Source organism: Nicotiana tabacum, chromosome 14, assembly GCF_000715075.1.
Source record: "Nicotiana tabacum cultivar K326 chromosome 14, ASM71507v2, whole genome shotgun sequence".
NCBI lineage: Eukaryota > Viridiplantae > Streptophyta > Magnoliopsida > Solanales > Solanaceae > Nicotiana > Nicotiana tabacum.
In genome coordinates this window covers 23,616,376-23,678,569 of record NC_134093.1, presented here as the reverse complement: position 1 = coordinate 23,678,569, position 62,194 = coordinate 23,616,376, and the positions used below count along the sequence as shown (strand labels likewise).

At 36.1% G+C, this 62,194-nt stretch overlaps 3 protein-coding genes across 4 annotated transcripts; 1 reads left to right on the top strand and 2 right to left on the bottom strand.

Annotated features, from left to right (window-relative positions):
* Positions 1-16,628: 16,628 nt before the first annotated feature.
* LOC107769451 (uncharacterized) lies at positions 16,629-18,406 on the top strand. Its single transcript, XM_016588666.2, has 2 exons — positions 16,629-16,854; positions 17,419-18,406. Exon 2 carries the CDS (start codon positions 17,456-17,458, stop codon positions 18,077-18,079), a length of 624 nt encoding a protein of 207 aa, XP_016444152.1. The 5' UTR covers positions 16,629-16,854; positions 17,419-17,455; the 3' UTR covers positions 18,080-18,406.
* Positions 18,407-18,828: 422 nt separating this feature from the next.
* LOC107769452 (uncharacterized) lies at positions 18,829-24,034 on the bottom strand. Its single transcript, XM_016588668.2, has 3 exons — positions 23,497-24,034; positions 20,221-23,187; positions 18,829-19,353 (listed from the first exon to the last, which is right to left on the bottom strand). The coding sequence occupies exons 2-3, from the start codon at positions 23,147-23,149 to the stop codon at positions 18,974-18,976; spliced, it is 3,309 nt and encodes a 1,102-aa protein (XP_016444154.2). The 5' UTR covers positions 23,150-23,187; positions 23,497-24,034; the 3' UTR covers positions 18,829-18,973.
* A 34,546-nt stretch (positions 24,035-58,580) lies between these two features.
* LOC107769453 (GATA transcription factor 1-like) lies at positions 58,581-61,072 on the bottom strand. 2 transcript variants are annotated; one of them, XM_016588669.2, is made up of 2 exons: positions 60,710-61,072; positions 58,581-59,455 (listed from the first exon to the last, which is right to left on the bottom strand). In XM_016588669.2, exons 1-2 carry the CDS (start codon positions 60,926-60,928, stop codon positions 58,808-58,810), a joined length of 867 nt encoding a protein of 288 aa, XP_016444155.1. In that variant the 5' UTR covers positions 60,929-61,072; the 3' UTR covers positions 58,581-58,807. The 2 variants fall into 2 exon arrangements, with proteins under 2 accessions (XP_016444155.1, XP_016444156.1); XM_016588670.2 differs by having other exon boundaries at positions 60,471-60,947.
* Between the last annotated feature and the right edge of the window lie 1,122 nt (positions 61,073-62,194).

Genomic DNA, 62,194 nt, shown 5'->3' with positions numbered 1-62,194 from the left:
TCAAAAGTCGGGTTCTAACCACCGAACCCATCACGTTGTTTGAAGTATGAGTTCATAACCCATCATGTTGTTTGAAGTATGAGTTCATATATAATTCAATATTTTCATCTATTATAGTTGATTCTACATAAATAAATTCAAGCTAAACGTTATGGGTTTAAATGAACCTGTATCTTTATTACTAGATTCGCGCCTCGCTACCATGTAAATAATTTTTAAAGCGTAAGACTTGAAAACTATGCACGAATGATGAGACGTGAATCAATCAATTACAGCTCAAACTCAAACTACTTTATTGGAATTAGTAATAATTTTATGCTAACTTGTGTTTTCCTTGTGCGGTTGTGTTTATCACTACTCTACCCAAATTTAGAGATTTTCTTTTTTGCTTATCATGCTACATAATTTGTTGAAATTATTAGAGAAATATAGTTGTCCCTTATCGGTTATTTAACGAGTTTATAAATGTCTTGGACCACTCCACTCATTGCCTTAAATTTTGGATTGAATACTCAAATTCTTTCACATATAAGGGGAAAAGTTTTAAATTAAAATATCCTTCTTAGTCATAATTTGATGAAAAATCACAAAAGAAAAGTAAAAAAAAAACACAGGCTTAGCATACAACTAAGAACGATGCATGCCTACACACGTGAACACCTAATTTCGAAGCAATATTGTTTATCCGAAAAACGGATAGAGTTGAATTTATACGTAGTTATAAGGGTACGTAGTATAACTTGACACATATCAGAAAAGTTAGTAGAAATATATTGAATATTGACTATAAAGAATGAAATACGAACCAATATTGAATAGAAAACAATTTTATGAACAAGCAAGATGAATCAATGTATAAAGCTCACAAGAGGATAATCTCTAATGTATTTCTCTGTGAATGGTAATATCTGAATATGAGAGTTTATGTATGCCTTAATATTGGATGCCCTTACAGAAATAATAGCCATCCCTCTTATAGTGGAGGGATCCTACTTTGGATATAATTAAAAATACATAGCGGGGAACCTATGATAGATTAACTTTTCCCTAATTCCCGACGAGATTCTCTCCCTTAGTGCGGCTGTAATGGCTTTTGTCCCTTAGCTCGATCTTTATCGGACTTGGTTTTCGTTGCTTTCCAGATTTAGAGCCCGATATTGACTCGAACTCGATATTGACTCGGGGACCGATATTGACTTGGGCTCGGTATTGGTCGGTCTCCGGCTCTCAAGCTCGATAACGCCGCTTCGCATCATAGTTCGATTTGGATTCGATCTCGGTAATGACTTCGACTTCGGTATTTGATCAGTCCTAGAAATTTGAGCCCAGTAACCTGGCTTCAGATCTCATACTCGATATATGAAAATGACCTTCGGTCTATTATGATCTAATCTTGACTAATCATACGAAGGTCAAAATCGATTTTGACCATATACAGATAGTCCCCTCGTTTCTTAGAAAGAATGTGGCGAGAAACGACATGATTTTCCAATGGTATGACTCGATACAAACTGACGTTTGCATCGAGCCCGACCATGACGTACGTGATAGATGTCCCGTCGATTCAGTTTACCAAGGCATTAAATGCGTGTCAGACGATAGTCGGCCATTGTTGACATTGAACTGTCAATGCTAACCCTATAAATAGCCCCTCTTTTTACAACTTTTTACTTTTACATCTCCAAATCTGCTAAGTTCCCTTTCGCATCTTCTGAGTTCTTCATCTGTAAATTTGTGATTTTTACTGCAAAATCCCTCTTTTAGAACACCAAATCTTGTCATCTTCCTCTATCTTCAATCTCAAATCCTAATGGCAAAAACGTCAAAAACCGTTCCTCAAAAAGAAAAAACTTCTTCTTCGCGGCCCGCCGGCAACAAAATACCGATAGAGCCACGACCTGAGGAGTGTGTTCCCGGGGGGTGTGTTCTTACCTCCGATTTTAAGATCGACAAAGCTTTGCTGGTCCCCGGTCGATGCGAGCCAGTATCGAGGTATATGTGCTCGATAACCGAGGGCCATCTTAAACAGTTAAGGAAATACTGCAACTAGGAGGACAAAAAAGTGATAATCCCTGCTCCCGAAGAAGATATTACCACTCATATAAAAGGGTTTTTAAGTGTTTATACTTACCCTTTCACGTTGGGCCCGCTCGACCCAGTGGTCATCAATTTTTGCCGCCAATACCAAATAACCCTCTCCAAATCCATCCTTCTTTTTGGCGAATCGTTATTCTAATCCTCTTCTTTGTGAACAAAGTCGAGGGGATGCCTTTCACCCTCGACCACCTCATTAGATTGTACAGCCCCCGCCTCTATCGAGGTGGGTTAGTAAAACTCCAACGCCGGGCTACCAAAGTGTTGTTCTCGAGCATAGACGAGTACAAAGATCGAGGCTGGATGGGCAGGTTCGTTCGAGTGAATACTTCTGACTTAATCCCGGCCGAGAAGATGTCATTTTTCGAGGAATGGAACATGAAGTGTAAGTATAAATTCTACTGTTAGCTCCTATTATTTTGCTCCTTTTTCACCGATATCCTTTTTCGTGATGTAGCGATTGCTTGGATGCCCGGTGCTATTGCTAACCTTAATAGTTGGATACAAGACCTGGCTTTGACCTCCACATATGCCGAGCGCTCGTGGAGCGACTTACAAAAGGGCCAATGGGAGGCTAAAAATCATGATAAGCCTCTATCCCATGTATTTGATGATTCGAACAATATGATTTTCCTATACTTAATTAATTGTCTTGTGTGTAGGCCTGGGCAAAAATGCAGTCATGAGTCCCCCGTATGGCGAGGAAGAGACTTCGGCCCCGGTTCTGAAACCGGCGAAGGACAATAAGAGAAAAAGGGCCTCTACTTTTGAGGATCCAGAACTTAAGACAAGGACAACTCGTAAGCCGAGAAAGAATACCATCCCTCTGACCGAAGAATCAGTTCGACACCTAAGGGATGTAGACGAAGAAGAAGAAGATGATGATGACTCTGGGCTGGTGTCCCGAGTGAAAATAAGCGGCGAGGCTCCAAAGTCTATTAAGTCGATGAAGGCTGCAAATATTCAATCTTGTAATAAGGGAGACTCGGGAAGAGAATTGGTTGAAGTCCCCGAGTCATCGAGGATCGAGACTACCTCCTACCATAATGAGGCAATAGTGGGTACAACTACGGGGGCTGGTCTCGAGGCCCCTCGAGATGGAGAGAACGCCCCAAATGATTCGAGAGGCTCGGGCCTTGAAGACCCTTTCTGTCGAAGGAGGCCACGGAAGGGAAGATCCCTTTCATGACTATTTTACTAGGGTCGAAGATGTTACCAGCCTGAGCGATTTGGACGTCTCGACGAAGGACTTGGGTGAGGCATCAGGACTTTTTAACGAAGTGCAGCGAGCTCTGAATAGGGTAATCCTTAACTCTTTTGGTTGGTATTATCTCTGTGTTTGTTTTCCTCTTCTAACTTCTTTTATTTATGCGTAGGCCTCAGCGCTTCATCGGGAAGCATGTTCTCGGTCCTGAGCTGAGCTAATTCGGTATGAGGCCGACCTCCGAAGGCTCACGGAGGAGAGAAATGCCCTCAGACTTTTTTGTGAGTAAAGAGAAGAGGAGACCGAGGACCTCCGAACCGAGTTGACCAAGGCTCACCAAGATCAGAACGATCTGACCAAGCAGGTAATGAAAATCTTAAAAACTCATGGGCTCGATTCGGGATCGGAAGCTAATATTTCGATCTCACAGCTGCAGCAGAAGCTCGAGATGATCGGGCAGCTTCGTGAGGAGGTCGATATAATAAAGGCGGAGACCTTGGGGTGTAAAGAAGGTATGGACCGCCTTGCTACAGAGAAAGAAGCTGCTCGAGCCCAATTATCATCGGCCAAAAGTCAACTTCAAGGCATGAAGGAGATGAGCTCGGTTCAAGCAAGAAAAATATAGGAGCTCGAGGCTCCGTTGGCTTCCGAACTTGCCAAGGCCAAATCTGAAGCTGAAAAAGCAAAGGCCTAGGCGGATGTATTTGTGGTCGTCTATCGGGCCGATGCTGAAGACTCTTAAGTAAAAGCGAGAGAGGCAGCCGATACCGCTCAAACTCGAGCATTTTGGGTTGCTGAACTCGCCAAATGCCAATCTCGGAGGGAAATCCTTGAGGAAATCCATGCTCGAGGTTTCGATCTTACTGAAGAGATAAAAAAGGCTAAAGAGCATGAAGCCGATGTTGGAGCCTTATCTTTCGATGATGATGATGATGATATGAGATCAAGAGCGGGGAGGAGCTCGATGGAGAAGAGACTGCTCCCGGAGATAATCAGGAACCTTAGGGTTTTTTATTTTAGATCTTTTTGTGTAGGGTCCTGATCGGACCTTGTAAATACTCATATATATGAAGATCTTTTCCTTTCCCGACTTGTCTTTGTTTCATTTTCTGCCTTGTGAAAATTTTGTTTTATTCATGCCTTATGAAAGTTTTCATAAGTTCGAGGCTTTAGGCAATTTTATCGAAGTCGGACCTTGTAGTCTTTATAACCGAGTGAGCGTTTGCTCGAACTTGAATTAAATATATCCCATAGGCTTAATAGTCGAGTGTGTTTGCTCGAACTCGAATTAATGTAGCCCGTAGGCTTTATAAGGTAGCCCTTAAGCTTTAAGGTCGAGTGAGTGTTTGCTCGAACTCGAAGTAGTGTAGCCCATAGGCTTTAATAGTCGGGTGAGTGGTTTCTCGAACTCGAAGTAAGAGTAGCCTTTAGGCTTTATGGTCGAATGAGTGATTGCTCGAATTCGAAATAAAATTAGCCCTTAGGCTTAGTAGTCGAGTGAGTGCTTGCTCGAACTCGAAGTAATGTAGCCCGTAGGATTTATAAGGTAGCCATTAGGCTTCACAGTCGAGTGAGTGTCTGCTCGAACTCGAAGTAAGAGTAGCCTTTAGGCTTTATGGTCGAGTGAGTGATTGCTCGAATTCGAAATAAGATTAGCCCTTAGGCTTAGTAGTCGAGTGAGTGTTTGCTCGAACTCAAAGTAATATAGCCCGTAAGCTTTATAAGGTATCCCTTAGGCTTTAAGGTTGAGTGAGTGTTTGCTCGATCTCGAAGTAGTGTAGCCCGTAGGCTTTAATAGTCGAGTGAGTATTTGCTCGAACTCGAAATAAGAGCAGCCTTTAGGCTTTATGGTCGAATGAGTGATTGCTCGAACTCGAAATAAGATTAGCCCTTAGGCTTAGTAGTCAAGTGAGTGCTTGCTCGAACTCGAAGTAATGTAGCCCGTAGGCTTTATAAGGTATCCCTTAGGCTTTAAGGTCGAGTGGGTGTTTGCTTGAACTCGAAGTAAGAGTAGCCTTTAGGCTTTATGGTCGAGTGAGTGATTGCTCGAACTCGAAATAAGATTAGCCCTTAGGCTTAGTAGTCGAGCGAGTGCTTGCTCAAACTCGAAGTAATGTAGCCCGTAGGCTTTATAAGGTAGCCCTTAAGCTTTAAGGTCGAGTGAGTGTTTTCTCGAACTCGAAGTAGTGTAGCCCGTAGGCTTTAATAGTCGAATGAGTGTTTGCTCGAACTCGAAGTAAGAGTAGCCTTTAGGATTTATGGTCGAATGAGTGATTGTTCGAACTCGAAATAAGATTAGCCCTTAGGCTTAGTAGTGGAGTGAGTGCTTGCTCGAACTCGAAGTAATGTAGCCCGTAGGCTTTATAAGGTAGCCCTTAGTCTTTAAGGTCGAGTGAGTGTTTGCTTGAACTCGAAGTAAGAGAAGCCTTTAGGCTTTATGGTCGAGTGAGTGATTGCTCGAACTCGAAATAAGATTAGCCCTTAGTCTTAGTAGTCGAGCGAGTGCTTGCTCAAACTCGAAGTAATGTAGCCCGTAGGCTTTATAAGGTAGCCCTTAGGATTTAAGGTCAAGTGAGTGTTTGCTCAAACTCAAAGTAGTGTATCCCGTAGGCTTTAATAGTCGAGTGAGTGTTTGCTCGAACTCAAAGTAAGAGTAGCCTTTAGGCTTTATGGTCGAATGAGTAATTGCTCGAACTCGAAATAATATTAGCCCTTAAGCTTAGTAGTCGAGTGGGTGCTTGCTCGAACTCGAAGTAATGTAGCTCGTAGGCTTTATAAGGTATCCCTTAGGCTTTAAGGTCGAGTGAGTGTTTGCTCGAACTCCAAGTAAGAGTAGCCTTTAGGATTTATGGTCGTGTGAGTGATTGCTCGAACTCGAAATAAAATTAGCCCTTAGGCTTAGTAGTCGAGCGAGTGCTTGCTCGAACTCGAAGTAATGTAGCCCGTAGGCTTTATAAGGTAGCCCTTAGGCTTATGTGGGGCTTGATTTTGTTGGTTTTTTGGTTAGCAGTCCCCGATTTATGGGGTAATGGTCGGCCCTTAAGCCTGTTTGCATAATAGATCACAAAATAGAGGATGGATTATGAGATATGAGATATGAGATATCGGTAAAGGAGAATTTTCTCTTTATGTCATTATACATGTGTTCGTGTTTTGTACCAGGGATCGAGCAAACTACATGAGCATGGTTCGTTTTGACCATTTGGATCTTACAATATTTCCTATCGAAACCCTGTTGTCATGAAGTAACATCCTTGCTTCGAACTTGATGATTGAACTTAATTTATTCGACGGTAATGCCCCCCAGCATTCGAGGTTGATTGTAAAGAGGCTTTGGATACAATTGAATTGTTCTAGTTTAGCACAATTAATGGTTGCCTCATTAAAAACCTTGCCGAAAAACCCATTTGGGATAAAACCCGTGTAAGGGAAAAAGAGTGCAACGCGTGCTTTCAGGCCTAAAGGCTTCGGGTTGAATAATCCATCCATGTTCCTGGTCGAACTCCTGCAAGGGTTAGTTTCGAAATATAAATTAACATAGGAGGATCGTACCTTAGCAGTAGTATCGTTTTAGGTGCGACACATTCCAATTGCTTGGAAGTTGTTTGCCGTTTATCACACCGAGATTATAGGATCCTTTACTGACGATTTCGAGAAACAGATATGGTCTTTCCCAGTTAAGACCCAGTTTTCCTTCATTTGTATTTCGGGTGTTGAGGGTGACTTTCCTTAGCACTAAATCCCCGATTTTAAAATGGCGAAGATTGGTTCTTTAATTATAGTATCTTTTGATCCGCTGTTTTTGGGCGGCCAATCAGACGCGAGCTGTTTCTCATTTTTCGTCCAATAATTCAAGGCTCGTGTTCATTGTTTCATTATTCGACTCATTTGTCGCATACAAAAATCTAACGCTTGGTTCTCCGACCTCAACCGGGATAAGGGCTTCGACGCCATAAACCAACGAGAATGGTGTTGCTCCGATACTGGATTTCGATGTTGTTCGGTATGCCCATAGGACCTCGGGTAGTATTTCTCTCCATTTTCCTTTAGCGTCGGTTAATATTTTCTTAAGATTTTGGATGATGGTTTTGTTTGTCGATTCAGCCTGTCCGTTCCCGCTGGGATGATAAGGTGTTGATAGGATCCTTTTGATTTTGTGGTCCTCGAGAAATTTAGTTACCTTGCTGCCGATAAATTGCTTTCCATTATCACATACAATCTCGGATGGCATCCCGAACAGACATATGATGTGGTCCCAAATGAAGTCTATTACTTCATTTTCTCTGACTTTCTCAAAAACCTGTGCTTCAACCCATTTAGAGAAATAATCAGTCATAAACAAAATAAACGGAGCCTTACCTGGGGCCGATGGGAGGGGGCCGATGATGTCCATCCCCCATTTAATGAAAGTCCATGGAGATAGAACCGAGTGGAGAAGTTCCCCGGGTTGATGAATCATGGGTGCATACCTTTGGCATTTGTCGCATTTTTGAACGAACTCCTTTGCATCCTTGTTCATATCAGTCCAATAATACCCTGCTCTGATTATTTTTTGGACCAACGAATCGGCACCAGAATGATTTCCACAAGTGCCTTCATAAATTTCACGTAAGATGTAATCGGTGTCTCCCGGTCCCAAACATATTGCCAGTGGACCATCGAACGTCCTCTTAAATAGCGTTTCGTCTTCGGACAAGGTGAACCGTGCTGCCTTTTTGCGCAGAGCCCTCGATTCTTTTGGATCTCACGGAAGCTTCCCGTTCTTGAAGTACTCTATGTATTTGTTTCTCCAATCCCAGATTAAACTCGTGTAGTTTATCTCGGCGTGCCCTTCTTCGATTACTGATTTCATGAGTTGTACAATAGTCCCCGAGTTGAGTTCTTCATCCTCGACCGACAAACCTAAGTTTGCAAGAGCATTGGCCTTGCTGTTCTGCTCTCGAAGTACATGTTACAAAGTCCATTCCTTAAATCGATGTAGGGTCACTTGTAATTTATCCATGTACCTTTGCATTCGATCTTCTCGGACCTCAAAAGTCCCGTTGACTTGATTTACCACGAGGATGGAATCAGATTTAGCCTCCACGATCTTGGCTCCCAAACTTCTAGCTATTTCGAGACCTGCAATCACGGCCTCATACTCGGCCTCATTATTAATCAATTTTGTAGTTTTAATAGACTATCTAACTACATTACCTGTGGGTGATTTTAGTATGATGACCAGTCCAAACCCCTTTGCGTTCGAGGCACCATCCGTAAAGAGGGTCCAGACTCCCGAAGAGGTACCCCATTTTATTAGTAATTCTTTTTCAATCTCGGGTACGAAGGCTGGCGTAAAGTCAGCCACGAAGTCTGCTAAGATTTGAGATTTAATAGCGGTTCAAGGTCGATACTCGATGTCGTACCCGCCGATCTCTATGTCCCATTTGGCCAATCGACCTGAAAGCTCAGGTTTGTGTAAAATATTTCGTAAAGGATAAGTCGTTACAACATGTATCGGATGGAACTGGAAATGTGGTTTTAGTTTCCTAGAGGTACTTATTAAAGCAAGCGTTAATTTTTCTAAGTGTGGATATCTAGTTTCGGCCTCACCTAAAGTTCGACTGACATAATAAATAGGGAATTGCGTACCTCTCTCTTCTATAATTAGGACTCCACTTACCGCTATCTCCGAGACAGCTAGATACAGATAAAGCTGTTCGTCTGCCTTCGGGGTATGAAGCAAGGGCTCGATAAATACCGTTTTAGATCTTCCAAAGCCTGCTGACATTCCTGAGTCCATGAAAATTCACTTTTCTTTTTAAGCAGGGAGAAAAATCGGTGGCTCCTATCTGAGGATCTCAAAATGAATCGTCCCAGGGCGGCTATCCGTCACGTTAGTCTTTATACGGCCTTTACATTATCTACCACTGTGATGTCCTCTATAGCTTTGATTTTATCGGGGTTAATCTCGATTCCTCGATTAGACACCATGAAATCGAGAAACTTACCCGAGCCAACTCTGAATGCACATTTTTCGGGATTGAGCTTCATATTGTATTCCTTTAGTATGTCGAAAGTTTTTTGCAAATGCTTTAAATGGACCTCTGGTCGCAGGGATTTAACTAATATGTCATCAATATAAACCTCCATTGATTTTCCTATTTGCTTTTCGAACATTTGGTTTACTAGGCGTTGATAAGTTGCACCAGCATTTTTTAGACCGAATGGCATTACATTATAACAATAAGTTTTGTACTTGGTGATAAACCAGGTCTTTTTCTGATCCTCCGGGTTCATCTATATTTGGTTGTACCCAGAATAGGCATCGAAAAAACTGAGAGTCTCATGGCCGGCCGTGGCATCGATTATACAATCGATATTAGGCAAAGGAAAAGAATCCTTAGGGTATGCTTTATTCAGGTCTTTATAATCTATACATATTCTAAGTTTGTTCCCCTTTTTAAGGACTACCACCACATTTTCTAGCCATTCAGGATATCTTACTTCCCGAATGGACCCTATTTTAAGAAGTTTGGTTACCTCGTCTTTGATGAAGGCATGTTTGACCTCAGACTGGGCCTTCTTTTTTGTTTTACCAGGTGGAACTTTAGGTCCAAGCTTAGCTTATGCGTGGTGACTCCCGGTGGGATCCCTGTCATGTCAAGATAGGACCAAGCGAAACAATCTATGTTAGCTATAAGAAATTGAATCAGCTTTCTCCTAAGCTCGGGATCTAACCATGTTCCCAGGTATACCTTTTTGTTCGGGTAGATATTCGATTAGTATGACTTGCTCCAGTTCTTCGACCGTTGATTGGGTAGTGTCGGAATCATCGGGAACTACGAAGGATCGAGGGACTCCATGTTCATCATCTTCATCAGTCTTTTGATTCTCTAATTGGGTCGAAGCTGATGTTTGTGATTGCTATTTGGTATTCTGTTCCTCCTTCGAATTCGATCATTTTGCTTATGATAATGATGATAGCAGAATCACTTCATCGATGACAAATATTTCTTTAGTGGCCGGTTACTCCATGTAAACCATTTTGCTTCCCTCCGATGTTGGGAACTTCAAAACTTGGTGGAGGGTGGAGGGTACAACCATCATATTGTGGATCCATGGTCTTCCGAATAGGGGGTTGTATCTCATATCGCCTTCGATCACGTGGAACTTCGTTTCTTGGATGGTCCCGGCCACGTTAACTGGTAGGATTATTTCGCCCTTAGTAGTTTCACATGCCATATTGAATCCGTTTAGTACCAAGGTTGTGGGCATGACTGGTCTTGTAGACCGAGTTTCTCTACGAACCTCGATCGAATGATATTGGCCGAACTACCAGGATTAATTAGCACACGTTTAACTTGAGTTTTATTCATAAGTACATATATTACCAGTGCATCGTTATGTGGTTGCGTGATTCCTTCCGCGTCTTCATTATTAAAGGACATGGTTCCTACGGGCGCGTAATCTTGAGCTCGAGATCGCTTCTCTCTTATAACCGATGTCTTAGTGCGTTTAAGAACCGGCCCCTGAAGGATATCGATCCCACCAATGATCATGTGGATGATGTTTTGTGGCTATTCCTATTCGTTTTGCCTATTGAAATCCCAGTTTTTGAAATGGTTTTTGGCCCTGTCACTTAAAAATTCTCGAAGGTGCCATTTATTGAATAACCGGCTACCTCTTCTCTCAGTTACCTGCAATCTTCCGTTCTGTGGCCATGAGTGCCATGATATTCACACATTTGATTGGGATTCCTCTGGGAAGGATCAGTCTGTAGAGGTCGAGGCCATTTAGTATCTTTGATGCTTCTGATAGCCGACACGATAGTGGATGCATCGATGCTGAAGTTATACTCTGATAACCGTGGTACTTCCTTAGGTCCGGTATGCCTGTCGAACCCATTTCTGTTCATCAGCCCCCGAGACCCTTGGCCTCACTCACTTCTTTTATTGCCTTGTACGGGGTTATGTCTTGGTTCGTTCCCCCTCTGGTCTCCACTATATGGTCGATATCGGTCCCTGATCGGCCTTGGTTCTCGATTGATGTCCCTTTTAACAATGGGCCCAGAACCCAACCGGTCGTCTTAGACTCTTATTTTGGATTGATACTGATTGTGCATATCAGCCCAAGTAATAGCTGGGTACTCGATCAGGTTATGCTTCAGTCGCCATAAATCCATCGAGCTTCATTCGTTTAGACCTTGAGTGAAAGCTTGAACAGCCCAATCGTCTGTGACTGGTGGTAGATCCATTCGTTCCATTTGGAAACGAGATACGAATTCTCTTAGCATCTCATTATCCTTTTGTCTTACCTTGAATAGGTCCGACTTCCTAGTCTCGACCTTTATGGCCCTAACATGTGCTTTTACGAAAGAATCTGCAAGTATAGCAAAAGAATCGATAGAGTTAGACGGTACATTATGATACCATATCATTGCTCCCTTTTACAGGGTTTCACCGAATTTTTTCAATAATACAGATTCGATCTCATCGTCTTCTAGATCGTTCCCTTTAATGGCACATGTGTAAGAGTTGACATGTTCGTTGGGGTCGATCATTCCATTATTTTTAGGAATTTCGGGCATGCAAAACTTCTTTGGGATCGTTTTAGGAGCCGCGCTCGGGGGGAAAGGCTTTTGTACGATTTTTTTTGGAATCTAAGCCCTTCAATATAGGTGGTTCCCCCGGGATCTGATCTACCCTGGAGTTATATGTTTTCACTTTTTTGTCGTTTGCCTCGATCCTCCCTTTTCCTGACTCTATTCGTTTTGTCAGTTCTTCGAACATCTTAACAATTTCAAGATTAGTCCCCGATTCTTGATCATTTGACCTTACTATAGCTTGCCCCATTTTGTGGGTGACTTCTTGGGGTGGACTGGGCTCTAATCTGGTTGGTGCTTATGTTTGGCTCTACAACTGGGCTATCGCTACTTGTTGAACTTGCAACATTTCGAAAATCAAACGCAAGTTGATTCCGTTTTCCTCAGCGTTTTGGGTATTCCGAGCTGCAGACCGAGTTCCACTTTGAATGCTATTTTCAGGGTCAGAACGTTGGTTCGCCTCGATGGCCACATGTGAATTAATGTCTATTGGCTCTTCGACCCGAGCTCCAACGGGATCGATGAGTGGCCTTCCACCCCCGGGGGTTAAGTTGTTGTTCTCATCTTGAAGGCCTGCTTCGTTGTCGATAGGTAGGGCCATTAATTGAGAGATTGTTGTTTCTAACCTGAAACCAAAGACACTTCCGAGAGCAAGCGTAAAATGGTGTATTTTATAGAGATTCGTACCAAACAACCACTGTTATCCTTAGCCCCACGGTGGGCGCCAAACTGTTTACCCGAAAAACGGATAGAGTTAAATTTATACGTAGTTCTATGGGTACTTGGTATAACTTGACACAAATCAGAAAAGTAAGTAGAAATATATTGAGTATTGACTGTAAAGAATGAAATACGAACCAATATTGAATAGAAAACGATTTTATGAACAAACAAGATGAATCAATGTATAAATCTCACAAGAGGATAATCTCTACTGCATTTCTCTGTGAATGGTAATATCTGAATATGAGAGTCTATGTATGCCTTAATGTTGGATGCCCTTACAGAAATAATAGTCATTCCCGCTGAGATTCTCTCCCTTAGTGTGACTGTAACGACTTTTTTCCCTTGGCTCGATCTTGATCGGACTTGGTTTTGGTTGGTTTTCATATTTAGAGGCCGATATTGACTCGAGCTCGATATTGACTCGGGGCCCGATATTGACTCGAGCTCGATATTGACTCGGGGCCCGATATTGAGTTGGGCTCGGTATTGGTCGGTCTCTGGCTCTCAAGCTCGATAACGCCATTTTGCATCATAGTTTTATTTGGATTCGAGCTCAGTAATGACTTCGAACTCGGTATTTGATCGGTCCAGAAATTTGAGGTCGGTAACCTAGCTTCAGATCTCATACTCGATATTATAAAGATGACCTTCGGTCTATTATGTTCCAATCTTGACTAATCATACGAAGGTCGAAACCGGTTTTGACCGTATACAAATATCTATTTTAAGAAGTTGATAGAATCATATCTTTTGGGTTAAAAAGAAATAATAATCTTGGTTAAAAAGGTGACAAATAAGCGTTTAAGCTACACCCAACTTCTCTTTTTTGTGCAACTCATCTATTGTTATCACAAATTAATCTGAAAATGGTTAGAGAGATGTCTCATAGAACTCTCTTAACTTTTATTTTAAAATTCAAATTTGCACTTCCGACAGTCTAGCCTTCAATTTCTTATTATCCACTAAAAAAGAATGAAACATTCTATATTCTACTTCATGTGATATGCAAAAGACCACAACCGTTATAGTGGGATGGATATGATCTTTTCATCCTTAATCAGAGATTTCTAGTACGAGTCGGCCCTAAAAATAATAAAAAATCATAATAGAGAGAATTTTCCTCTTGAGCCTTATGTTGCACGTATCCAAATTAGTCGGGCTATACTACAGATATCATACACTAGAGTGTGAAACCTTTAAAAAAATGCTGCAAATTCACTACAAGAAAGTGGAGGTACGACGACTTTTAATAGATGTCGTATTAAGTTGTTTAATTGTCACAAATCCATTTACCGACATTTAATTTAAATTTGCATCTAATGTCGTAAATTTCACTATCGATAATTTCCGACATTTAGGTAAATGTTTGTAAGAAATGATGATACTTATTTTATAACATTTAGGTAAATGTCGATAAGAAATTTACGACACTTGCTTTACAACATTTAAGTAAATAGAGCCAATGAATATTACTACCTTAAAGTTTTGAAGAAAATTAAAGAGTCCATTACTCAAATGGTCACTCAACTATCCAAAATTATCTACTAAAGTCATCTTTCTTTTGTTTGTAACATCAAAGTCACTTAATTATGCATATAGCACTCGGAAGGTCACTCAACTAGATTTCTCAAACTTATGATTGCCAATTACCTATTTTACCCTCTACATTATCAACATTTCTCTTCTTTTTATTTTTTTATTTTTAACTTTTTAATATTATGATTTTTTTTCTCTTTTTAATTTATATTATATTATGAACTTACCTATATAATACATAAATTTTATTTATAAATTTAAAAAATAAAATAGTATTTAACATATATTATGTTGGAATAATAAAAATATTGAGCATAGTAGAAAACATTAGTTAGAACAATTTATTCGTATAATAATTTTGATATTAACAATAAAATCTAAAAAAATTATTTATATAATTCAGAATTAAAGAAAATAAAAGTTTTACAATAGATATTCCATGCACGTAATATAAAACTAACTATTTAAAATAAAGGTATTTATAATAATACATTATATATTCATGAATATTTTGCTCAATTATATTATTATTCTAACATTATATATGCTAGAAAATTATTTTTTTTATTTTTTAATATATAAATAAAATTTATTTTTTCTATAGGTAAGTCCATAATGTAAAAACCATAATATTTAAAAAGGAAAAAAAAAAGAAAAAAGAAAGAAGATAAAAGTTAATAATTTAAAGGGTAAAACAGGTATTTGACAATCAAAAGTTTGAGAATCTGGTTAAGTGACCATCTAAGTGTTATAACCATAATTAAGTAATTTTTCTATTACAAACGAAAGAAAGATCACTTTATTAGATAATTTTATATAGTTGAGTGAGTATTTAAATAATGACTCAAAAATTAAAGAAGTCAAATTGACCGATACTACAAAATAAAGTTAAACGTTCAATTCTGAATTTGGTAACTCATCACTAAGCAAAGAAACAAGAAAAAGAAAAAAAGAAACTCATACTCCACCATTGAGATTTATATATATCTTTTTAGCATGTGTACGAAAGTGGAAATCTTTACTAATGCACTGTAACGTTTCCTTTTTTATATACTAAATTGCTATATAATTTGTGTTGAATAGCTTTTAATTTATGTGGTACAGTCAAACCTTTCTATATCAGTCTCCTTTGTTCCGAATATTTTTGAATGTTATAACGAAGTGTTGTCATAGAGAACATATATTATAATATAACATAAAAGTTAATTCCGAAAAAGCTTAATTTTTATAGTGAAATGTTATTATATAGGAATGTTGTTATAGAGGTCCGTACCCAAGTTACCTTTCAAATTAAGCCGTTAATTTACACTTTTCCCCCTTTTAGATAAAGCAAGAATCTTCTTTTTCCCTACCCTATTAACAGCTCTCTCTCTTTTTCTCTTCTCTTCTTTTGGCAGTGAGAGTCGGTGCTACTTTTCTTAGGTATGGGCAACCAATAAGAAACTAAAACTTAGGAGATTTGTGTTACTTCATGGAAAAGTTATTGATGTAACTATGCTAAAATTTGCTTTTTATTTAGTAGTGAAAGAAGGAAAGATACTGCTTTTGTTTAAGCAAATAGACAAATAATGGTAAAGTTGCTTTGTGGGTGAAGTGCATAGCATGTGGTGAGAAAAATGAAAAGTTAAAAGAGGGCATTAGATGAGAAGAAGCGAGCAGAGACGGGGCTAGAATTTGAAGTGTGTGAGTTCTAAACAACGTACTAACTAAGTGCAAAATTGTGAGGATGCGTCTTTTTTCTTTTGTTTTAGTATTTTAGAGGAGCTTTTGTTTATAAAAAAGGAAAAGTATAATTCTGATTTTGCAAGGAAACCTGTAGGCTCCTTTGTTTAGAGCTTTGTCGTTTCCTTCTATTTTATAATTAGTTTGTGCTCTTCTTTTTTTTAAAAGAAAAATAAAAGAAAACGTGGTAAAAAATGCAATAAAATGCGTTGCTTTCAAGGGGTCTCGAACCTGCATGATTTCCATGAAAACCCACAGCCTTAAACTGAACTCATACTCTTTTTGTTATTCGGTTCGACGTGACATATTTTTATTTAACCCGTAAATTTTTTAATACAAATACAGGATTGGGGAAAAAGTTACTGAGTTCGTCCGAACCTGCATCTACTACAGTAGCTCCGTCCCTGAAGCTAGGAATTTCAAAGGTTACAACGCAACGGTTAAAGAAATGAGTTAAAATTACGAGAAATATCAGGTTCAGATTTCAATAAAAATAAAAAAAAATATTAATTAAGTAAAAAAAAATTATTTGTCTAAATCTTGTAGTTATTCGGTGCTCGTACCGGTGATAGGTAGTTGACGAAATAATCAAATTACACACCAGCTAACTCAAAAAGTAATATTATCCACACAAAAAAAACTAGGAAGTATTGAGAAAAGAGCAGTAAAGAATAGTTTTAACACTATAAAAAAGTGTAAGGTGGTGAGAAAGTTGAAGGTTACGTACTTTCCTAGAAATATCAAAGTAGCAAGTTATATATTGGAGTTTGAAGAGGTCATACAATGTCCTAGAAACACGTTTGGATTTGACATAAGAAGAAAGGAAAAGTGGCTAACTAAGGAAAGGTTGTGAGGCAAACTTTGAAAAGCAAGAAGATTTGGCTGTTTACACAATCTAAGTGAGGTCATCTCAAAGTAAATTTGGCAAGTACAAATTGAGATTTGGAAAATAGGTTTGCTCTTGGCTTGTTGCTGAGCAGTTTCTAAGGTAAGATTTGTGAAGAACTCTTCTTCTATGTATTTTGTATGTTTTGCAGTAGTAATACGGAGTATACATTTTATACTTTTCAATTTCATAGTTGTAAAATCTTGTGTTGTCTAATTCATCATCACACATTTGATAGACTAATGCTCATACAGAGATATATTTCTCCTAGTCTTACCCATAGTATTAGTATTATTATTGTATTTTCTTATTCTAAGATCTTTGTTATTATACGTTGTATCGTTCGCTTCCGTTGTCCTATTACCTTATTGCTGCTATTATTTGTTGCTTCCTTTCCACTGTTTCTTGAGCCGAGCTTATATCGGAAACAATCTCTCTATCTTCGCAAGCTAGGAATAAAGTATGTGTACACGTTATCCTCCTCAGACCCCAGTTACACTCGGTTTATTGTTGTTGTAGTAGAACTATAGTGTAATATGTCATAAGATCCTCTTACTCCACAAGACAGAGTTAATTATTATGTCAATTTGATCAGTACCTAAATTTTCATACACTTCTTTATATATATCTCTTGACTAAACCTATCTCATATTGATAATTTTTCAGGTCACTACTGGTGTTTGATTCCAAATAGAAAGACAAAATGAAGAACAATGCAGCAATTAAGTACCTAAAGCATGTCATTTCTGTACTAACCATAATGGCCAAATCAAAATCAACAGCCATCAAAAGCAAAACTGAAGCTCTAAAAACTAGGCTAGAAGTCCTATCATTGCTGAAATCCAAGAAACTCTCTTTTTCAGGTCTAGGAACTAAGGCCATTTCTCACAAGATTCATTCATTATTAGGTCATAAAGAAGAAGATCAAGAATCCCAAGATCATGAAAATGAAAACAACAAGGCCATTGTACTTTACAACAATGCCCCTGAAGCGAGTGAAGATTCTTTACACTGTCAGTATAATGACCTGAATAATCAGGAGATAATACTATTGAGCAACGGCGAAAACTATGATGATTATGATGATAAGTATCCGGATTTGACACATTCGTTGTTCGATGAAGAGGACGAATACTTAGGTGATCCAAATGCATCAGCTATAGACATGGTGAGGAATTTCAAAGAGGAAGAAGGACAGAATTTTGTACTAGAAGACGAGATCGATAATGTGGCAGATTTGTTTATCAGGAAATTCCATAAAAAGATGAGGTTGCAAAAGCTTGAATCTTTCAAAAGGTATCAAGCAATGCTACAAAGAGGAGCTTAATTATATTAAAGTTCCATTTGCTTCTGCAATATTGCAGCAGTCTTTCAAATAGCAAAATGGATCTAAGTTTTATTTCAACTCCACTTTTAGCTATCTAGTATTTTCTTCATGATCTGTAGCAGCTTTTTTTTTTCCCTTGAATAAATTTTATGTCCTTTTTCCCTAATAGCCACACAAAAAAGAAAAAAGAAAAAGAGCTTGTGTACTAATAAGCTGGGATCTGTTAGAGGCAATAGGCATGCATGAATCAGATTTTGTATATTTTTCTGACTATGAAAGTTTTATTTCGATTATGCGATCAATATCAGTGAACACATTGAAACTATGGATATTTGATTCTCACACTATGTAAGTTTTTGCTCTGTTTGATAGCTGCCTGAGGGGGTTACAGCTATGGTTTTGTAAATACCACTTTGGGCAGAAAGGACACCCGATGCACTAAGCTTCGCCTAGTGAAATGCTCCCTATCAAAAAGTTAAAAAATAGAGGCAAAAGATATTTAGTTCTGTAAAACACTGAAGAGAATTTGTAAAAAACAGGTGAAATTTGTGTGTGTGTGTGGGGGTGGGGGGGTGGGGGGGTGGGGGGGGTATGTGTTTAGCATAAGAGCAGCAATCCAGAACCCAGATTACAGTAGATGGATCTAGGTCCTAAGAGAACAGCATAAGACATACTAATTAGTAATTATTTTCAATAACCTTAAGATGGAGAAGGGTTGAAATAGCATCAATCACCTACAAACTAGCCTCTACAAAGTGAGTGATGAAATTTTCACTATAATAAGAAATATACATTGTAATATCTATAATTTAACAATAAGAAAAAAAATATAGTAAGGAGAATTAGCTCTAAAAAATTTACCAAAGTTAATTGAGATATGCTTCTTACATGCATCTAAAAGGAATTATCTTTCAAAGGGAGATCATAAACTGGAGATGAGAGGAAGTTCCCTTCTTGCTCATCAGACTCAATCAACATCGGAACAACCTCGCGCATTGAAGGACGGTCAAATGGCGACATACTAGTACACATTAAAGCAACTTTTAGTACTGTGAGCATATGACTAACAGTAGTTTCATCTCCTAAATCCAATCGGCTATCAAGTATCCCTGACGTCAACGAATGGTCCCTAATATAATGCCTCGACCATGTCACGAGATCACCACCTTGTTCTAGGGGCTGTACTGGTGCTCTTCCGGTTAGCAACTCCAAAAGGACTACCCCGTAACTATAGATATCACATTTTTCCGTAACTTTCATGGTGTAAGCATATTCTGCAACAGAAAAGGCAGAACCATCAGTTGAAAAAGCTATATACACAGAAAAGTTAGAAGCATTTTTGCTTGTATTCAGACATTTCATCGAAGAAATTGACTTCTTGTATACAATTTTAACGATCAAACTTCAACAAGAGATACACTTTTATACTGTTGAATATCTAAACTGCACATAAATATAGAGCAGTTTTGTCAGCTATTGTTTGGAATCTCTTGGCATAGAACCATAAATAAAATGAGTACACAGATAAAAGTTGAAAGCATTTCCTTATTGTCTTCACACAATCAAAGAAAGAGATATAGTATACTTGTCTAACTATCTTTGTTCAACAAGAACATCCAACTCATATCAGAGTTTTGCCTAGAATAAAAAATAGAATAAGAAAAAGACAATACCGCCAAGGAATAACACAACTGACAAATGTATTAAAAGGAGTTCCTAGTTCACCTTAAATATCGATAAAATTTTATCAGGTAGACGATATCATCAAGGAAATAATAAAAGCCACCAATTAATAGTCTAATCCCTCGGAGACATATATTAGCCACCAGACCCCACTTTGTGGGATTTTACTGGGTCGTTGTTGTTGTAGGCAGTTTGCCTAGTGGTATATTTGCTAAAAAAAAAAATCCCTCGAAGAATAAATGTCAACTTGTCCCATAGTCAGCTTGTGGAAGAAAATTTTCATGTAATACTACTTATAAGCCCATTAAATTTGCATGAACAGTTGAAGTTTAAACTGCTGGATATATAGGGATTATAAGGATCGACTACCAATACGAGAAATATTTTGAGCAGGTTATCTATGCTATTGACAACAAGGAAAAGTCAAGAGTTGTCGCGGAGAAAATATAGATACATACCAGGGGCTATGTAGCCATATGAACCAGCAACTGCAGACATCGACTTAGATTGAGGCATATCCACGACTTTTGCCAAACCAAAATCACCAACATGAGCTTCAAACTTGTCATCAAGCAGAATATTATTGGACTTTATATCACGGTGGATGATCCGTGGCTTGCAATCATGATGTAAGTAAGCAAGTCCTTGAGCAGCACCAACAGCCACCATAAAGCGAGTCGGCCAGTCCAAGCTACACGATGCACTGTGAAGCAATTCGCCGAGGCTACCTCTGGCCATATACTCATAAAGAAGTAGATTAGAACCCTGATGATTGCAAAAGCCATATAGCTTTACGATGTTACGATGCCTAATCTTTCCTAGTGTTAAGATCTCAGCACGGTAGCTATTGTCAATGTGATTACCCTCTCTGTTAGAAGCAAGCTTCTTCACTGCAATTATTTGTCCGGACTGCATGACAGCCTTGTAAACTGTTCCAACAGCTCCTCTTCCAATAACATAACAATCATGAAAATTGCTTGTAGCCTCAACCAAGTCTTGGAAAGTGAATCCCTCTTTTGGACGGAAATAAATATCCGAATCTGGAGACGATACGTCTTTATCTTGGGTTGCAACCATCTCAACTGGATGCTTCTTCATGTAGTATAATATTAGCACAATCAAGACAAGAGAAACTCCACCAATTACACCAGCAACAACAGTAACAATCTTTCCTCTAGGAGAATCTGCACTTTTGACTCGAGGAGGATTGGCGTCGTATGCTGGAGGTGCATTACATCTGCCTAAGGGCCCCCCACAAAGACCTTTGTTTCCGGTGAAGCTGCTCACATCCATGTTCTGAAAGAGCGGTATATCAGGCAATGGTCCAGTGAGGTTATTGTATGAGAAATCACAGCCCAACAGACTTGTCAGGTTCCCAAATGTGCTCGGTATTTCACCACTCAGATGATTGTTGTTGAGATAGAGGTACTCTAATAGGATAAGATTACCAAGGTTAGGTGGTATACTACCAAAGAGATTGTTGTTGCTAAGATCCATTGCAATCTGTAAGCCACTAAGATTACCCAACTCTGATGGTATTTCACCTGACAATAAATTCCCGCCCATTTGCAGCTCAGTCAAATGAGAGAGGCTCCCCAATGCTGCTGGTATCTTTCCAGAAAACTTATTCTCTGAAAGCAAAAGGCGTTCTAGCTGCGACAAGCTACCGATGTCATCAGGTATAACATCTGTAAAGCTATTCTTGCTGAGATCAAGCCGTTGTAGTCCCTTGCAGTTCAGAATGTCTGGAGGTATCGGTCCAGTGAGCAAATTAGCCGAGACATTGAAAGTCACAAGCTTGGTAAGATTTCCTATCTCCCTTGGCAACTCGCTGAAACTATTGCCTGAGAGATCAAGCCTCTGCAACTTCTGGCAATATCCAATATCAGGAGGTATTGGACCAGTGAACTTGTTCTGCCCGAGTTCAACAGCAGAGAGGTTTTCCAATTTGCACAACTCAGAAGGAAATGACCCCCCTAGCCTGTTACCATTAAGACGCAGTTGAACCAATGAAACACAATTAAGAACACCAGACGGAATGCCTCCATGCAATTCATTTGACCCAAGATTCAGCAAAAACAGATTGGAATTCCGACAAACGAATGGAGGAATTCTTCCTGTGAGGTGGTTGTTATTTAAATCAAGCACCCAAAGTTGACTATAAATGCCAAGACCTTGTGGAATAGTACCTGTTAAAGAATTCTCAAAAAGCTGCAACTGAACCAATTCAGTTTGATACTGAAATCCAAATGGAATAGGGCCTGTTAGGTAATTAATTGACAGATCAAGACTAGTCAAGTTCTTTAAACTAGTAAGTTCGTCTGGTATAACGCCTTTGAGCTGGTTCTGGAAAAGATACAACAATCTCAGCTTCTTTATTTGGCCAAACTCAACTGGAATTTCTCCTATTAGAAAGTTTTCGGAGAAATCAATTTCTTCTGCCATATAAAGATTCCCAATCTCCCTTGGAATGGTACCATTTAACCCATTCCGGTATAGGTATAACCTCGTCAAAACTTTGAGTTTACCTATTTCAGGAGGAATATCTCCAATCAGGTTATTCTGATTTAACGCAAGCAATTGAAGTCGTGTACAATTTCCAACTTCTTTTGGAATAAATCCAGAGAATTGATTGCCCCAAAGTACAAGTTCTTTCAACCAACTGAGCTTGCCGAGCTCTTTAGGTAAGTTCCCTCCCAAACTATTCTGTGTTAGGCCAAGAGATTCCAGGCTCTCACAATCACCTATCTCTGTCGGTAAACTTCCAGAAAGTGAATTCTGCCCCACTCGAAATGTTGTCAAACTTTTCAAACTTCCAATAGATCGAGGCACTGGACCAGTAAGATTATTGGTGAATGCAACAAAAGAAACTAGAGACGAGAGTTTCCCAAACTCCTCGGCTATAGGACCAGAGATCATGTTGGTGGACAAATCCAAATACTCTAACTTAGACAAGTTATAAATTTGAGCAGGAATCGGCCCGTAAAAGGAATTATCATGGAGCTTTAGGGATTGCAAGTTTGAGCAATTACCAATATCTTTAGGAATATTCCCAGTGAATCCATTAAAAGACAGGTCAAGATAAGTTAAAGATCCAAGACCACCAATGCTAGAACTCAAAGTGCCTGAAAGATTCATAGAGCTAAGATAAAGAGATTGCACAACTGGATTATAATCAGAAGTGCAATTCACACCTACCCAACCACATGGAGTTCCATCATTAGGATTCCAATTCCAAAGATGATTAAACTGATCCCATATATTCTTCTTCAAATCTAACAGATACATTCCTTCCTCATTCAATCCTTCTGCAGGATAAACCAGCAGTACCAAAGCACTTATCCAAATTAGAACCAAACCACTTCTTGATTCAAAAACTCCAGACATCACAACAACTTTCAATAAGTCAAAAGTCTCAGCTTGACCTGTTAATAACAATTCACCTATATGTCAATACTGAGATTAAAAGAAAAGCTAGGAATTTACAAAGAACACTCAGGTTCAATCATCAAGAAGTGTCAAATCATAAATAGATAAAGCAAATGAATGGACAGAATCCTTGCAAATACATATTCATAACAATAACTCAGTTAATACTTTAGACCTAATGTTGCTCGGACTCTCCGAAAATGTCATCGGGTGCGTGTCGGATTCTCCAAAAGCAGTGTATTTTTAGCAAATAATGAATTCAGGAATAAATAAGAAACCCAATAAAGATCTAAGCTTTTGCATACCTTTAGGCTATTGAGTCCATCACCTTGTCAAAAATAGCTGAAATCCACCAAACACCCAAAAAAAGCAAAGACAATCAAAGAACTCTCAAGTGATTCCTTTAGAAGATGAGAGACCAAATACCAAGAAATTCATCAATGATTTATATTTATACTATATCTAAAACCAAGAACCTCCAACCTTTTTCCAAGAATGGTGGGGATCTTCCTATATACATACAAGATTTTGAAAAGGGGTTTGAAAAAAAGTGAAAAAGATTCAACCTTTATTTAAGCACAAGCCAAGAAAAAAAAAAGAACTGGAAAAATTCAAATGCACTGATTCAAGAAACCCCTTTTATTTTATTAATTATCAATAGGAAAGCAGTAGTAGTAGTAGTATTCAAGAAAAATAACATAAAGCCAATTTCTTTTCCAAATGGCAATGATAGTAAAAAGGATCTTTAGGTGAATTGAAGGGACATATATGAGTTCTTCATTGAAGCTTTAATGGCAGACAAAGCATGCTTTCTTCTTCTTTTTTGGTTATATATATGATGATGAGGAGTTGGAAGTTTTGTTCAACACTAATATAGTTTGTTATATTTTCTCTTTCTATAATCTTGATTCTTTTTTAACTCTATCTCAAAAAGTCCTAATCACTTTTGGCTTCTCTATCTAAAAGTTAGCCTCTTTTTGAGTGCTTGAAAAAGTTTTTATAACTGTGAACTTTTTTAGGCATAACAGAGAAAAGATGCAATTAATTTATTTATTGTGGAATTCTTGGACTGGGACAGGTTTTTTGAGGGTTTATTCCTTTTTTAGTATTTTTTGGGTTTTTGGGTTGGTAGGCACTGAAAATTGTAACACTAGAGAAAATGAAGTCAGATTTTTTTGGTTTAAATGAAGTCAGATATGATGTTTGCAATGGTTTCATTTTCTGTTCTTATTTTGGATTTTCTTTGTACACCTATTTTTATCCCTTTTTTTTTGGATGTACTATGCTAGTGTATCCTTCTATTGGCTTCTTTCTTTTGGATATATCTACACAACTTTGATTTTTCTAATATTATTAGTAGTATTTTGGTTCTCTCTCTTATTTGTTTTTGGCAAAGCTTGACAGTTATTTTCTTAATCAACTATTATCTAAAATAAAATTCATAATATGACATAGGAAGCTTAATCAGAAATCTCGAGTTTAACTTTTCAAAATTAAAAATCTATGATAAAAAGCACTTCTCTTTGGGATATCTAAGTTATCTTCTTGTTATTTATAAATTTGTATCGTTTAAATTATAAATCTCTTTTTATTACTTTTAAATTAAATTAGTTATCCGTTTGATAGATTTAAAACCTTTCACAGTAGATTTACAATTACTTCAATAAGTAATTATTTCGAATTTTAATATTGTTCTGCATATGAAAGAAAAACAAACTAAGCTTTCTATGAAGCCTCTCAAGAATTTTTGTTTTGTATCAAGATTGATTTCACTTCATCCTTCTTTCTTTGCTTAGTCACAATTAAACATTTTTTTTCTCTTTTTCTTTCATTTTGTCCCTAGTACCATATTTCAGCATTTCCAAATTCAATTTTGTATGCAAGAACAAATATATATTCTTTCATATGTATCATTCTGTTTTATGTGATACTTTTTTTTAATTAATTATTTACTTTTAATATGCAATTTTTTAACCTACAAAAATATCATGACATATTTAAATTTTAAATTTTAAAATTTATTTTTTAACACTATATCATCCAAAACAGTTTCTATATCTTCGCAAGATTAGAGTAATGTTGTTTACACACTACTCTTCCAAACCCCCCACATATAAAATTACACTTGATCTGTTATTGTATTTTTTTAAACTCTATAATTTATACCTATTCAAATAACCTTCACATCAAATAATATTATACATATTCATGTGGGTCCCCAATTTTTTTGGTAACCAAATATAGAATAGGGCCCACAAAACTCAAAAAGGTGTGGACCAATGGACCATTGAGGTAGAAGGTGTCTAAATCAATGATTCACAATCTGTGGGTGTTAGTCTTAGCACTAATTATTTGATCTTTGAAAAGATTGGTAGAACCACCATTTTTGGTGGACCAATCAAATGAATTATAATAATACTTGGAAAAAGGATAACAAAAGAAACTTTTCTTTCTGTCCTTCATTAGAGAAAACTATTGTCCACTTTGTGAAATTTTTAAAAGTTATTCTTGGTTCAATCCAATTTTTTAAAAATATTTTGTGAGAAAGTTTGTATATCTTGTACTTTAGATTTTGATTTCCGGAAATAGTCTCTCTAACTCCACGAGATAGGGTTAAGGTTTGCGTACACACTATACTTCCCAGATCTTATACTGTGATGAAAATACACTGGTATGTTATTGTTGTTATTGTACTTTAAATTTTGATTAAAGTAATTATAAAAGGAGAATGAAAAACCCTTTTATTCCATTTGTATAACCTAGGTTACATAGCATAAAACTACTAGTATTATATTTAAGAAACTTAACAGTTTTGAAGTAATTATTAAAGAATAAAGATGTAAGATAAGTATCCTTTCTTAGATGATGAATATATTAGTAGTTATATAATTAAAATTTGATTTGAACATCAATCGCATGCTTTAAGGAAAATAAAATTTATTTTTTTGAATAAAAAATTAAAAATTTCAAAATTAGGAAACAAATTATTCCTTAAAAGTAGTAATATTGCAAGAAATATTTCAGTGCGAACAAAGAGTCTACTCTCATGATACTATTAAGTATATTGTTTACAAAATAAACTTTAACTTTTGTGTTATATACGAGAAATGATAATACAATAACTTTTATTGTGAGACGAATGAAACTAGTAATATTTTATATGTACCACCAAAAGTTACTATGAAGTAGTAAGCAGCTTCCCATCCTTAATTACAATATGAATTTGAAATATAAAAATAAAATTGTTTTTGGTAGAAAATATTATACTTTAAATTAGAATTTGTTGGTGCGAATTTGAATAGATGGAACAACAAAGTAAATATCACTCATCAAGTGAGATTTAAAAAACAATTAGCATGTGGGAAACTAAAGAGTAGCTATCTTGGTGTGGAAAAATAAAAAAAACAAAAAGAATATTTTGGGGAAATAGGATTGAGCTGTCATTTCATGACTAGACTTTCATTTTCTAAGTGAAGAAGACGTCGGCCAACCGCTTTTAGTGCTTCTATCTCTCTTCCCTATGTTGATTTTTCTCTTCTTGGATTTGGCATACACACACTAATTAAAAAAATACACTTGCATAGCCTTTTTTATGGTAAAATAAATAACCGAGTATTTGATGACTTGTATTCCATCTATTTAAGAACAAACATTGGTAAAGTTTGATGAGAACAAATGAGCATGATTGGTAAATCATGGGTAAGTGGGGTAAAATGGTTAAAAGAAAATAATTATTCACCAATATTATTCACTAAAAATGGATTGGACAGTGTTTTTTTTTTTTTAAAACGGGTCAAATATGGATAATAATCATATTATCTACTTAGAAAATGAATAACTAATGCGTTTAACTTTTATATTTGTAACGCCTCAAATTGGTGGTTCTTCAAGTTTGCTAGATTATGAATTCTCCCAAAGCTATCATATTTAAGAAGTCATGGGTACTATGGATATTCATATTATCTGCCGATTAATCCGTTTTTTATCCGTATTAAATATGGGTCGGATCGAATAATTTATTCATTTTTGCAGTACTCGTTTTCGACCAATCCATATCCGACCCGACCCCTCTATTTGCCACCCTTAATTATAGGTATTGTGTTCGAACTTTAGGAATAAAGAACATTTTGGTAAAAAAATGTTCCGAGTCTATGAGTACGCTTTACTTGACCGAGTTACATAGGAAGATAGATTAGCTCTCGTGAGATTTACTAATAAAAATAGGTAAAATTCAAATCAACCAGTATTTATACTGATGAAAGATAGTACGTAGCATATGAAATTAGTTGAGGTGAAACTTATCCGGTGAATTTAATCAAACTATATCTTAAATAACTTAGAGCTCGTTTGGATGAGTTTATTTTAAGTGATTTTTAAGCATAAGTTATATGTTAGAAATTCTAACTTTTGGCTTTTGGCTTCTTTTTTTTTTTTTTTTTTTGTCATTTTAGCTTACAACTAGAAAAGTGCTTAAAAGCCAATAAACACTTAAAATAAGTCAATTTAAACACCCTAAAAAATAAGTGCTTAAAAGCAAATTTTTTATTTTATTCAAACACTATAAAATCACTTAAAAACACTTAAAATAATCCAATGCAAACGAGCTCTTAATAAAGTGAGCATACATACTAATTAATCTTAAGTAAAGAGAAGTGTATATAAAAAACATAGTACCAAACACTATCTGTTTGGTATATATATCGGATGTGGATGGGTCTTTGCCTACTATATTTAACCATGTTTTAAAAGATTTTTACAGCTAAAAAGTAGCAGTCAACAACTATTTTTCCACAAATTATGTGATAGATAAGCATAAAATAAACAATAGATCGTAACCGTTAGCCAATGTGCGCCTAAAATAAAGGAGGAACGTAACCTTCGCATAATAAAAAGTATGGCATAAATCGTCCAATATTTGAGAATCATAGGTTAAATGGGCTGCTCATCAACTTCTTAGCTTGACCACTATATTTGGCAATAGTTTTCCTCGATCCATAACGACGCACTTTACAACTTAAAGTATGTCAAACATAACAACAACAACAATAATATATCTAGTGTGAATTCACAAGTTGGATTTGGGGATGATAGAGCAAACGCAGACCGTACCTCTACCTCGTATAAAGTAAAGATGTTGTTTTCAATAGACCATTAGTTTAAAAAAAATATTTTCAAAATAGGTTTGGGAAATAAAAGAATTAAGACACTATGATGAAAATAATAAGGAAAAGAAAGTATTGATAGCAAAAATAGTAAGATGACCAAAGGAAAGAAACAATTGTAGTAATAAAGTTGAAGAACAAGATAATATTAGAAATATAGTAACAATGATGGAGCAGATAAGGTGTTCTAAATTAGAATACGGGATCTCCCACAGAAAAGAGAGAAAATACTCGGTTACCTGATAATTTTTTACCTTAATCCTCGACCTCTATGTTTTCCTACTTAGGACATCAATGAGCTGAAGATATATCATATCCTGATAAGATGGAATTTAATTATTTATAGCGTGAAACAACTTTATGCTATCAAATTACTCAAAAGTCCATGAAGCATGGATCAGTATTCAGAAAAAGAAATTATATACACACAGTACAACTAATTAAGTTACGATGATATGATCGGAGTATATAACCTAATCTTGTAAATTCTCATACATATTCTTCAATATATGTCACTAATTTTACAATAAATATTAGATTTAAATTTATAATTTTAAAATTATAAATATTTTCATACTAAAAACCGTAAAAGTAAAAGATAAAACCAATCAGAATAACTATAATCTTTCATCATTGTGATCACCAAAGTTGAATTAGGCAAGAGACGTGAATCTAATACCTTCCCACCTTATCATGTGAAAATAAATAATACTAAAGAACCTTATCATCACTGCCATGGCAAAATGAAGCCTTACCTAAGTTATTCTCATTCTTGAAAAATAAATAATTTTGTATACGGTCGAAATCGGACTTATCCGATTTTGTACAGTTAATTGAGACCGGGGCGGCAGACCAATGTTCGATCTCAAAATAGATTGGATCATTACATGTATAGATATTGTAGCACCCCAAAAAATTTCGATGTACTTAAGCGCTATTAAGAAAGTTGATACGAGGACTATTAATTTGATGGATATTAATTGGATATGATAATAAGTGTACGAGGCATATTATAAGTGAAGTGGGGTCTAAGAAAAGCCCTAAGTCTAAGTCAAGTTGGAAATTACATGATAGACTAAACTTTCAAATGAGTACGCACAAGACCAAACTTTGCACGAGTATATCAACATATATATAATTGGTTCTGTGATGTAACCTATCAAATGAAAGATCTTCGAGTATAGTTTCTAACGCTTCAAACCGTTTGTCATTTGGACATTCCTACAAGAAGTTATGACCAAATTACCAAAGGCGGGCGGAGAAGCCTGTGGATGCGAAGCATCCGAGGCCGCGTCCGAAAGAGAGGCTGGCAGTGAAGTGCTGCCATAGCGTCCAGGTCCGCATCCGAACTTCAAAGAGGAGTTAAGTGGGGATGCGAAACATCCAGGGCCGCATCCGAAACCCAAAATTCTGGGCCTATAAATATAAGGTCGGGGGAGGGGAGTATTTTGAGTATTTGGGGGTTAGGGTTCTTGAGGTGAAGGGGCAATTTTGAGCTCAAATCAAGTCCAATCAACCAAAGTAAGTTGTTAATGATGTTTTGGGTTGATTATTACTCAATATACATGAGTTCTAACATCATTCTTACATCCAAATACTAGATTTCTTCATCAAATCCTCAAGAACACAAAAATCACCAAAGTTGTCATTTTTCAAGATTGATCTACTAAAGGTAATTTCAATGCTTCAAACTCGTTTATTATGAGTAGTTAGAAGTATTTGAAGCATTTGTTACAAGTTTTAACAGTTTAAAGATTGGATTATAAAAATCTAGTTCATGGCATGAATAGTACTTTTGAGAAAATAAGAGAAGATGAATGATAATCTTGACGATGAAATTTATGAATACAATGAACCTATGGAAATAATTATTAGCAAAAGATGGAAGTGATCAACTAAGTAATCACCCGAATTATATATTTTTCAAGTGTTGATTATGGAAGACGGTGAACAATAACTTGGTGGCAATGGACAATTGATATAGTATCATTAATGATTTCGAATGGGTATTAAAACATAAGAATGAAGTTGAATGGTCTATCATGTACACTACTAGAAATTCGACAAAAACCGACCAAGGTCGACCGACAAACTTTGGTCGGTCAAAAAACTGACCAAAGTTGGTCGATTTTTTAAATTTTTTTTTTTACGAAACCGACCAACTGTGGTCGGTTTTCTTTGGCGTAAAAATGCGGAAAATTATTTTTGAGCCCCGCGTAATTTATTTTTCAAGAAACTGACCAACTTTGATTGATTTTTTAATTAAAATAAATAAAAATTAATATTAAAAAAACCGACCAAAATTGTTCGGTTAATTCGGCCGGTTATTTAAAAAAACCGACCAACTTTGGTCGGTAATTTTACTTTTTAATAAAACCGATCAATTTTGGTCGGTTATTATCATGCGAAAATACAATTAAAGAGTATAAATCAAATAAAAGATAGTCTTAAAACAAAATGTACCAATGGTCTAGTGGTAGAATAGTATCCTGTCAAAGAATAGACCCCGATTCGATTCCCAGATAGTGAATCTTTTTATTACATAATTAAAATACCGACTAACTTTGGTCGGAAAAAACCGACCAACTTTAGTCGGTTTTTTTTGCAATATTTTTTTTGAATTTAATTGACCGACCAAAGTTGGTCGGTAATTGTCGACCAACTTTGGTCGGTATGCCTTTCCGACCACAAAAATACCGTCCACACGTAAATGATTATATTTTGGACGGTTTTTGGCCATTACCGACCAATGTTGGTCGGTTTTTACCGGATTTCTAGTAGTGATAAAACTATTTGGCGATTTGAGTTGTTGGAGGCTTGTAGCCAACTTGTGAGCCATATATAGATGTTGATCAATATCTTAGGTCATATTTTGATGTAATTAGGATATTTAATTGTAGATATCGACTTGTTAGTGATGTTGAGCATTTTACATTGGAATGATGGAGGAGGATTGAAAGCTTGTGAATGTTAATAAAGCAAAAGCGAGGTAAGTTGATTAAAACTTACTCTTCTTGAGGAACTTTCTCTAAAAGCATGTTTCGAGTTAATACTTAAGTTGTTTGCCAATGTGCTTTCGTGCTTGTGGGGACAAACAAGTACGAATGTCTCCATGTACTAGAATATTATGTTGCATATGTAGTATCGTGCCGTTTTATAAAAAAATTATTTTAAATCTTATTGGCAAAGTGACACTCAAGGTAAATGTTGTCAGTTTTTATCAAAACTTACGTATTGACAAGAGTATACATATTTGAGTGCTAAAGATAAGTTTTCATGGAAAGTATTTCTTTTGGAAATTGACAAACAGAATAACACTTGTGGTAACTTTTAAAGATTGACGTTAAATTGCTAAAAGTTTTAACATGTAAAAGGTTATTTATTTAAATTTTGTTCAAATGATTTAGATTTTCTATAAATGCTATGATTTGATAAAAATAGATCATTTAAGGCTACTATGCTATGAATCTATTTTGAAGAATCAAATATTTTGGGAGTTACTTGTGTTCAACGAGATTGACTTCGGATATATCGTGTTCGTTGTCATGAAACTACACGTGACGGTGTAGGCGTAGATGGCCACTTTGTGGTATAGACTACGGCAGAGTGCTCTCCCTCGAGAGAGTACTATTTTGTGCTATTATTAGCATGGTTGAGTTGATTCGTACGGCAATACGATGAGACGACCTGAGCAAGTAGGGTATATGATATTTGTCACTAGGTACATAACCTAATTGACCTTCTTGTGTCGGTGATAGTATAGTACTCCTAGTGAAAGGTAAGGATGATTTTTTTTTATGTTTAGGCCTAAGGAGCCAAAAGTGATTTCGATGACTTAAAGCAAATGGAATGATTCTGTACGATTTTATCCAAAATCTTGGGTTGATATAAATGTTTTAAAAGTTTATATTGTAGGTTATATTTCACTTGGTTGTTATTTAAAATAACAAGGGTCTTGAATTGATAGAATTTCTTATCGTTTTATATCAAATATTAGTGCATTATTTTTATAAAGTTTGTCCCAAGAACTTGAGTTAGAGAGTCTATGACACTTATTGAGTACCGATGTGGTGTACTCAACCCTTAGGGAGCCCTCTCTAGGGCCCTGCTTACTTTACATATTTCAGGACGATATATGATATGTGGCATGTGATCAGACCAGGATGACTCTCTTTCCGAGGTATTATGAAGCACCACTTTTATTTCGTGGTAGCTATCATGTTCTTCCTTATTTTATTTTGTTGGAACTACTCCAACCGTTGGTTCTATTCTTTGGTATAGAGGCTCCATAGATAGTTGTGAAAGATTATAATAACGGGGTTGTACACGACATACATGAAAGTATATTTATTTTACTTAGTCTCATTGTTATTATCATGAAAGACATCATGTGTGATTTTAAATTGGAAAATATTTTATCATTTAACTTGAAAATGTATATGATTTTCAAGGAGCTTCCGTAGTTAAATTGGTTTTCATGCATATGATTTGGGTGCATCACATGATTAGGTTCGCTCGGGTGTGGTAGTGTGCCGGGTGCCGGTCACGTGGATTTTTGGGTCGTGACAGATATTGCCTAGCTCATGATTCAGGGATCGATCGAGATCGAAATCAGCTAAGTTCGAGACCAGCCAAGATCGGGATCGAGCTAAATGGAGATCGGCCAAGATTGGGATCGAGCTAAATGTAGAGACCAATCGAGGCCAAAGATAGGCCTCGATCGAGGAAAGCTTATCGAGCCAAAGACAGAGAACCGGAATATCAGCAATTGGGTGGGAATCTCGGCGAAAATCACGGCGTAAATCATAGAAAGACTAATTAATTAATCTATCATGTGATCCCCGTTGTGTATTTTTAATTATATCCAAAATAGGATTTTCTCACTATAGTAAGGGTTATTATCATTTGTAGAATACAGATTCATGAAGATCCATAGAATACAAAGCAATACAATATTCTTCTCTGGCTTTGATATTTAGTCATATTATTTTCCTATCAATTACTCTTCATTCAACTTGAAGGCTTATGCTAACTGGTTCATTCGGTTTGAATTCATTTCTTTTACAACTAATTTCAATATTCATTTATTTATCTTTTCAATTTATACCAAGTTATACCACACATCCTTAGAACTACGTATAAATTCAATTGCTATCCATCTTTCGGGTAAACAAATTCCAAATTCATATCTCGAAAATATTCAAATTAACCTCCCCTTCTCCAAATCTTGTTTTATACGTTATTGTCTTGTACGACGTATAAACAATTGGTTTATTTATTCAAAATTACACGGAATTACTCTTTTACCCTTGAAAATGGAAATATCCTAAAATATTAACAAGGGTAGAAAAGTCAATTGGAGCAATAGAATAAATTTCAATGGAGCGGAAATCGAGCTGGCGAAAGTTGACAGCGTGGTCAACGCTGAGTAAATAAACTAATAACTCTGGTCAATATGAACCCAAATTAATTATAAGTAATTAATCAAATAATGTATTATAGAAAACTGAGTACAATAAAACATTTAATGTACCTAAACTCCTCCGACAATTTCATCATTAACGCGGAGAGGATCGTGATAATTATTTCATTGAATATTTTTATAGATCTTTGGAGATTGTTTAATATATCTTTTTGGATCAAGATAAAGTGGTCCATGAAGCACCAAAATCAAGATTGATATTAATGGGATTTGGCTTTACTCTCGTTTACTACTTATAAAATACGTTTTGGGCTTTTTGGCGCGAGGTTATCTTGTTTGGCCGGTTAGTTTGGGGCATATTATTTTGGGGATTTTTACCTAGCTATACAATAATAGAAACCTATTTACTATCTTTATTTAGGTTCCTTGTTAATTACTTTATATACCTATATTTACTAATTTTATACAAAACTATAAAAAAAAGAAAATACAACATACCTTAAATATAGCGTATCACATAAATCTACTCCTATATTCATACTAGCTTTATCATAGAAAAATAATTTTTTTTTTTTATGTTTATAGATTGATCTAAAATAGTTATTGAACTATATATTTGAGTAGTATAAGTCCTTTATGATAAGAAACAACAATTGCTTATGCTCGTCTAGTTTTCACTTTTTGATTTGGATCTTCATTGGTATTTTCAATAGGATCAAGTCTGTCCTGCTTCTTCTACAAACTTTCAGGTCTGAAGTTAAGCTCTGTCAAAGCTTAAATTCAGACATGCCATTTTAACTTCAGACTCGACGGTCTTTAATTGATTTTAAAGCGGTTAAACTTTAAAAAATTGCACGGTATATCCCCCAACGGAACTGGTCATAGTAGAATATCTCTATTTTTGATTGTCTTAGTGAAATGTTATTTTTTACTTGAACACCATAGTTTTTCAATATTTAAAGCTTTTAATTCTTGTTTGGTGGTGGAAAGTAAAAGGTCAATGATCTATTCTTGTTAAAATTATTTGAATATTGACTTTCTGCTTAAATTTTTAGTACAAATACTAATTTAGTGATTTACTGTAAAAAGGTCAACTCCATTATTGGACCTCAGAAAGTATTAAAAAAGACAAAGTAAGTTTTTCTAATTTGGTATTTGTTTGACTAAATTGGTGACCACAGATTATTTGTTGGTATTTGAAAGCTTTGTTTCAAATTTGAGATCATTTGAAGTTGATTTGGGATGGTTTGATCGAAATTAAAGCTGGAAAATTGAAGAACACTTTGTTAAAACAACACAGAAAAATTATGCAAATCGGATAGATTTCGATAAACAACTTAATAGATAGATAGAGTAAATATAACATAAATTGTACCAATCTGGTAGAGAAATCACTGAAGAGCAAAATCATACCCAATCTGGTAGACTTTGATAAATAACTTAACAGAGAGGTAGAGTATATAATATATAGCATAAACTCTACCAATCTAATAGAGAAACGCTAAAGAGCAACAACTATGTGCGGGGCAAAGGCTATTTTTAAAATACCACCAATTTTGGGAATATTCGGCTAAGACCAGCCCCTAACGGGCCATTCTTGTCAAGATCATGTTTTTATTGGGCCTGTCCACTTCTTTTATTTTGAGTAAAAAAGCAGACCCAAAACCTGTCTAGACAAGACCCAATAGGCCCAGACTTGACTTTAATTGTCCATTAATTAAGGAAGAATTAACACAAATAGCCGTTCACCCAATCATTTAAACTAAAAATAACCGTTGGATGTATAATATTTGCATAATTTATGTATTATATGTGTATAATTATATATAATCAATGTGTAAACTATGTATATGACTAGAAAAAGTAAATAATAAAAATTGCCGGCTATTTATGTACAAATCCCTTAATTAAGTTATAACTTTGCCAATGCAAGAAATACGGCATGTGCTTTGCTTTTATAAAGAAAAGAAGAATTAACTAAAGAAAAAAGGTTACTGGCTTTGGAAGCAAAAGCTAAGGAAAGTCACTTTATGTAAATGATGATAAAGTTTCTAGTCTAGAAAAATAGATTATTAATAGAAATTTTGAAGATAGGGATTGATAATTTACCTTTATACTTTTTCCCTTTTCTTTTTCCTAACTAAATCAGAAAGAAAGTTAAGAACTGTGTGTGGGTCGAATAAATCATTAATGTGGTGATAACAGTTATAGATTCACAATTGGTGTAGTGGTAATCAACGCTACACTAATTCAAATGTTAAGTATATATTTTTAAAAAAATAAAGAATGACGTCAAATATTTTGAGACAAATTCAGTCTGTTCTCAACAACCGCTACTGAGCAAAAAAAAAGAAATTAAAGCGAATAACAACTATTTTCAAAATAAACAATTGTGAACAAAAGTCCGTTAGAAGAAACTAATGACTACTTGTACGTAGCGAAAAGAAAGAAGAAAAAACTTGCTTTTGGATGTCACTAATTGTACGTTTTCCTTTAATTTAATTATCAAACAAAGTTTACGTGCATCTTATAAAAGAAGACTAAATAAACGAAATCAATTTTACACTAACATTTTTAAAACGTAACAAACTGTTCTTATAGTACAAGGGGACAATTATTTATACACTCGTGTGCAGTATCCACGCCCTAGTTAAAACATTAAAAGTTGTTGATACTTTAATTTGTTTACTTTATTATGTCTATTTTGGATGCCATTTTAGACATTAGTAATATCTATTTTAGTATACCACCTTGGTCTATATTTTCTATTTTATAAGGTTTCTGCATAACTCTTAAAAAGACGTTTAATAACCTAATCAATAAAAGTATCTTATAAACAACTGCTTATATGTCTTTTTTAGTCGACATTCACGAATTAGAACAATAAAGGTAAACTCAGAAAGATAAAAATAAATAGGTTTAATTTTTCTAAGACGTCAAGTATTTTGAAATAGTTTTAGTTTGGCAACACTATTAATAGTTGGTACCGCAGTACGTACTTATTTCATTTTGATATAAAACAATAAAAGAAGAAGAAGAGCATTACAGAGGAAAAGTAAAGAGAGGAAATTCTTATTGATTTGGGATCAATTACAATGGTATAGGACCCCTCTATTTATAGGAAAAGTATGACTTAGCCACCAAGTAAAATTCCTAAAATCTCTCTAAAATATAGACATTCACCTTAAATACAATTCTATTTATAACACTCCCCATTGAATGTTTATTCAACATATAATGTGTCTCGTTAAAACCTTAACTAAAATAAAACCCAGTGAAAAAAAATTATAGTGAAGGAAAAAGAGTACACATGTTTAAAAATACGCTTTTTTGGTTGCCTCATTAAAAACCTTGAAAGGAAAATCCAGTGGGATAAAACCTTGTAAGGAAAAAAGAGTACAACGCGTATTAACTCCCCCTGATGAGATTATCAATTCACATCCTTGAGCCTTCGCATTCCAATCTTGTACACCATCTTCAAAATATCGTTGGTAGAAATTTGATAAACAAATCAGCCATATTAACTTGAATGAATATATTGCACCTTGAAATCATCATTCTTGATAGATATATAATATCTTCATATAATGTCGTGGAATGACTTTTTCAATATCTCCATAGAGGTATTCTCGCTATCACATTATCATGCTTATAGTTATAGCAAGATACATATGTGTACAAATTGCACTTAGGATGTGGTACATCATGACCAAGAATTGTATATGCTTTATGTGATTTAAATCATTCAGGGATTGTCATATAAGTATAGTCATATAAGCCATATGAATAGACTTTAGATGCATATCAAGTTTTCATGTCATGCTAGACATCTAAGATAGATAAATGTGATTGCACACATCATTGACTTTTTACTTTCAAGTGTTTGAACTGCATGTCAAAAACTACATGTATTCCATATGAAATCAATTCTACTTGAATTATTTCTCTAACTTAATATCCTCATATATATATTTAGCATTATCATAGATGTAGTCGACGAATATTTTATATCGGTTCCAACCTCCATTTTTCATAAAAACATAATTATCTCTTCATTCTTATTTTCAAGTACCTGAACTTCTCCTGAGATTTTATGAAGTATTATGTCATGTGATCTTCTAGATCACTTGCCTCCTTTATGATCATTTTGATCATTTGCTCATCTTCTTTATCAAGAAGTTTATTTGAAACCGATTTGTCTATATGCTTTAAGCATACCATAAACTTTGTCCTTTTAGGACTTAATAGGAGCATTTTCGGTGAGAATATAGTTACTTTCTTTGGGTCATCAAATGTGTCTTGCATGCTTTGCAATAAATTGCAGATGAATTATCTTTTTATGAACTTCAAGTTCATATTATCTTATTCGAGGATCTAGATGTAGAAATGATAATTCATTCCACGTAACTTTTTTTCAACTGTTCTAAATTAGAATATTGTCTCCCACGAAAAAGAGAGAAAACGTTCGGTTACGTACTAACTTTTTACCTTAATCCTCGGCATGTATGCTCTCCTAATCAGGACATCAGTGATGTCCTGATATCATCTAAGTCACAGGCAATCTTAGTCGTTTATTAACACAATTTAACAGATGAGATGGCGGTATCAACAGTTTTATAAATTCTTGCTATATTTGTAGTTAGCATATAATCGCCACAAAGCACATTAGCACTTCAGCAGCCGCACATAAGTAAGACTGAATTTAATTATTTATAGCATGAAACAACTTTTACGCTATCAAATTACTCAAAAGTTTATGAAGCATGAATCAGTATTTAGAAAAAGAAACTATATATACATAGTACAACTAATTAAGTTGCGGTGATATGATCGGAGTATATAACCTAATCTTGTAAATTCTCATACATATTCTTCAATATATGTCACTAATTTTACAATAAATATTAGATTTAAATTTATAATTTTAAAATTATAAATATTTTCATACTAAAAACCGTAAAAGTAAAAGATAAAACCAATCAATCAGAATAACTATAATCTTTCTATGAACTCCAAAGTTGAATTAGGCAAAAGACGTGAATCTAATACCTTCCCCATTATCATGTGAAAATAAATAATAATAAAGTACCTTATCATCACTGCCATGGCAAATTGAAGGCTTACCTAAGTTATTCTCGTTCTTGGAAAATAAATAATTCCAAATTCAAATCTCGAAAATATTCAAATTAACCTCCCCTCCTCAAAATCTTGTTTTATACGTTATTATCTTGTACGACGTATAAACAATTGGTTTATTTATTCAAAATTACAAGGGTAGGAAAGTCAATTGGAGCATTTGAATAAATTTCAATGGAGCGGAAATCGAGCTGGCGAAAGTTGACAGCGTGGTCAACGCTGAGTAAATAAACTAATAACTCTGGTCAATATGAACCCAAATTAATTATAAGTAATTAATCAAATAATGTATTATAGAAAAATGAGTACAATAAAACATTTAATGTACCTAAACTCCTCCGACGATTTCATCATTAACGCGGAGAGGATCGTGATAATTATTTCATTGAATATTTTTATAGATCTTTGGATATTAAAATTTTTCTTTATTTATAGTCTTAATATAACCAATCGTTTTTGCGAATATTTTAGAAACTCAATAAGTTTTTTTGAGACTTACTACAACATAATGCATTATTGATAATCAATTTTGTTCCTCCAATATAGTAATAATTGCCCCTTCCAAAGCTCTCAATTAATTTTGTACTACCACATATTCATCAACATCCATATGGTGAATATCTCTATTAAAGAGAAAGTTATACCATTATGGTTATGGTCAAAATTATATGCAAGATCTGTTTCTTGTATTACCGTTGTCTTTTAATAATCACATTGCCAAAATATTTTGGCGTACAATAAGTACGTTACCAATGACCATTTATGCCATAATAATGACATTATTTTCTTATTTTCTCTCAAACCTCTTTCTAGAGGTGAGTGTGGTATATACTACTAGCACGCTCATATTCTGCCAAAAATGAATATGTATTCATAAATCGCATGTTGTCACATTCACATCATGAACGGACCATAATTATCTATATGTGCTTTACAAAATCTCGTGTCAAATTGATGACAAATATTACTTTCACATAGTGAAGGATTATTTTGAGAATACTTATTGTTCTCATTACCACAATGATGACGATTATAATTTCGTCTATTATCACGTCCACATCCATTGATATATTCATGGTAATAATTTTATCTTATTTCAGACGTATCACATACTGCTATCATATTCTCTTAAGGGAATGAGAATGAAGCAAATTCAATGGGACGGGTTTCAACTTTTTGTGCTCACAATCATACATGAATTTGATCATGGCAAGACATATAAATTTTACCACTTTTGGTGGTTATAATTTCTTACAAACTCTATTAGAGTTATAGTCAAAATTTATTGTATTTGCTTGTATTTAAAATAAAATTATAGAATTTCAAGAATTCAAAAGATAAAAATAAAGTAAAATACTTACTTTAAAATATAGATATTCACCTTAAATACAATTCTATTTATAACACATTTATCATTTCTCCAAAATTAAAAGCATTATCTTTATCATGTGATCCTTTGGACATTTCCGTACAAAAGTCACTTGAGGCTTCGATTATTATATTAAAAAAACTCTAAAGGGAGAAATGCACTAGATGCATTAAGAAAATTATAAATTCTATAATCCAATTTTCCTTGCACAAATGATTGCTTGTCTTGCCTGTTATTCTAATTATGATTGTCTTTGTTTAATTAATTAAACCAATAGCTATCATTTTGTTCCATGTGCTATGCATGTTAGGGTTAACCGACCAAAGAAAATAAACAAAAATATCTTCAATCATGTGCCTGTGATCTTTTTATTTTTATTTTATGTGTTTGTGATGATCTTGTCTAACATTTCTTATTATTATTATTAGGAGGCATAATTACACTTATAGTCTCCTAATTATGAGCAAATCCTAAATGTTAGCCTAAGCTTTTGGTCCTTCCACTATCAAATTTCTATGAATTTAGTGAAATGCTATTTATTAAACTATGTAAATACTCGTCTTTTTGTTGGTTGAAAATGGCTTTGGTACTTTCGCGACTTATATAAGTTAAAAACCATTAATTAAGTTTCAAAAAGTTGTTAGTCAATAAAATAGAATCACACAACGTACTGTTAATTAAAAATAGAATTTTGCTTAGAGATGATGAAAGAAAAATGTTAAATATGATTAGATGTATATCATGAGTAGGAATGTACGTACATATAAGTCAAATTGGTTCGAATTTTTTAATTATCAAACCAAACCAATGATGTCGGATTTTTAAATTTATAAACCAAATCAAAATAACAAAATTGGAGTTTTCAATCTCGATTTTTCTCGAATTTTTTCGATTTCAATCTCGGTTATTAACAATTGAAAGACCAATACAATATGCCCCTAATAAATTGCTGTCTGAGAAGTTATACATTTTTGTTTAGCGTTTAATAATTTATGATTTAAGGAGGATGAAGAGATGAAGAAACGAGTTTTTCTTATTTGGTCCGGAAGAGGATCTAATACAAATACTACGAGACCAATATTGTCAATACAAGCATTGATGCTATGAAGTTTGAAGAGCATTTCAGTTGCCCAATTTGGCCAAAATATTATAAGTACTAGAAGAAATTATAAGAGTTATTTAACTAATTTATTCTTTATATCTTTTTAAATCATCCTTTTATCTTTTCTCGGACTTTTTGGATCATGTACTAGAGTAAGGTAGATTCTGGAGAAAAAATAATAATTAATGCATTCTTAATTTTCTCTTGCAACATTTATTTTGGATGCATTTGATTTGACTAAAACAACACTTATTTTGGACAGAAGGAAATAGTATATAATTAGCTTGAAATGCAAGTTTTTTTCCCCCTTAAAAGCTTTCATTTTCAAAAGGGTCATAAGTCATAACGGATTTATATGCCATTCATTGGATATTGAATGAGCTCGAATTTATGGCTTTGGTTGATGATTTCAAATTTGAAGCTTTTGCGGCATTCTTGAAGTGCAATCATTTTGACCTCCGGTCATTTTGAATTTTAGAACCTCGTTTTTCTAAATAAAAATTCCCATATATGCTTTTATAAAATTATGAATTGTGGGGATGATTGGTTTGGGATTTAGAAGTGTTCGGGTTGAAATCGAAACACTTGATTCCTAAAGTTGGCCTTAAAATGCTAAGTTTGACTTCGGTCAACATTTTGAGAAAACGACCCCGGAATAGAATTTTGATGATTCCAACAACTCCGTATGGTAATTTTGGACTTAGGAGCGTGTTCGCAATTTTATTTGGAAGTCCGTAGTTAAATTAGGCTTGAAATGGCTAAAATAGGAACTTAAGTTTGGAAGTTTGACCGGGGAGTTGAATTTTTGATATCGGGGTCGGAATCCAGTTCCGAAAATTTTTATAGCTTTGTTATGTCATTTATGACTTGCATGCAAAATTTGAGGTCAATCGGACTTGATTTGATATGTTCCGACGTCATTTGTAGAAATTGAAAGTTTTAAAAGTTCATTAGGCTTGAATCTATGTGTGGTTCGTGTTTTTAGTGTTGTTGGATGTGATTTGAAGACTCGACTAAGTTCATATGATATATTAGGACTTGTTGGTATATTTGATTGAGGTCACGAGGGGCTCGGGTGAGTTTCAGATGCCTAACGGATCATTTTTGGACTTGGCTTGATAGATAAAGTTCTGGTTTCTGCAGGTTCTGGTTTCCTTCTACGCGATCGCGTGAGAAGGTATGCGATCGCGCAGGGTTAATTGGGCAGCTGAAATTTTTTGCTATGCGATCGCGTGGGCGAGTCCGCGATCGCGTAGGTTTGGCAAGCTGTGTTATGCGAACGCGTGGGTAAGACCGCGTTCGCGAAGAGGAAACGAGGAATAACCTGGTCCACGCGCTTAACCCTTCGCGATCGCGTGGATGACTCTGCGATCGCGTAGGTCTAGGAATGTTGTGTTTCGCGATCGCGTGGAGTTATCCGCAATCACATAAGCTTAATTCTAGCTTAATTCTAGGCAACCTTATTTTGTTCTTCGCGATCGCATGCCTTTGGCCGCGATCGCATAAAAGAAAAAGCCTAGACAGAAAGTTTAAGTTCTGAAAATGGGACTTCCATTTTTAATGATTTGGAGCTCGGATTGAGGCGATTTTTGGGAGATTTTCGAAAAAAAATATCGGGGTAAGTGTTCTTAACTCAATCTTGGTTAGATTACCCGAATCCATCACTGTTTTTAACAATTAATTGGTGATTTAAGTTGGAAAATTTTGAAAGCCCTCTTGGATAGATTTAAGGATTTGAGGGTCGAATTGTTATCGCAATGTAGTCATTTTGGTATGGTTAGACTCGTGGTTGAATGGGTGTTCATATTTCGTAACTTTCACCGGATTCCGAGATGTGGGCCTCATGAGCAATTTTTGAGTTAATTTCGGATTTTTATTAAAAAATATAGTATTTTCTTATGTAATTGATTCTATAATTTTTGTTGACTGTGTCGAATTAATTATGACTAGATTCGAATCGATCGGAGTCGAAAAATCGAGGAAAAGACATACTACTTGGTTAAATTAGAACAAGTCGAGGTAAGTGACTTGTCTAACCTTGTGTGGGGGGAAATTTTCCCTAAGATTGGTATTGATGTGATAATTGTAATGTGATGAAAGTCGTGTACACGTGGTGACGAGTGTGTACACGGGTTAAATGTGAAGGATTATATTTTTAAATTGTATAGATCACTGTTACATATTAATTAAATTATTTTATCTTGTTATATTCTTTATCATTGATATGATTTATATACTTTAAAAATTTTCTTGAACCTCTCTTGCTAATTGTTTTTACCTGTTTAGCTAAAACTTGTTTTCTTTTATTTTGTACATTATTTGAAGGTGGAATTTCTTAAATTTAAATATTATTAAAAAATAAAATATTTTACATTTAAAAATTTGATATTTAGACAAGGTGTTAAATTTGTGAAATATTATTTTTGCTGAATATTTTATGAGATTTCCGTACTCATTGTGATGGAGCCGTGAGTTCTTTATTGTGAAAAAATATTATTGTTGATTTATTTTGGAAAATTGAATTATTTGGGCATTTGAGGTGCAAATTGTAATATATTATGATATTGATACGCAGGCGATGGTATAAGGTCTGGGTGTTGAAACGCATGCGGTGAGATAAGGGTGGCTTGATACGCGTGGCTAGAAGGGGAACTACTAGAAGTCATGCAGTGTGATAAGGATGGCTAAAGCGCGTGATGCTGTTTCGGGAAAAATATTTTCTTTAAAATAAATTGTGAAGGCTCCCACGGTGATATAAGAAAATGAGATATTGTGAATTTATTTATGATTTGGGATTACGAGGCGGTACCTCGGGAGTGCCCTTGTGGATATTAATTTACGGCTGCATTTGCCTTTAATTATTATTGTGATTTTCTTAAAGTTGAAAAGAATTCTGTTTTGCTTCCACGAGGTATAAATTGCCATTATTAGTGTAATTAAATGGTAACATACTACTTGATTTATTTTCATTGTCATTTTATCTTATTATATTGTTAAACATTTTACCATGTTATTATTTATTTTTTCCAGTAGGGCCTGACATGACCTCGTCACTACTCTACCGAGGTTAGGCTTGGCACTTACTGGGTACCGCTGTGGTGTACTCATACAATGCTTCTGCACATCCTTTTGTGCAGATCCAGGTATATCTTATCAGTCCAGGCATCGGTAACTAGCTGTACGAGGAGACTTCGAGGTATATCTACCAGTATCCGTAGACTCCGGAGTCCCCTTCTACCTTATTATGTTGTATTCCTTATTTACTTTATAATTTGATGTATAGATACATAGAAAATAAATTCTTAGAAACTTATGACTTATTTCTACCGGGTTTTGGGAGTTAAAAATATTTGAATTGTAGTTTATTTATTCCAGATATCTATTATTATTCCGCATTGATAGGCTTACCTAGTCTTAGAGACTATGTGTCATCACGACCTCCTACGGAGGGAATTTGGGGTCGTGACAAGTTGGTATCAGAGCTATAGGTTCATAGGTGCTATGAGTCACAAGCAGGTTTAGTAGAGTCTTGTGGATCGGTACAGAGACGTCTGTACTTATCTTCAGGAGGCTATGGAACTATTAAGAAAAATATTCACTTCTTTGATTCCTTATCGTGCGTAATTGTTGACTTCAAAGTTCTAAACCATTATCTTTCTATTCTCTCACAGATGGTGAGGACACGTACAACTGGATCCGATGATCAAACACCCGTGCCCTATGTTGGAGCCGCAAGAGGTCGGGGTCGGGGCATAGGCCGAGCCAGAGGCCGAGGAAGACCACGCAGTGCAACCAGAGCACTTGCACGAGCTGCTGCACCAGAGCCACTAGTAGCTCCAGTTGGAGAGCAGGCACCTGAGACGCCTGTTACTACTCCTACACTTCAGGAGACTCTTGCACAGTTTTTGAGCATGTTTGGCACTCTAGCTCATGCAAGGTTAATTCCACTTGCTCCTGCCACATCTCAGGCCGGGGGAGGAGCACAGACTCCCACCACCCGTACTCCAGAGCCACGGGCCTAAGTTGACCATGCCCCAGAAGTTATACCAGTGCAGCCAGTTGTCCTACTTCGGCCTAAGATTAGGTTAACAGTTTCAGAGGAGGAGGAGCTCAGGGTCGAGAGGTACAAGAAGTACCACCCTCCCACTTTCAGCGGTTTAGCTTCAGAGGATGCTCAGGGTTTTCTAGAGGAATATCACCGTATCCTTCGTACTATGGGTATTATGGATTCCAGTGGGGTTTCTTTCACGACATTCCAGTTTAGAGGAGCAGCCTACCAGTGGTGGCGGGCATATGAGTTGGATAGTCCTGCTGAGGCATCTTCACTTACTTGGACTCAATTTTCAGATATGTTCTTAAAGGAGTATGTTCCTCAGAGTCTTAGAGATGCATGGCGCGCAGAGTTTGAGCAGTTGCGCCAGGATTCTATGACCGTGTCGGAATATGCAGTCCGATTCAGATTTGTCTAGGCATGCATCAACCTTAGTTGCTAAAGTTCGAGAGCGGGTTTGCAGATTTATTGAGGGTCTCCACCCTAGTATCAGATACAGTATGGCCCGAAAGCTAGAGATGAACGTCACATATCAACATTTAGTGTCAATTGCTAGGAGATTGGAAGGTATGCGGATCCGGGAGAGGGAAGAGAGGGAAGCTAAGAGACCCCGGGATTCTGGCACATATAATAATTCTCGTGCCCCAGTTGCAGCCCGTCATGGTAGAGGTTATGTGAGATGTCCTATTCATTCAGCACTTCCAACTTCCAGTGATATTCCGGCTACTCCCAGACCTCAGGTTCTATATTATGCACCGCCAGTGTCTACTGTACCTCCTGTACGGGGTGCTTTCAGCGGGCAGTCTAGTCGATCAGGCCCGAGCCAGTCCCAACAGCCACGTCCTCCGAGGGCTTGTTTTGAGTATGGTAACACTCGTCATATCATGAGAGATTGCCCCAGATTTAGGAGGGATGCACCTCCACAGATTTCTCAGGCCTCACCTATTCCACCGGGTCCTCAGGCTTCTCAGGCCATGATTACAGCACCAGTTTCCACTCCACCTGCACAACCAGCTAGAGGTGGATGTCGGACAGGTAGAGGTCGCCCTAGAAGGGGAGGCCAGGCCAGATATTATGCCTTTCCTGCTAGGACAGAGGTCGTTGCATCCGATTCTGTTATCACATGTATTATTCCGGTCTGTCATAGAAATGCATCAGTCTTATTTGATCTAGGCTCCACTTATTCTTATGTGTCATCTTATTTTGCCTCGTATTTGGGCGTATCACGTGATTCCTTGAGTTCTCATGTTTATGTATCTACACCCGTGGGTGAATCTATTATTATGGACCGTGTGTATCGGTCGTGTTTAATTGTTATCAGTGGTATTAAGACTAGAGCTAATTTATTATTGCTCAGTATGGTGGATTTTAATATTATTTTGGGCACGGACTGGTTGTCGCCCTATCACGCTATTCTTTATTGTTATACCAAGACGGTGACGTTGGCTATGCCAGGTCTACTGCGGCTAGAGTGGAGAGGTACCTCAGATCATGTTCCTAGAAGGGTTGTTTCATTTCTTAAAGCTCAACGAATGGTTGAGAAGGGCTGTGATGCATATTTGACCTATGTGAGAGATGTTAGTATTGATACTCCTATCGTGGAGTCAGTTCCTGTAGTAAGGGATTTTTCTGATGTATTTCCAGTGGATCTTCCGAGTATGCCACCCGATAGGGATATTGACTTTGGCATTGATTTGTTATCGGGCACTCAACATATTTCTATTCCACCATATCGTATGGCCCTAACAAAGTTGAAAGAATTAAAAGAATAGTTACATGAATTGCTGATAAGGGCTTTATTCGGCCCATTATATCACCTTGGGGTGCTCCTGTCTTATTTGTAAAGAAGAAGGATGGTTATATGCGGATGTATATTGATTACTGCCGGCTGAACAAGGTTACAGTGAAGAACAGGTATCCATTGCCACGTATTGATGATCTATTTGATCAGCTTCAGGGTGCCAGGGTATTCTCTAAAATTGACTTGCGTTCAGGCTATCATCAGTTGAAGATTCGGGAATCCAATATCCCGAAGACTGCTTTCAGGACTCGGTATGGTTATTAGAGTTCCTTGTGATATCTTTTGGGCTGACCAACACCCCAGCATCATTTATGCATTTGATGAACATTGTATTTCAGCCCTACCTTGACTCATTCATCATTGTATTTATTGACAACATTCTGGTGTATTCCTGGAGTCGGGAGGATCATGAGCAGCACTTGAGGACTGTGCTTCAGACTTTGAGAGAAAAGAAGTTATATGCAAAATTTTCAAAGTGTGAATTCTGGCTTGATTCATTGGGATTTTTGAGTCATATAGTTTCGTGCGAGTGGATCAAGGTAGATCCGAAGAAGATTGAGGCAGTACAAAGTTGGTCCAGACCGTCCTCATCTACGGAGATCCGGAGTTTTCTTGGATTGGCAGGGTATTATCGCCAATTTGTAGAGGGTTTTTCTTCTATTGCTGCACCTATGACCAGATTGACCCATAAGGGTGCTCCATTCAAGTGTACCGAGGAATGTGAGGAGAGCTTCCAAAAGCTCAAGACATCGTTGACTACAACCCTAGTATTGGTATTACCTACAGGTTCAGGGTCTTATACTGTGTATTGTGATGCGTCGCGTATTGGTCTCGACGCAGTGTTGATACAAGACGGTAGGGTAATTGCCTATGCGTCCAGACAGTTAAAGGTACATGAGAAGAATTATTCGGTCCACGACCTTGAGTTAGCAGCTATAGTTCATGCCTTGAAGATTTGGCGGCATTATTTGTACGGTGTCCATTGTGAGGTCTACACCGATCACCGGAGTCTACAACATCTGTTTAAACAGAAGGATCTTAATTTGTGGCAGCGGAGATAGTTGGAGTTGCTTAAGGATTATGATATCACCATTCTCTATCATCCCGGGAAGGCCAATGTAGTAGTCGATGCCTTGAGTCGTAAGGCGGAGCTTAGCATATTTACCGGTAGCAGAGAGGCCTTTAGCCTTGGGTGTTTAGGCCTTGGCCAACCAGTTTGTTAGGTTGGATATTTCTGAGCCGAGCCGAGTTTTGGCTTGTGTGGTTTCTCAGTCTTCTCTTTATGATCGTATCAGAGAGCGTCAGTATGACGACCCCCATCTGCTTGTCCTTAAGGATACAGTTCAACACGGTGATGCCAAGGAAGTCACTATTGGATATGACAGTGTATTACAGATGCAGGGCAGGCTATGTGTGCCAAATGTAGATGGTTTGCGTGAGTTGATTCTCCAAGAGGCTCACAGTTCGTGGTACTTCATTCATCCAGGTGCTACAAAGATGTATCAAGACCTGAGACAGCACTATTGGTAGAGGCGAATGAAGAAAGATATAGTGGAGTATGCAGCTCGGTGTCTTAATTGTCAACAGGTAAAATATGAGCATCGGCGGCTAGGTGGATTGCTTCAGAAGTTAGAAATTTCGGAGTGAAAATGGGAGAGAATCACTATGGATTTCGTTGTTGGACTTCCACGAACTCAGCGGAAGTTTGATGCAGTTTGGGTGATTGTGGATAGGCTGACCAAGTCAGCTCATTTCGTTCCTGTGATGACTACCTACTATTCCGAGCAGTTGGCTTGAATCTATATTCACGAGATTATCAGACTTCACGGCGTACCAGTATCTATCATCTCTGACCGGGGTACGCAGTTTACATCATGGTTCTGGAGGGCAGTACATCGTGAGTTGGTTACTCGGGTAGAGTTGAGTACAACATTTAACCCTCAGACGGACGGGCAGTCCGAATACACTATTCAGATATGGGAGGATATGTTTCGTGCGTGTGCGATAGATTTTGGGGGTGCTTGGGACCAGTTCTTACCACTTGCGGAGTTTACTTACAACAACAGTTATCAATCAAGCATTCAGATGGCTCCGTATGAAGCCTTGTATGGTAGGCGGTGCCGGTCTCCAGTGGGTTGGTTCGAACCGGGCGAGGCTAGGCTATTGGGTACAGACTTGGTTCAGGATGCCTTGAAAAAGGTTAAATTGATTCAGGATCGACTTCGTACAGCCCAATCTAGACAGAAGCGTTATGCGGACCAGAAGGTTCGTGATGTTGTATTCCTGGTTGGTGAGCGGTTCCTGCTCCGGGTTTCGCCTATGAAGGGTGTAATGAGATTCGGAAAGAAGGGTAAGTTGAGCCCTAGGTATATTGGGCCTTTTGAGATTCTTGAGAGAGTTGGAGAGGTGGCTTACAGACTTGCACTACCACCTAGTCTCTCTGCAGTTTATCCGGTATTCCATGTTTCTATACTTCAAAAATATCACGGCGATCCATCTCATGTGTTAGACTTTAGTTCGGTTAAGTTGGACAATGATCTATCTTATGTTGAGGAACCAATGGCTATTTTAGATAGGCAGGTCCGAAAGCTGAGGTCGAAGAACATTGTTTCCGTGAAGGTTCAGTGGAGGGGTCATCCGGTCGAGGAAGCGACTTGGGAGACCGAGCATGATATGCGTAGCTGTTATCCTTATCTTTTCACCACTCCAGGTATAATTCTAAACCCGTTCGAGGACGAACGTTTGTTTAAGAGATGAAGAATGTAATAACCCAACTGGTCATTTTGACTTTTAGAATCCCGTTCCTCTAAATAAAACTCCATGTATGTACTTTTATAAAATTATATCTTGCGGGGATGGTTGGTTTGGGATTTGGAAGTGTTCGGGTTGAAATCGGAACACTTGGTTCCTTAAGTTGGCCTTAAAATGCTAAGTTTGACTTTGGTCAATATTTTGAGAAAATAACCCCGGAATAAAATTTTGATGATTCCAACATCTCTGTATGGGGATTTTGGACTTAGGAGCGTGTTCGAAATTTTATTTGGAAGTCCGTAGTTAAATTAGGCTTGAAATAGCTAAAATAGAAATTTAAGTTTGGAAGTTTGACCGGGGAGTTGACATTTTGATATCGGGGTCAGAATCCTGTTCCGAAAATTTTTATAGCTCTGTTATGTTATTTATAACTTGCATGCAAAATTTGAGGTCAATCGGACTTGATTTGATATGTTCCGGCGTCGTTTGTAGAAATTGAAAGTTTCAAAAGTTCATTAAGCTTAAATCTATGTGTGATTCGTATTTTTTGTGTTGTTAGATGTGATTTGAAGACTCAACTAAGTTCGTATGATGTATTACGACTTGTTGGTATATTTGGTTGAGGTCCTGAGGGGCTCGGGTGAGTTTCGGATGCCTAACGGATCATTTTTGGACTTGGCTTGATAACTGAAGTTCTGGTTTCTACAGGTTCTAGTTTCCTTCTACACGATCGCGTGAGAAAGTATGCGATCACGTAGGGTTAATTGGACAGCTGAAATTTTGTGCTATGTGATCGCGTGGGCGAGTCCGCGATCGCGTAGGTTAGGTAAGCTGTGTTATGCGAATGCGTGGCTAAGACCACGTTCGCGAAGAGGAAACGAGGCAGAACCTGGTCCACGCGCTTAATCCTTCGTGATCACGTGGATGAGTCTGCGATCGCGTAGGTCTGGGAATGTTGTGTTTCGCGATCGTGTGGTGTTATCCGCGATCGCATAAGCTTAATTCTAGGCAACCTTATTTTGTTCTTCGCGATCGCGTGCCTTTGGCAGCGATCGCATAGAAGAAAAAGCGTGGACAAAAAGTTTTAGTTCTGAAAATGGGACGTCGTCCATTTTTAACGATTTGGAGCTCGAATTGAGGTAATTTTTGGGAGATTTTTGTAGAAAACATCGGGGTAAGTGTTCTTAACTCAATCTTGGTTAGATTACCCGAATCCATCACTATTTTTAATAATTAATTGGTGATTTAAGTTGAAAAAATTTGAAAACCCTCTTGGATAGATTTGAGGATTTAAGGGTCGAATTGTTATCGGAATTTAGTCATTTTGGTATGGTTAGACTCGTGATTGAATGGATGTTCATATTCCGTAACTTTCGACGGATTCCGAGACGTGGGCCCCACAGGCAACTTTTGAGTTAATTTTGGATTTTTATTGAAAAATATAGTTTTTCTTATGGAATTGATTCTATAATTTTTGTTGACTGTGTCGAATTAATTATGACTAGATTTAAGTCGGTCGGAGTCGGAAAATCAAGAAAAAGGTATACTACTTGGTTAAATTGGAGCAAGTCGAGGTAAGTGACTTGTCTAACCTTGTGTGGGAGAAATTTTTCCTAGGATTGGTATTGATGTGATAATTGTAATGTGATGAAAGTCGTGTACACGAGGTGACGAGTATGTACACAGGTGAAATGTGAAGGTTTATGTTTTTAAATTGTGTAGATCACTGTTACATATTAATTAGATTATTTTATCTTGTTATATTCTTTATCATTGATCTGATTTATATATTTTAAATTTGCTTGAACCTCTCTTGCTAATTATTTTTACCTGTTTAGCTAAAACTTGGTTTCTTTTATTTTGTGCATTATTTGAAGGTTGAATTTCTTAAATTTAAATATTATTAAAAAATAAAGTATTTTACATTTAAAATTTTGATATTTAGACAAGGTATTAAATTTGTAAAATATTATTTTTGCTGAATATTTTGTGAGATTTTCGTACTCATTATGATGGAGCCGTGGACTCTTTATTATGGAAAAATATTATTGTTGATTTATTTTGGCAAGTTGAATTATTTGGGCATTTGAGGTGCAAATTATGATATATTGTGATATTGATATGCATGCGGTGGTATAAGATCCGAGTGTTGAAACGCATGCGGTGAGATAAGGGTGGCTTGATACGCATGGCTAGTAGGGAAACTACTAGAAGTCATGCAGTGTGATAAGGATGGCTAAAATACGGGATGCTATTTCGGAAAAAATATTTTCTTTAAAATAAATTGTGAAGGCTCTCGCGGTGATATAAGGAAATGAGATATTGTGAATTTATTTCTGATTTGGTACTACGAGGCGGTATCTTGAGAGTGCCCTTGTGGATATTGATTTATGGCCGCAGTTGCCTTTGATTATTGTTATGATTTTCTTAAAGTTGAAAAGAATTTTGTTTTGCTTCCACGAGGTATTAATTGCCATTATTTGGTGTAATTAAATGGTGACATACTACTTGATTCATTTCCATTGTCATTTTATCTTATTATATTGCTAAACATTTTACCATGTTATTATTTATTTTTCAGTAGGGCCTTACTTGACCTCGTCACTACTCTACCGAGATTAGGCTTGGCACTTACTGGGTACCGCTGTGGTGTACTCATACTACGCTTCTGCACATCTTTTTGTGCAGATCCAGGTACATCTTATCAGACCAGGCATCAATAACTAGCTGTACGAGGAGACTTCAAAGTATATCTGCCAGCGTCTGCAGACTCCGGAGTCCCCTTCTATCTTACTATATTGTATTCCTTATTTGCTTTAGACTCTGATGTATAGAGATATAGAGAATAAATTCTTAGAAGCTTGTGGCTTATTTTTACCGGATTTTAGGAGTTGAAAATATTTGAATTGTAGTTTATTTATTCCGGATATTTATTATTATTCCGCATTGATAGGGTTACCTAGTCTTGGAGACTAGGCGACATCACGACCTCCTACGGAGAGAATTTGGGATCGTGACACATTCTTATGGTTGTTATTTAAGGATTAGCCAATACTTATCTTATCTTAAAAATTTAAACTAAAAATCTTAATTTTAGAAGAAAAATTAAACTGCTAAACTGAAACTCAGGACACATTAACTAATTTTTAAATAACTGTACGCTTGGTATCATTTCTACTAGTGTTGTAAGCCCTTGAAACTCACGATGATCTTCCTTCGTTTTTTTTTTCTTCTTTCCACAAGAAGAAGAAAAGTGAAGGATTTTTTAAAATGAATTTTAGAATAAAGATATTATTTGCTCCCTCAAAGCATTTTCTGCTTATAGATATAGGGACAATGATCTTTAATTATTAATGGTGCAATGTTGTTTGGCCCATTTGGACCAAGAGCATGCCCAAAATTTAAACTATCTTCTACATTATTGAACAACTCTTATATTCATTGATTTTTGAAAGACAATTCACTAGCCAACATTAGAGCTGAAGTTAGAATAGATGGTTCTCTATCCGACTTGTCATTTATGTATTATTAGCCCAAACATGGCCTACTCTCCATCATGTTAAGTCTTTTCAAATATGGGTGAGATTGGTATAAACATAAAAAAATTTAATAAAATATGACTGTCGTATTCTACCTTGGTGAAATTTATTTGTTAGATCACTCCCAAGGCTGAATACATGTGGAAACACTTAAAGTTGATGCAATTTTTCATTTAAACACCTAAACTTAAGGGTGTTCCTATTGAGCACTTATATTATCCGAAACGTGTTTCAATTAGGCACTTCTATGACAATTAGCCAAACTTATAAAGTGTGTGCAATGAACTCGCTGCTGATGTGGCGAATGACAAAAAAAAAAAAAAGACATATATCATTTTGAGTTAAAAAAAAAAAAAACTATTTTAAAATCTATTTAGTAAACAAAATAAAATAACATTCTCAAAAAGAAAAGAAAAACTTTAATTTACACCCAATTAGAAAATGACACATTATTAACAAAACAAAAAACAAAAAAAGGACACATTAGTGTTCCGGAAATCATTGTTTGTGGTATTATTCACTATCTTCATGTGTGTTCTTGTTCTAGCCACGATTGTAATCCAAAATTTCAAGAGAAACTCCTCCAAGTTTGTTATAACTTCAGCTAAAAATTCCCCACGAAGACCCGAAGACAACCCCAATATTAATTTCTCAATTTTTCATCAAATCAAGTAACTCATTTTAAACCTTCAAGTTTTTAAAACCCCCATTAATAGTGGTTTTGACTTCAAATAAAAAATACGGTCTCACTTCGGCTTCAATCAACTGGGACGATTGTTGGTTCAAACTTTCGAGCTAAATTAATGGTGGAGGCACAATAATGGTGGAAGTGACGGTGGAGAGAAAGAAGAAGAAGAAAAATGAAGAAAGAAATAAAAAGGAAAAAAAGAAGATAAAATCTGTGTTTGGGCTCTTCACGCGCCTATATTGGGTGAAACTCACTTTATGTGTCAACTCAATAAGAAGTGTCTAAGTGGAACAAGTTTCAAATAGTATAAGTGTTGAATATGAACACCCATAAGTTTAGGTGTCTAAATGAAAATTTGTGTCAATTTAAGTGTCTCTACATGTATTCAGCCATCTCTCAACATTTGATCGGATAAAAAAGTACATCACATATAGTAGCAGCAGAAGGTAAGAGATAAGGTATTCAAGTAATCTTGTGGCGCACCTCAACTATTTCAGCGTGTGCCTATTATTTTTCATCAGCACGACTACAGGATAACTCTGGCCGCTAAACAAATTTAAAAAAAATCTAATATTGTTTGTCTTTATTGGGACTTAAATCCTGATTTCCTATGGTTATTCAAATAATATATTTGTGATAATTACATGTTGATTAAAGCAAGTGGCATAAAGAGAAGACACTTCAAATGAAAATAGCATATGCCTCCAAAAGGAATTAAGTCTTTTCCTCTGTTTGCGAAAATATTTTCAAAAGTGTAATGTCAAAATTTTATTTGTGACAATAATTTATGCCGCACCAATAATTAAGAAATTTAACCAGAAATCTCCTACAATAGTAAAGTTGTCTCCATATAGCCTATAGGTCAGGGATTCAAACTATAATAAAGTTGTCTCCATATGGCTTATAGGTCAGGGATTCGAGCCATGAAACCAACCACTAATATTTTCATTAGAGTAGGTTGTATACATCACTCCCCTTGAGGTACGGCCTTTTCCCGAACCCTACGTGATGCTTTATGCACCGGGCACTGCCCTTTTAAACCAAAAATCCCCTCCATAAGTAACCAAAAGCTTACTTAAAAGAAAATCTTCAAGAAGATTGTGTGATGCCCTACATGTTGTAAATATGATAGCTAGTTTTTTGTGTTTTTCTTTTGTGAAAATGGGACATTGGTCTCACTAATTCTCTCAATGACTCAATGCATCTGGCCACCTATAATGAAACCGAGGATATGGACAAACATAAAATAGACCCATACATTCACTGCACATAAGAAAATTTTGTAGTTTAGTCATGGGATATATGTATGGTTGTCTTAGCCCAACCAAAGAATCATATAACTTCAAACACTTTCCTATGAAATAAATAAAATATTTCATCTCTAACTTGTTTAAATTTTTAGATAAGTCAGTTCATACAACTTAATATAGTATTTGAAACATGTAGAGATTTTGAATTTGAGTCTTAATGTCTCCCATCAATAGAAATGTTTTTATATATTAGATCCAACAAAAAGAATTTACACATACATGAGGTGCGTGTTGCACATCCAAAATAAATAAATGAACCTTGGACCTAACTCAACTCCAAAAAGTAGTTCATGAGATGAGAATTGTCTAAGGTCATATAAGGAGACAAATAACCACTCATCCAATCGATGTGGGAACACTCAACACTCCCCCCACACTCAAGCCTGGCAACTGGAGCGTAAACCATATAAGATGGGTGCCCAACATCGGGGTAAACAATAAATTGGGTAGGCCTGGCTCAGATACCATAATAAATAAATGAACATGAGGTGTAACTCAATCCCAAAAGTTAGCTCATGAAGTAAGGACCGTCCAAAACCATATAAAATGTTAAAACTACACCCACAAGAACCGGCCTGTGAATATGCTTTGTATTTTTTTTTTAAACTGTAATGTTCATCAGCTTTCGCGCACCTCAACTAATTTCACAAAGTACCTGCTACCTCCCACCAATACAAGTACTAGATAACGGGTCTGTAAATACGCTTTGTATTATAACTAGTAAGGTACTAGTGATTCCTAGCAAACATATTCTTTGTGAGTTGCGTCCTTCATGTTCACCTCTTAGACCCATCACAATTGTTGCAACTCAAATTAGGATAGGATCGTAACCGGTGCTTAGGGGTAGCACCCCAACTAAGTTATATCAGAATTTAGCAGAAAATCGAACAGAGTATCCATTAACCTTTCTTATTGTATTTTGGGCAATTATTGGGTTACCGACAGTTGGATACTTATGATTGTGATTTGCTTTGACAAGTGCTTGTTGTGTCATGTGATTGAACTGAAATATGAAAATTTTAGATTGCTCTGAAAATAAAAAAAACTCTATAAAATTTCAATAAGACGTGCTTAGAGCCCCTTAGGTCCTAGATTGGGTCGTGACAACAATCAAACAAAGATTTCACATCATATTCTCAACCGAAGAACATAGCTAAAGCTCTGAATCTGCTCTTCACTTCTACATAATTTTTACAGACTGCAAAGCTATTATTGAACATAGCTTACTATGTTCAACTTTTAATAACTTAATTCAAGCAAAACTCTTCTAATGACAATATGGTATATTCAACATATTGCTTAATTCTGCAATAGGTGGAAGCCTATAAGCTTGTTTCTTAGTTAGCTAATAACTTATAATCACTCATTATTGTCATTATATGTAACCATAAACTAGTGCATTATTAGTAAACAACACACACATTAGTGACACCATAAGAAAATGGCAGCCACTCATAAATATATATCAGTGCAGCCACCTTTGACTAAATCTGTAAAAATCTTCTATAAAATAGATGATTCACAAACAAGAAGGGTTATATAAATCCAGAACACAACAAAACTTCTATGTCATCTACAGGAAGTGACTAAAGCAAATGTTAAGCAATCAAGATCAAAGAAAAAGCCAGATATGATCACTATAAAGAATAGGATCCAAGTCACTGATATGCAAAAGCATAGAAAATAATACCACTACTTTGTGTTGTCACTTCTACTCTTACCTAATAAGTGAGCTAATAAACAGATAAAAAAAGGTTAAGAAAGTCTATGTTCTACAACACAGGGCTGTTTCTACTCAATAGGAGGTGATCTTTTCACTCAGATACAGACCATCCAATTTGGTGGACATTGTCAAAATTCCTTCTTTTTTTTTATAACCAAGGAATCCCGAGGGCCAGCTGGCGCACGGTTCAAAACTCGGTGGATAATATGTCAGCCCTTCTATCTTTCTCCCCTCAAATAATAAGCTTTTTTCTATGGTCATGTTCAAATCCCTGACGTAAAACTCGGTGGATAATATGTCAGCCCTTCTATCATTCTCCCCTCAAATAACAAGCTTTTTTCTATGGTCATGTTCAAATCCCTGACGTGCACCTAAAGCACATATGCCATGCGTTCTTACCACTGAACCAAAAGCACATATGCCATGCGTTCTTACCACTGAACCAAAGTCCTGGAGGCAATAGACATTGTCAAATCTTGTCCAAACAAGAATACATTTGAAGGTTACAAATATCCATAATGTCTAACAAGGTAACCTACAAGAAAATCATACAACGTCCATACAGATTGGCAGACTTATAAAAAAGGCAGCCCAATGCACAAAGCATCTCGCGTTCACGTATATTTTGGGAAAGAGCCGCACCTCAAGGGTGTGATGTAGACAACTTACCCTGATGCAAGTATTAGTAGTTGCTTCCACGGCTCGAACCTATAACTTATAGGTTACACGAAGACAATTTTACCGTTGCTCTAATGTTCCCCTTGGTATTAGCAAACTTATAAAGTGACAAATTACACTGCTGGGAACAAACTCATTGTCCACATTCCTGCTCATATTAGCATTGAAAGTAAGAGTTCAGGAGAAAGAGGAACAAGAAATACCAGCCAGTTAGTCAAAAAAATGGTCACTATGTTAAGCTCCCTGCTTTATTCCTCTGAGATAGAAGAAAAAGAATTATTCATCCCATAGCCTGATCAACAGCTACTATAATAAGAACATTGTACAATTTCCACTCTTTTTTACTTCTAACAAGTAAACAATATGGCTGAATGCTTCATAGGCAAAAAGAAGCATATTACAAGACATTCATTACATAAAGAAGCAAACCAAAGTAAAATGATCAAACCCCTCAAATAATTGGAACACTTAGACCTTCAAAACTTCCATCTCTGCAGCTTCTGCAACTGTTAAACTGCTTAGTTAGCAGTGGTAGCAAAATAGTTTTCGACCAACTACCACAAACAACACTCTTTGTTCTTTCCTTTTTTTCTTTTTGATCAGTCACAAACCAAAAATGTATCATTTCCAATCCATGCAAATGAAAAGGTAAGTAGGTAGAATTAAAAAACTGACATCTTTGTCAAGAACTCTTCTTTCTGGATTCTGTCTAAAAGCATAATCAAACACACTAAGTTCAAAATTCCTAGTGGATTTTGATGGAAAACCAAAACAAATATTGGTTCACTAACAATCTAGACCATTACAAACAAACCTAGAGTCTATGCTAACTATGGTAAAAGAAGAAAAATGGCCAAAAAGATGCTGTAGACGACGACTCAATCCTATCCTACACTATATCCACAAGCTTCATGAATCATCATTCCTCCCACTCCTATCTTCTGCTTTCTCATCTCCAAAACCTTCCGGTGAGAATTGGAATGCACAGTCGGCGAGAAAGTAGGGCTGTTTGCCGGGCGATACTCTGGCAACAACCTGCCTGACTTATAGCGGACCCCACAAGCATTACACAGTGTTTTCGGCCCCAGGGGACCTGCCCGCCATTGTGGGGTCTTATCAGCTCCACAGTGTTGGCACCTCCTCCCGATACAAGCACTTTTAGCTGAATTCATCGGTAACGAAAGCAATGGTTCACGTTGCTTAACGATCTTGAAACTCGGTTTGTTCACCAACATACAATGCTCGCTTGGCAAGTCAGCAAAGCTGCCTCTTCGTCGTCTACGCCTTCTCTTGCTCCGTGCACGAACGGGGTAATTAACTGGGACTTTTAAGCTGGCACAGCAGCTCATATACGCGTTTGCATTAGCGCTGCCATTGCCACTGCTGTTGCAGGTGCTGCTACTATTCTCCAGCACTGAAACCGGGCTATGGTGATCAAATACAATACTTGGGTTATCGGCAAGTATGCCAAACTCCACTGCTGGAAATGCATCTTTGTTTGACAGCCATTCCAATTCTTCCTCAACACATTCCTGCAAAATGCAACATGTTAATAATCTTGAGTGAGCCAGCAACCAACAAATTACCAAAATTATTCTTGCTTTTGTTTTTATTTTTGATAACAATGGTGTTCGAGCTAGCTTGTGCGTAGCTCAGACTATTTCACTGGGTACCTGCTACCTCCCACTAGCACAAGTAACAGGAATTTCCATTAAGGCTTAAAAAGTTATTCTAACTCATATATTTTTTTTTCATGTTCAACTTTTAAGATTTTGTTTAAAAAAAGATAAAATTTAGTGTTTTCATTATATCAAAAGGAAGAAAAGATATCCAGGAGAGAATCTAGTCGTTTTCTAGGCTTAGACATTGTAAACAATACAAGAGAAAGAAAATAAAAGTCAAAATTCTCAAGTGGGACAATTTGCAATTTGGACAAATTTGTGGTAAATAAATATTGATGATAGGGACAAAAGTGTCTTTTCAAGATTGTGAAATACAAGTTGAAACGGATATGGTGCATTTATTTGAACAGCTCAGACATCGTGACAACCAATGCCCAATCATAAAGACATGTTGTGAAAATATTCCAAAATTCCTAAAATATCCCCCATATTTTAGTTTCCAAAAAAACACAACTTTTCATATTTTTTTTCAGCACAAAAAAAATGCCAAATTTTAATAACAACATCTAAAATTCAAAGGAATTGTTTTACTCAAACACCAGCCCCATGTCATGCACTCTTTTTGGTAGCGTTAGGGTTTCAAGGGCAAAATGGTCCAAAAATTTATTTTTCCTAACGCCTCCCTACTTTGAGCCAGTCAATCCACTTTCTTGTTTCCACCACAACCGGTTCTAAAACTGCCCACCTTTTCCACTATTATTTACCAAAATGCCACTCAATGGCAAATGACGAGCCACCAGTTTTGACTCAGTCGCCTCCCTTAAAACACAGCCATGCAATAAAAGGGTGGTGATACAATCGAAATTATTTCACCTTTAATTAAAAGTCTCGTGTTCGAATCCTAAGAATAATTTAATGGACTTACCCAATACGTATTCGAATTAGTCGAGCCAATAGGTTTTAAACACGTAACACACAGCAAATGCATATGTCAACTCGTCCGAGTCGACTCACCAAAAAACGAGTCACAACGTTTCTGGCCAAAGAACACCCCCGGGTTACACCGAGTCAAGCCAAAACTCGGAACCCAGAGCCCTTTTCAAGGCCAAAAGAGAAGAGAAAAGGAAAAAAAAACAGTGAAATGAAATTTGTATTAAGACTTACAGGGTGTTGTTGGGAGGGAAGAAGGCTAAGAACAGGGTTTGAGGAAAAAGAAGAAGAAGAAGAAGAGAAAGGGTGTTTGTATTTGGTAATGGAATTTGTTGTTTTTTCATCATCATCTTGTAAAACTGTTTCATCTTCCAAAGAGAAGTTGAGAAGGTCATCATCTACATCCACCATAAAACATGCAGCAGCACTTGGGTCCAAAGCCTCCATTTTCATTTTCCAGGAAAATAAACAGAGAAGAGAAAGTGAAACAAGGGTTTGTGGTTATAGGTTTGGTTTGGTTTTGTTTTGTTTTTGAGAGAGAAAAAGGAAATAGTAAGTGGGTGGGTGGCGAAAGATTAAAGAGAGAGACAGAGATATGTTCTCTTTTTACGGGGAATTTATTATTATCAACAGAGTTTTGAGGTTTAAACAAATAAATAAAAAATCAAAGGGTCCGTTTGGCAATAAGAAATTTTTTACTTTTTTCAAAATAAAATTGCATTTTTTTTCGAAATAAGTTTCTGGCGTGACATTTTCAATTTTCACTTGAAGTTTAATTTCGAAAATTTTTAAAAAACTTTAAAAATTTATTTTTTAAAATTTTTTACTTTAAATCACTCACAAAAATTTAAAAATACAACTCTAATTTTCATATATCATTTCCACTTGAAAACAAAATTCACTTTTTCCGATATTTTACAATTCTTATGTCCAAACACCCACAATTTAGGTTTTTCTTTTCGAATGGTAATTACTAATTAGAGGATGTCACGTTTTTTTGTTTCGGAATGTGAGAGACTGGCAGGTGATAAATTGAATTTATTTTTATTTTTTATGTTGTGTCCGATATCTGCATTAAAACTCGATTAAATTTCGATTTTTATTGAAAGTTTCACATTGAAGGTAAAACACTCCCTAACAAAATCGACTTCATACTCAAGGCTCAAACTCGAAACATCTGATTACGGATGAAGGAATACTTATCACTCTACCACAATCTTTATTGGTGATAAATTGAACTTGTAACCATAGAGTAACTTATACACAAAAAAAAAAAAAAAAAAACTTTCAAAAAAATTGCTAGAGGTCTTATTAAATTATATATTGTTAATCATAAATATATGTCTTAAATGTACATGCAAAGTGAGGAAAAAAATAACACATTTGAAAAATATTACTCTCCTTATATCATTTTATGTGCTACTCTGAGATTTTAGTCTTTTTCAATCATAATTATAACTTTTATTAGAAATAATGTAACGTTATATTATCATTTTATTCTTAATAAGATGATCACAAGTTTAAATTTTTTTTCTTTAATTTTGTACCAACAGAACATCGTCACATAAAATAGGTCAAAGAGTGTAAATACCATTGAGTATCATTTACTCCTTTTATTTTTGGCTTTTTATTTAGTTTTTTCTAATTTTCCTTTCCCTTTGCAAGAAATGATCTTCTACTCTAGATTTTTGCCCATTATATTCAATTTCTTTGGAAAAC

What these genes read in the sequence shown, in the direction of transcription:
- LOC107769451 (XM_016588666.2), top strand. Translation starts at nt 17,456, where the DNA reads ATGAAGAACAATGCAGCAATTAAGTACCTAAAGCATGTCATTTCTGTA.
- LOC107769452 (XM_016588668.2), bottom strand. Translation starts at nt 23,149, where the DNA reads ATGTCTGGAGTTTTTGAATCAAGAAGTGGTTTGGTTCTAATTTGGATA. An exon ending in ATATGGCTACATAGCCCCTG is followed by an intron (nt 19,354 to 20,220) that starts GTATGTATCTAT and finishes TTTCTGTTGCAG; the next exon opens with AATATGCTTACACCATGAAA.
- LOC107769453 (XM_016588669.2), bottom strand. Translation starts at nt 60,928, where the DNA reads ATGAAAATGGAGGCTTTGGACCCAAGTGCTGCTGCATGTTTTATGGTG. An exon ending in TTCCCTCCCAACAACACCCT is followed by an intron (nt 59,456 to 60,709) that starts GTAAGTCTTAAT and finishes TGCATTTTGCAG; the next exon opens with GAATGTGTTGAGGAAGAATT.